The 66558-nt window shown below is 43.4% G+C and overlaps 2 protein-coding genes across 4 annotated transcripts; one reads left to right on the top strand and one right to left on the bottom strand.

Annotated features, from left to right (window-relative positions):
• The first annotated feature begins 7523 nt into the window (after window positions 1-7523).
• LOC311114771 (ferroptosis suppressor protein 1-like) lies at window positions 7524-19773 on the top strand. 3 transcript variants are annotated; one of them, XM_084190006.1, is made up of 9 exons: window positions 7524-7616; window positions 14839-15020; window positions 15126-15241; window positions 15469-15588; window positions 17386-17478; window positions 17586-17694; window positions 18022-18174; window positions 18822-19022; window positions 19299-19773. In XM_084190006.1, the coding sequence occupies exons 2-9, from the start codon at window positions 14849-14851 to the stop codon at window positions 19448-19450; spliced, it is 1116 nt and encodes a 371-aa protein (XP_084046132.1). In that variant the 5' UTR covers window positions 7524-7616; window positions 14839-14848; the 3' UTR covers window positions 19451-19773. The 3 variants fall into 3 exon arrangements, with proteins under 3 accessions (XP_084046132.1, XP_084046130.1, XP_084046131.1); XM_084190004.1 differs by having other exon boundaries at window positions 7529-7616; window positions 15469-15621; XM_084190005.1 differs by having other exon boundaries at window positions 7531-7616; window positions 14846-15020; window positions 15469-15621.
• A 6702-nt stretch (window positions 19774-26475) lies between these two features.
• On the bottom strand, window positions 26476-35180 carry LOC311114770 (very long chain fatty acid elongase 6-like). Its single transcript, XM_084190003.1, has 4 exons — window positions 34653-35180; window positions 29513-29644; window positions 28657-28808; window positions 26476-28410 (listed from the first exon to the last, which is right to left on the bottom strand). The coding sequence occupies exons 1-4, from the start codon at window positions 34748-34750 to the stop codon at window positions 27974-27976; spliced, it is 819 nt and encodes a 272-aa protein (XP_084046129.1). The 5' UTR covers window positions 34751-35180; the 3' UTR covers window positions 26476-27973.
• Window positions 35181-66558: the final 31378 nt, after the last annotated feature.

Genomic DNA, 66558 nt, shown 5'->3' with positions numbered 1-66558 from the left:
AGAAAAATAAAGACTACAAAGTATCTAAACTCTCAACCTTTCGCGCACTCTAGGAACTAAAACCGTTACAATGTAGCATTAGCCAATGCATTTGTAAACAATTGCCATTTAGCCGACCTCTGACAAAGACTAGGCTAGCCACAATAATGAAATTGCTCTTACCGTTTTAACAGTACACCGAAGCCTCTAAAAAAAATTCACGGATGGTCCAACATGTGCATCGGATGTTTTTTCATTTTGAAAAGATGTGTCTGTCTTCCTGTCCTGGTGTTCTTTTATGGAAAAACGGGTCACGTCTCCATAGCTCTTCTCTATGAAGTGGCCACAAGTATGCGTGGCGGGTATAATGTTGAGTTCATAACCAAGTGGGAAGTGGGAATGTACCACCCTATTGTTAGATAGAGGACTCTAGATGGATAAAACCCGTTTTGGCATGGACATTGCCATTGACGACTTCACCATTTTAAAGTAGTCAACTGGCTGGGACTTCCTATGGGAGAAGGGAGGATCACATGATTCCATCCGGGTCATCAGGAGGGATCAGCCAATGAACGATAGTCCTGAGCAAACATTCCATAACAGTAGGTGTCAGTAAATCACTATCCTTGGCTTTATACTTGTTCAATAACACACTCTAGATGGTAGTATGCACCCTTTCAGTTTGTTTGCCAACTCATAGAAGTAGTAGAAGTAGAAAATTGACTACTTCAACATGGAGATGGCCTCAATTGCACTGCCCGTACTCTCACAGGTGCCATAATGAGACATATACTGTATAAATATGATATCTCTATCATTCTCTATGTTTACCACATAGGACTGGGAACAATCTATTTGAGGCCCTCCAAATGGTAATGACTAGTGGGAAGCTCATCTATCATTTTTGAGCTCCAAGTGAGATGTGGGAATTGACCAGTTGTGAAGTCGTAAATACCAGTTGGATGCATTCAGGTGGTTTGAACTAGTTTAGAATTCCCCGATTGGCTAATGGCCAACAAGCCATAAACTAAAAGTACAACTATCAGGCTTGTAAACAAATGATAGTGTTCAAAAACCATATTAATAGAGCATGGCCTTATTTCTATTACAGCATATTGGATGACTGTCATTCATATTCCAATCACCCAGCTCAATGTAACATTGATAGGTTTAGGCTACTACATGATACTCTAATTTTCCCTATACCCATCATGAGGTTGCTACAACCAAGCCTACAAATGAAACTTTATAATACAGGTGCACAGGTCGCGAGACAAATTGGAGTAGTCAAGGTGACAGACAGTGACGCACTCAATACCGCCTTGCACACTCTTGCCTGTATCTAGCTGAACTGGGGTGTAATCATTAGTCCAAACAGTTGCATTCCGTTTTGCAACTAAAACAAGAGTTTCTATTGGACAAATCCAGGTAGGTCCCTCCCCGTTTCGTTACGTTTCCTTCTGTTTAAGAAATGTTTTGCAACAGAATCGGCAGAATGAATACACCCCTAATCACCCCCACACACAGTTCACTTTTATAGCAGCCACAAACAGCATCATCACTTTGCTTGTTGTATAATTCCTTCTCTCATCTACGTGCTTTCCTCCTCTCACCTTTTCCCTTCGCTTGTGGACTTCAGTGAGCAACACAACAGCTGTCTGTAACCAGGCGAAAAAAACTTTACAACCCAAACCTTCATACCATAACCTCTAAGCAAACATGAGCAAACTTTTATTTTTATTGTTTGGTTTTGTGTGTATTATTTTGTATTGTTTGGTATTACTGCACTGTTGGAACTGTTGGGCGGCGCACAATTGGCCTAGCGTCGTCCAGGGTAGGGGAGGGAATGGCCGGCAGGGATGTAGCTCAGTTGGTAGAGCATGGCGTTTGCAACGCCAGGGTTGTGGGTTTGATTCCCACGGGGGGCCAGTATAAAAAATGATGTATGCACTCACTAACTGTAAGTCGCTCTGGATAAGAGCGTCTGCTAAATGACTAAAAATGTACAAATGTAAAATGTAGAAACATAAGCATTTCGCTGCACCTGCGATAAGATCTGCAAAATACTGTATGTGTACGCGACCACATAGCCGCGGGAAGTAGGGCTGCTGAGGGTGCTGCAAAATAATTAATATAAAAAATAAAATAAAAAATCTAGATTGTTTTTCCCCCACCAAATTAGTGCGCTAGGCCTGTAATACCCCTGTATGAGCAGAGAAAAATACTTGTCAGCAGAACGAGGAGAAAAATACCCTCCCCAAAACGTCTTCCAGCAGCCATGCGCGACCAATAACATTTGATTTGATTTTGAACCGCTACACAGTTTACATCGTTGTCACCATATTAACGTTATAGTCAACAAACTAGAACTAACGCGTTAGTAAACCCACAATCCAATCCATGTGTACGATCACTCAGTGCAGTGTACAGCAAGCAGTTTAGCAGTTACACTGTCCGGCCCTGGTGGCAATACATTTTTTAAACCAAAATCTTACCTTGACTTGGAAGAGTTGAGGTGTTGGATAGCTTTAGACAGCTAGCTAACATAAATAGCATTCCTCTATGTTTGAGTCAGGTTGTTGAGTAGCCGAAATTAGCTGCATTAGCTAAGTAAATGAAAGATAAACTAAGAAAAAAAATACAGCGAAAAATAGCTCTCTCACTCTCTCTCACTGCTGCTTCTTAATTTTTGAAGAAATTAATTTGTTCAAAACTGTTCAACTATTGTCTCTCTCTCTCTTTGAGTCAACTACTCACCACACTTTATGAACTGCAGTGCTAGCTAGCTGTAGCTTGTGCCTTCAGCACTAAATTAATTATTTCATCCGTTGATTGGATGGCAACATGTCAGTTCATACTGCAAGAGCTCTGATAGGTTGAAGGATATCCTCTGGAAATCGTCATAATTACTGTGTAAGTCTATGGAAGGGGGTGAGAACCATGAGCCTCCTAGGTTTTGTATTGAAGTCAATGTACCCAGAGGAGGACGGAAAATAGTTGTCCTCCGGCAACACCATGGTGCTACCATAGAGGGTGCTGTTGAGGCTACTGTAGACCATTGCAAAACAGTGTTTTAATCAGTTATTTGGTGACATTAATATATTTAGTATAGTTTTAACTAAAAAGGAAAAAAAATGTAACGTTTCACTATTTATTTTTTATTTTACTGAGTAAGATGGTCCTCCCCTTCCTCCTCTTAGGAGCCTCCACTGGTATAAAGCCAATGTTGGCGATTTACTGCCACCTACAGTTATGGAACGTTTGCTCACGAGTATAACTCATTGGCTGATCCCTCCTGATGACCTGGATAGAATCATGTGATCTTTCCTTCACCCATAGGAAAGACCACCCATTTGACTACTTAAAAATTGTGGAAGCCCTCAATGGCAATGTCCATGCCAAAACAGGTTTATCCATCTAGAGTCCTCTATCTAACTCTATGGTGGTAAATTCCCACTTCCCACTTGGTTATAAACGCAGCATAAATCTCACTTCTTCTATGGGCTAACAGTGCTAGAGTGAGTATTGGTTCTATACAATCGAGCCTGGAGGCTGGCACTCAGCGGTACCGAAAGCGAGGCTACATTGCGCGTTACCAATGTGAAGCTAGACACAATAACGATTAGTGGAATTTGTGGTTTGCCTTTAAAATAGAAGTCCCCAATTGAAAGTGATGCAAACGGATACAAATGGTGGAATCATGCCATATTTGGAATAGATAATGCTAAACATGGTTCGGATATTGTTATATAAATTCAACAAAAGACAACAATTAGTTAATTTGACACAAAAAAGTACAAATCTGTTGAAATCGCACTGTGGGTGTATTAGACTTCAGAATTGCATTGGGGGCATACTTATATGCACTGTACAGCCTTACCTATGGATCTTGGGTCCATAAAATGGCATATCAGCCCACTCAGTGACATCCAAAGATTACAATTCTGAAGATTTTACACAAATATTAGCGTCGTAGCTCATATTTGGGAACTTTAACTATGGGAAATCACCTCGCTATTTAGTCTATTGTGTGCATTGACATACATATTGCAATTCACAGCATTACTTATGGATCTTGGGTCCATGAAATGGGGTATCAGCCTCCTTAGTGACACCCACAGAACACAACTGTGACGAGTTTACACAAATATTAGCATCGTAGCTCTTATTTCGGGATTCTGAAATCACTGTGAAATTAACCACATTAAACTCACCAGTCAACCAACAGTTTGACAGTTAATACTCCAAACAGTTTGAAATGTTTAAATCCATCCGGTATTGACTGAATTATAGCACATAAAACATTTTACTGGCACAGACAAATAATGATTGGTGTTCAGAGATTTTGTTGGACATTCTGGTATTCAATTTATTGTCAAATGTAAAAAAAAAAATCTTAGAATGTACTCATATATACATTTTTTAATGGTATCAGGTATTTATTTTATATTTTGTGTTAAAATAAAGAAAATTATATGTGTCTCATTTAAATACGTCACTCATTGTTTCAAGCTACACCTCGCCACACCCACCAAATGGGAGCAAATGTACCTTCAAGAACGTACAAGAACGTTTTGGGAAAACGTGTCGTTCCGTATAAACCGTTCCACAACGTAGCAAACGTTCAAGCAAACTGAACGCACCTCAGGATGCCCTCGGATTAAAAATCAACACACTTGGCCCTTGATTACAGCTATCTATCTATACTTTACATTATTTGCAAGATCAGATAAAATATCACTATAATCTGAGTGTTCATTTCCGGAAGTTGCTTTTATTCCAGCGCATCTAATTTGAAAAAAATTCAGCCGTAGCAAATTATTACTGTTTTCAATTCCACAAAAAATGAACACCTATCACAATATAGCTATCTTTCTTATCGTTCCTGTGATGTAAGTGTCGAGATTATGTGTTAAATTCCTGATGAAGCTTTAGCGTTCTTATAGATCCAACAGAAAGACAATTTCAGCTATTACCGGGGTGTGTTTGACAAGTCATTACAAATATTTCCACGGCCGTAACGTTAACAGGAAAAAACGAAAGGCACAAGCAAGAGTATGAAAGCAATCAATCCAGCGAGATTTAAGTAATGAGTAGATTTTGCACCCCTCAAACACAGGAAATAGATGGCTGAAAAATACAGATCCTCAGGTGGGCGGGCATGCGTGTTGCTACTACTATGTGTGTTGAACATTCTTATTGCAATGTACAGGGTTTCCTATGGATCTTCGGTCGATGAAATGGGGTATCAGCCTACTCGGTGACACCCACAGAACACAAAAGTGAAACGTTTTCACAGATATTAGCGTTAAACACACAAATAATCACTGAGTAGCCTGATACCCCATTTCATGGACCCAATATGCAATATGAATGTCCAAAACAGTAGGTTGACAGGTTAGTTTAATGTGTCTCATTTCACAGTGGTTTCAGAGTCCCGCAATAAGAGCTACAACACTAATATTTGTGTAAACTCTTCACAGTTGTGTTCTGTGGGTGTCACTGAGTAGGCTGATACCCCATTTCATGGAACCAAGATCCATAGTTAATGTTGCACATTGCAATATGAATGTCAATACGCACAATAGGCTGAATAGTGAGGTGATTTCCCACAAAGTTCCTTAATATGAGCTATGACACTGATATTTGTGTAAACATTTCACAGTTGTGTTCTGTGGGTATCACAGAGTAGGCTGATACCCAATTTCATGGACTCAAGTTCCATAGTTAAGGCTGTGTTTTGCAGTTTTGCAGTGTTTAGCATTATCTAGTGTTATTGTGGCTAGCTTCACATAGGTACCACAACCCTGTTCGTTTGTTCCTTCCACTTCGTCGACAAGAAACCTACACCTGAAAATCCCTGCCCTGCATTTCGGCTTGGGCCCCTTATAGCCTATACAGTCATTGCTTGAGGCCTGAACACGTTAACATGCACACCAATATCAGAATACTTGAGCAATAATAATGGCCGTTATTATTCGGGATACTGAAGTATTCTTCAGTTGACACATATTAACATCATATCCCGTTTACAATCATCCGAAAAAAGCTTGTATCCTGGTTATGAGAAAGCCGGATAAAATGCCTGGGATATGCTGATCTTAGACAATAGCTAACTGTGGCATTGTCACACCCTGATATGTTTCACCTGTCTTTGTGATTGTCTCCACCCCCCTCCAGGTGTCGCCCATCTTCCCCATTATTCCCAGTGTATTTATACCTGTGTTCTCTGTTTGTCTGTTGCCAGTTCGTTTTGTCGTGTCAAGCCTACCAGCGGGTTTCCCCTGCGCCTGTCGGTATCAAGTTCCTGGTTTCCTGTGTTTGACCATTCTACCTGCCCTGACCCGACCCTGAGCCTGCCTGCCTGCCGTTCTGTACCTTGTCACACCACCCTGGATTACTGACCTCTGCCTGCCCTGACCTTGAGACTGCCTGACGTTCTGTACCTTTTGGACTGACCTCTGCTTGACCTTTCATTTGCCTGCCCCCTGTTTATGTAATAAAGTTTTGTTACTTCAACACTGTCTGCATCTGGATCTTCTCCTGAAATGTGATAGGCATGTAAACATATTATCCTGTTTACTGTTGTTTTTGTGGTCTGTGCAGGCTGTGATGATGTCATCTGATTTTTCAAAGAAATCACTTGAAGTAGGCTACCTGAGCAGTTCAATCCACTATAATGTATTATTCTGATCCTCTGTACTGGACCATATAGCCTGGCTACTTTCACCCCTAATTTAGACAACTTTCTGCTTATAATTTCTGACATTTGGTAGGTCATTTGTTTGTCAGCTATAGTTTGATACATGCAGCTTCTCTTCTGTCGTAACTTGTCCCAGAAGACTAAAAGTATTGCTCACCAGAATGTCTTACATTGATATAATAAATGCATAAGTAATCTATTTAACACTGCTACCTTTTTCTTTTAGGGACCAGGGAGAAAACGCAATAACTCCAAAACAGTGGAAAGATCAGTTATTTGAAAAATGTCCAAATGTCATCAGTTTGCCCGGTTTTAAGGAAATGAAAAGCTGAGAAAACATGAAACACGTTTCTGATAAGGCTTCAGTTCGTCTTGGCTGCATATTTTGTGGTTGAAATACTGTCTGCTTGCATAACAGTGTCAAAGATAACACTTTACACAAGCATTTGCATTTTCTCAAGAGATGCTGAAATAAATCAAGATTTCTCCACTCCTGTTCCCAAGACAAAATTAACATTTATTGTGTCATTCTACTGCAAGGAATGCATTCTGCAAGAGTTATATTATGCTACATGTGAGCAGTTCTAGGACTACAGTTAGTGTCCATATTTCAGTTGCTATTCCATTTAACCCATATGAATTTAAATGAGGAATATTCTGTTTATTCATGGTGCAGGGATACGCGTGAGCGGGATATCAAAGGTGCATGTAAACAGCGTATCCCGAATAAGACAAGCGGGATATGAGCTACTATCCGGAATACTGTGCCCATGTAAACGTGATCGTGAACACCCCAGTGGATCCATAAAGCCCACTAGCGGCTGCCCAGGCTATTTCTAGTGAGAAAAATAAAATAGTAGCCTAGGCTATATGTAGAAAACGGAAGACAACGCTGGAAAGTAACAACGACGAAACAGTTATAGCCTACATTTTGGTAAGTCATTATGTGTGTTATTATAGTTTCAATATGTCAATTAAAGTTGAGTTTGAGTGGTGCCTATATTGTATTTGATTTAAGTAGAAACTAGGGAAGATCAAATGTGTCAAACTAAAGTTGATCGAGAATCGCTGAATAACAGCATTTGGTGAGTCATTTCGGAGTGGACATTTTTGTCATTATTTTTGTTGGTGAGTTTCCAATATTTCATTCTAAATGTATATTGCCACGGTTCCGAAGCACAGGGTATAAGGTACAGAGCGTGCTCTTGAATTGTGAACGAATTCTACAGTAGCCTAACTACTCTACTGTGGCATAGCCTGTTAACGTTATTGGTAAACAATTAATTGTATATGGCTAAACCGGTCACTGTCTCGCTACAATATGTCAAGGTGTCAAATGTTACAATATTCTGATGTAAATGTATCAGATGAAGACTGTGTCATTAAATGTACCTGTTTAAACTGCTAAGTCATTGTTATCTTTTATACAATGGGTGGATCTAATGCTGTTAAAATCGCATTCCAGCCGGTGTCTAGTCCATAAATTACAACCAGCTAAATCTATTAGCGTGGAACCCCGTATTATCGGCATATTCAACAGCATTTAAAAAATATTACCTTCAACAGTGTTAGCTTGTGATCAAGCCATAAATGTTATGTGATTATTGGTGTCGTAAAAATTTTAACGGGTTAGCAATTAGCAGGTTTGACATTTCAGTGGAAATACTATTATTATCAGCTTTTTCATAAGCGGTTTAGCAAAAAAATACGTCCCCCAGTTATTGGTCACCTTACTATTTTGTTCAATTACAAGATATATCCGTTTAATTTTGTTCAAAAAAGAGACACCAACCACGTACCCGAAGTGTTTACTAGATAGTTGGCTAGCCATCCGGTAAAAAAATACCTGACAACTTTTCATTGCGTAGCCTGGCGCGCCCTCCTGTGGACTCTTAAAAAATGGTTCTTCACCAACATATTCAATGTTGTAATCAAATAATGTCTCATCATTTGTTTTACAGATTAATCTTATGTTTTGAGAAAGTAGATAACAGTTGAATACTAAAATATGAGTATTCATCAAATAAAACTTTAATTTCAGTTATGTGCATTGACATAAACAATGAAAACACTGTTGGAGTTTGTGTTGCAGAGGTGCACTTGGAAAGTAAAGGAAGAAATACACAAGATGGGTTCAATAAATATATATATTATACACTGCTCAAAAAAATAAAGGTAACACTAAAATAACACATCCTAGATCTGAATGAATGAAAATCTTATTAAATACTTTTTTTCTTTACATAGTTGAATGTGCTGACAACAAAATCACACAAAAATTATCAATGGAAATCAAATTTATCAACCCATGGAGGTCTGTATTTGGAGTCACCCTCAACATTAAAGTGGAAAACCACACTACAGGCTGATCCAACTTTGATGTAATGTCCTTAAAACAAGTCAAAATGAGGCTCAGTAGTGTGTGTGGCCTCCACGTGCCTGTATGACCTCCCTACAACGCCTGGGCATGCTCCTGATGAGGTGGCGGATGGTCTCCTGAGGGATCTCCTCCCAGACCTGGACTAAAGCATCCGCCAACTCCTGGACAGTCTGTGGTGCAATGTGGCGTTGGTGGATGGAGCGAGACATGATGTCTCAGATGTGCTCAATTGGATTCAGGTCTGGGGAACGGGCGGGCCAGTCCATAGCATCAATGCCTTCCTCTTGCAGGAACTGCTGACACACTCCAGCCACATGAGGTCTAGCATTGTCTTGCATTAGGAGGAACCCAGGGCCAACCGCACCAGCATATGGTCTCACAAGGGGTCTGAGGATCTCATCTCGGTACCTAATGGCAGTCAGGCTACCTCTGGCGAGCACATGGAGGGCTGTGCGGCCCCCCAAAGAAATGCCACCCCACACCATGACTGACCCACCGCCAAACCGGTCATGCTGGAGGATGTTGCAGGCAGCAGAACGTTCTCCACTGCGTCTCCAGACTCTGTCACGTGTTCAGTGTGAACCTGCTTTCATCTGTGAAGAGCACAGGGCGCCAGTGGCGAATTTGCCAATCTTGGTTATCTCTGGCAAATGCCAAACGTCCTGCACGGTGTTGGGCTGTAAGCACAACCCCCACCTATGGATGTCGGGCCCTCATACCACCCTCATGGAGTCTGTTTCTGACCGTTTGAGCAGACACATGCACATTTGTGGCCTGCTTGAGGTCATTTTGCAGGGCTCTGGCAGTCCTCCCCTGCTCCTCCTTGCACAAAGGTGGAGGTAGCAGTCCTGTTGCTGGGTTGTTGCCCTCCTACGGTCTCCTCCACGTCTCCTGATGTACTGGCCTGTCTCCTGGTAGCGCCTCCATGCTCTGGACACTACGCTGACAGACACAGCAAACCTTCTTGCCACAGCTCGCATTGATGTGCCATCCTGGACGAGCTGCACTACCTGAGCCACTTGTGTGGGTTGTAGACTCCGTCTCATGCTACCACTAGAGTTTATTTTATTTTATTTTTTATTTCACCTTTATTTAACCAGGTAAGCCAGTTGAGAACAAGTTCTCATTTACAACTGCGACCTGGCCAAGATAAAGCAAAGCAGTGCGATAAAAACAACACAGAGTTACATATGGGGTAAAAAACATAAAGTCAAAAATACAACAGAAAATATATATACAGTGTGTGCAAATGTAGCAAGTTATGGAGGAAAGGCAATAAATAGGCTATAGTGCAAAATAATTACAATAGTATTAACACTGGAATGCTAGATGTGCAAGAGATTATGTGCAAATAGAGATACTGGGGTGCAAAAGAGCAAAATAAATAACAATATAGGGATGAGGTAGTTGGGTGGGCTAATTTCAGATGGGCTGTGTACAGGTGCAGTGATCGGTAAGGTGCTCTGACAACTGATGCTTAAAGTTAGTGAGGGAGATAAGAGTCACCAGCTTCAGAGATTTTTGCAATTCGTTCCAGTCATTGGCAGCAGAGAACTGGAAGGAATGGCGGCCAAAGGAGGTGTTGGCTTTGGGAATGACCAGTGAGATATACCTGCTGGAGCGCAGACTACGGGTGGGTGCTGCTATGGTGACCAATGAGCTAAGATAAGGCGGGGATTTGCCTAGCAGTGATTTATAGATAGCCTGGAGCCAGTGGGTTTGACGACGAACATGTAGTGAGGACCAGCCAACAAGAGCGTACAGGTCACAGTGGTGGGTAGCGTATGGGGCTTTGGAGACAAAACGGATGGCACTGTGATAGACTACATCCAATTTGCTGAGTAGAGTGTTGGAGGCTATTTTGTAAATGACATCGCCGAAGTCAAGGATCGGTAGGATAGTCAGTTTTACGAGGGCATGTTTGGCAGCATGAGTGAAGGAGGCTTTGTTGCGAAATAGGAAGCCGATTCTAGATTTAACTTTGGATTGGAGATTCTTTATGTGAGTCTGGAAGGAGAGTTTACAGTCTAACCAGACACCTAGGTATTTGTAGTTGTCCACATACTCTAGGTCAGACCCGTCAAGAGTGGTGATTCTAGTCGGGTGGGCGGGTGCCAGCAGCGTTCGATTGAAAAGCATGCATTTAGTTTTACTAGTGTTTAAGAGCAGTTGGAGGCTACTGAAGGAGTGTTGTATGGCATTGAAGCTCGTTTGGAGGTTTGTTAACACCGTGTCCAATGAAGGGCCAGATGTATACAAAATGGTGTCGTCTGCGTAGAGGTGGATCTGAGAGTCACCAGCAGCAAGAGCGACATCATTGATATACAGAGTGAAAGCACCGCCAGCATTCAAAAGGGACCAAAACATCAGCCAGGAAGCATAGGAACTGAGAAGTGGTCTGTGGTCACCACCTGCAAAACCAGTCCTTTATTGGGGGTGTCTTGCTAATTGCCTATAATTTCCACCTGTTGTCTATTCCATTTGCACAACAGCATGTGAAATGTATTGTCAATCAGTGTTGCTTCCTAAGTGGACAGTTTGATTTCACAGAAGTGTGATTGACTTGGAGTTACATTGTGTTGTTTAAGTGTTCCCTTTATTTTTTTGAGCAGTGTATTTTAAACATTTATTTTTTTGTACAAATAAATAATTTAATATGAAAATTATTTAATAATGAAACAATTAAATCTTGACCTCCATCCCTATATTGTCACAAAAATCACAATAAAAATCCAGCAACACCGCTACCTCTTGATCCCACTGCACACACCTGCAGTGGAATCAGTGCGGGCAGAAGTCACAGCACACCCATGGCACCTCGGATCTACACTCCTGAGAGGAGCTTGCAGGCGGATCACGCTCCCCGCAGCGAGCACAGCAGGTGGTGTCTTCTTTTATAAAAAATAAAATAATAATACAAATTGATTAATATGGTTTTGCAAAATGTAGAAGTTCTTCAACAACAATAGTAATTGATACAACTGAGAGAGAGAGAAAAACAGATGATGAAGTACCTGAGAGTGGTGCCATTGGTGGCGTGACAGATGTGACCGGTGGAGCTTTTCTCTTCCTTTTCTGTGCTGCAGTTTGAGAAAAAGTAGTGTTAGTCAGAGCATGTGTCTTGAAAACCCTTTTCAACTTTTTTACATCAATACCTCTGGAGGAAGCTGCAGAGGTTTTGGAGGAGGTGGAGATGACTTGAGGACTGGTGCTATGTACTGTAGATATGTAAAGATATATATATATATTTTTTTTACATTGCTGTTTTATAAAACAGATAACAAACAGTCATTTTTTCGTAATTTAACATGTGTTTACCTGTGGAGGTGGCGGTATTCAAATTGCAGGGGGCAGGGACACCAGACGAGGCTGCTATGGTGGTGTGACCAGGGGAGACGGAGGAGGCAGTTGGTCCAGAGGAGGCCGTGTTGGTGGTGACAGACAGGGGGGGTGGTGTGCATCGTGGTGGACAAAACCGCTGACGATGGCTTGGAGGAGCTGGTGTTTGTAATGGTGGGGTTGAGGGGCCGATGATGGTGTGGTCGGGAGAGTAGGCACATGGCCTTCTTCTGCAGCTGTGGACTCTGGCGGCTCCTACAGGTGTTGCACACTGGGAGGCACTGGCAGTGGTGATGTGGCTGTCAGGAGTGGTTCCAGCAGGGGGTCCTGCAGAGGCGATGGCGTCAATGGTCTCATCCATGGCAGCCTCTCCTGTGCCCTCTGTGTTCTGAGGGCTGCCCGACGCTCTTTCTCCTCTGCCTCTGCCCTCTCCTTCTCACCCCTCTCCTGCCACTGGCTACGTGTATTCCTCCCCGGTGAGGCATGTGGCGACCACATGGAGTCTTCTGTATCGGTCCAGCCGATACTTCAGGACAGTAAGGATGTGCCCCAGGTCCTTCGCTATCAGCCCCCCCTCTATTAGGGGGTGCTCTTCTAGAGCTAGGCCTGGGATTGGAGCAGGGGCTGGGACTGGAGCAGGGGCTGAGGGTCCTCCTGTGGTCGCTGGGGAGGAAGTGCTGATGGACGGCACAGTGCTGCTGGTTCCAGGAGAGGCGGTGGTGGGACCCGGTAGGGACCGAGAAGGCATTAAACAGGACCCTTCAATGGCTGAAGGGTCAAAAGGGAAGAGGCCACACTTCTTAAACCCTTCCACCACATAGCGCATGTCCTTGCATCGCTGGTACGGGTAGTGGAATACTCTGGTAAATTCTGATTTGTTTACCATGTAGGAGTGGTCAAATTGGCTAAGGTCTCCAGCTACCTTGGAGAACTCAGCTTTTAAAGGGCCAAAGTATGCCACATCCAGTGGCTGCAGGACATGGGTGCAGTGTGGTGGAAGACAAAGAAGTATAACACCTTCCCTTAGTGCCGCCGCGAGCACCTCCGGGTCCATGTGGCTCTTGTGCCCATCGAAGAGGAGAAGGAGAGGGCGCTCTTTGACTGCATGCTTAATGAAGTGCTGAAACCACTTCCTGAACAGGTCCCCGTCAATGTAGCCACTGCTAGCCAAGGCTTGGGGGGGGGCTCCCAGTGTGTAGTGGCCACCGGGGAAACACTTGGGGTAGATGATAAACGGGGGGACGTCCTCCCCAGCTGCGTTGAAGCAGGCCAGCACTGTGATGTGCTCCTTGGTCCCCGGAGCCTGCTGGTACACGTGTTTTGGACCCCGGGGAGCCAGCACTTTGTGCCTGCTCTGGTCGCTACGAAACCCAGACTCATCGCAGTTATAGATTTGTCTGGGTTTCTCCCTTAACCCACTCTCCTCCAAGTGCTTCTCATAAGAAGTGAAGAAGGTGTCCATCGTCGGACGTGTGGCACACTCAGCTCTCCCCCTGTCCAGGGTGTCCGGCCTCCTCATGCTCAGGTTCTTGTGCCTCCTCCTGAACATTTCCCACCACCTCTTCCCCAGTGGTGGGATTGTTTCCCCTGGGTGCCGAAACCTACAATAGAATAGAATATATAATTGTCCATCCAGGATGAAAATGTTTGTTTTAAATAATATAATAATAATAATAAATAATAATTTGTTTTGATTCACACGGGGGGCCAGTATGAAAAATGTATGCACTCACTAACTGTAAGTCGCTCTGGATAAGAGCGTCTGCTAAATGACTAAAATGAGACAGACAGGTAGGCAGCTTTTCTCAGCCAGTCGAAATCATGAATCAGCATCATTTTTATGGATATATTGGAAGAACTATCAATAGAAAACAGGTCAAATGAAACGGTGCAGCTAGTTTGAAGTCTTTCCAGCTTCAGTTTGAAGTGATTGTGTTAGCTGTGTTGTTGCCAGGTGAAGTCGCACATCATTAGCTCATTGTTATGGATGAATCCAAATATATGTATTATATGATTTTTATGCATTTATTTATTCATGTTTATTGTAATCAGTTCTATTGGTGTTATTTTCACTCCATATTTGTATATACGCTGAGTGTACAAAACATGAAGAACACCTGCTCTTTCCATGACAAAGACTGACATGGTGAAAGTTATGATCCCTTATTGATGTCACTTGTTAAATCCCCTTCAATCAGTATAGAAGAAGGGGATGAGACAGGTTAAAGAAAGATTTATACAATTGAGACTTGGATTGTGTATGGGCGGGTGCAACTCAATAGTATGAAGATGTTCTTAATGTTTTGTACACAGTGTAATTTGTTCGTTCTGAGAGTACTTTATTGACTCTTGTAGGGAGTATTTCATGATCTTACATTTCCTCCATACCAGAAAATTGTTTTAAGTTTTCATTACCCTTTCACCTCTGTCGTCATAGCCTACAGATAATGGGCGGCCAGGTATCTGTAGACAATGTTCATGTCGTGGTGGTTGGCGGGGGTTTCGGTGGCACCGCCGCCGCACAACAGCTCAAATCCAGGGGGATACCATTTACCCTCATTGACCTCCGTGACGCTTTTCATCACAATGTGGCTGCCCTCCGTGCCTCTGTTCAGAGTGGTGAGAACCCTTTACCCATTGGAAATGGATTACATCACTAAAAAAACACTGATATAACAATTCTGACTTAAAGAACCTTTGACAATTTGAGTTACTTTCTCACAGGCTTTGCCCAGCAGACCTTCATCCCATATTTTGAGACATTTGGAGAGAGTTTCCTTCAGGGGCGAGTCATGCGGGTGGAACCAGTGTCACAGACTGTTGTGTTGGATGGAGGAAAGGTACAGTAGGCTATATGAGCATGCTGGGGTATATTATGTAATGTTTCTTTCTCTAGTCAGTTCAGATCTAGCTGCTGAAGATCAACTCAGCTTTGTATTCTTGGTGTACTCTCCTTACATAGGCCTATCCAGTGGTGTGCTGTCCAAAGCAGACGGCTTCTGACAGGCTGGAGAGGTGACAGTTAGTTCCTCTAATTTGATTGTGTCATTGATGTCTTACACCACAGGAAGTTCATTACTCACACCTTATACTGTGCACTGGCACAGACGGCCCTTTCCCGGGGAAGTACAACACTGTGGCCTCCTATCAGACAGCCATCCAGAAGTATGAGGACATTGTGAAGGAGGTACATTTTCATGGGAGTGCATTCCCAGGGCTGGTTCGTTGGAACAGACTTTATGTTCATGTTTGATCTACACTGAAAAAATATATAAACGCAACATGCAACAATTTCAAAGATTTTACTGAGTTAGTTCATATAAGGAAATCAGTCAATTGAAATAAATTCATTAGGCCCTAATCATAGGATTTCACATGACTAGGAATAGAGATATGTGGTCCTCTGTAGCTCAATTGGTAGAGCATGGCGCTTGTAACGCCAGGGTAGTGGGTTCGATCCCCGGGACCACCCATACGTAAAAATGTATGCACACATGACTGTAAGTCGCTTTGGATAAAAGCGTCTGCTAAATGGCATATTATTATTATTATTATATGCATCTGTTGGTCACAGATACCTTAAAAAAAAGGTAGGGGTGTGGATCAGAAAACCAGTCAGTATCTGGTGTGACCACCATTTGCCTCATGCAGTGCAACACATCTACTTCCCATAGAGTTGGTCAGGGTGTTGATTGTGGCCTGTGGAATGTTGTCCCACTCCTCTTCAATGGCTCTGCGAAGAGAACTGGAACATGCTGTCGTACACGTCGATCCAGAGCATCCCAAACATGCTCAATGGGTGACATGTCTGGTGAGTATGCAGGCCATGGAAGAACTGGGACATTTTCAGCTTCCAGGAATTGTGTACAGATCCTTACATTATCATGCTGAAACATGAGGTGATGGCGGTGGATGAAGGGCACGACAATGGGCCTCAGGATCTCGTCACGGTATTTCTGTGCATTCAAATTGCCATCGATTAAAATGCAATTGTGTTCATTGTCTGTCGCTTATGCCTGCCCATACCATAACCCCACCGCCACCATGGGGCACTTCACAACGTTGACATCAGCAAACCACTCACTCACACAACGCCATACACGCTGTCTGTCATCTGCCCGGTACAGTTGAAACCGGGATTTATCCTTGAAGAGCACACTTCTCCTGCATGCCAGTGAACATCGAAGGTGAGCAATTGCCGACTGAAGTCGGTTACGACTCCGAACTGCAGTCAGGTCAAAACCCTGGTGAGGCCAACAAGCACGCAGATGAGCTTCCCTGAGACTTCACAAGCCCTGAATTCATTAGATTATTGCTGACTGTTTGAAATGCAGTGTATTTGACCTTTTAATTGTACAACAATGCTTATATAAAATATGAAGGTTTTCGATGTTTATCATGAATCGCCCATAAATTAGAAAAAAAATCTAGATATGATTTTTAGGCAATATCGCCCAGCCCTCGTTGGAGGCGGCTTATGGTAGAGAATTGAACATTCAATTCTTTGGCAACAGCTTTGGTGGACATTACTGCAGTCAGCATGCCAACTGCATGCTCCATCAAACTTTGAGACATCTGTGGCATTGTGCTGTGTGACAAAACTGCACATTTTTAAAGTGGCTTTTTATTGTCCACAGCACAAGGTGCACCTGTTTAATGATCATGCTGTTTAATCAGCTTCTTGATATGCCACACCTGTCAGGTGGATGGATTATCTTGGCAAAGGAGAAATGCTCACTAACGAGGATGTAAACAAATTTGTGCACAACATTTGAGAGAAATAAGCGTTTTGTGTTTATGGAACATTTCTGGAATCTTTTATTTCAGCTCATGAAACATGGGACCAACACTTTACATGTTGCGTTTATATTTTAGTTCAGTGTATTTGTAATACATTTGACAATTTTTGTACCCATGTTCATGTGTTTTTATGAAAATATTAGTAAATGACAGGTGTTTATGATTTCTCCCTGCTGTTGGTCAGGTCCAGGCTGCAGATTCGGTTCTTGTGGTAGGCGGTGGATCCACTGGTGTAGAGATGGCTGCAGAGATCAAAACAGAATATCCAGACAAGAAGGTAATAAAATCCCACATCCCTTTGTTATTCACGCCTCTTGGAGACTTGCGGTTGGAGCACATCTATTGGAACTTGCCCTCCATTCTCCAACACCCCCATGTTTCCAGGTGATCCTGATCCATTCCCATGTTGGCCTAGCAGACCCAGAGCTGCTGCCCAGTGTCAGACAACAGGCCAAGGAGGTGCTGCTGGAGAAAGGGGTGGAGCTGCTACTGGGTAAGAGGTGATGTCTGGCTGAGGAAATGTTAGTCAGGGTGACAAAGCATCACCAGTCAGAGTGAAAATGCAGATTGATTATGTCATGCATGCTCAGCAGACAGAGAATGTCCAATAGAGCTCATGTGTGTGCAGAGGGTGATTGCCTCCCTTCCTCATGATTGGATATGGAATCTGTTGTGACTGGCACAAACGGTAAATACATAGTCTTTGATAATCTGTTTCATGCTAAACACATTTATTATAATCTCAGTGCAATTCACCTGCTGTTATGTAATTTAACTTATATCTTTCACACTGTGGCCTCACCTTTCCATCTGACTCTAGGGCAGAAAGTTTCTAACCTGTCTGAACTGGAGCTCAATGTGACCCACAAGAACATGGTTATCATGACAGACAAGGATACAGAGATCACTGCAGACCTCATCATCTGCTGCACAGGGATGAAGATCAACTCTAATGCCTATAGCGCCACCCTGAGTGAGTTGTCTTTCTTGTCCAATAGGTGGAAGCATTGTGCCATCTGAGTCCAAGGCAGCCAGAAATTCAAGAAGTACTGCTCAAAGCGCTGTTGATAAAACTACTACTGGAGAGTTCAAAATTTATGTTAAACAGTTTTGCTGGATATATAAAAAAATTAAATGAATCACAGTAATGCCTGTGAAAGCTAGCTGGTTAGAGAAACCTCATACACTACCAGTCAAAAGTTTGGACACACCTAATCATTCAAGGGTTTTTCTTTATTTTTACTATTTTTTACATTGTATAATAATAGTGAAGACATCAAAACTATGAAATGACACTTTTGGAATCATGTAGTAACCAAAAAAAGTGTTAAACAAATCAAAAATATTTTATATTTGAGATTCTTCAAATAGCTACCCTTTGCCTTGATGACAGCTTTGCACACTCTTGGCATTCTCTCAACCAGCTTCATGAGGTAGTCACCTGGAATGCATTTCAAATATCAGGTGTGCCTCCTTAAAAGGGGGTGCAACTTAATATTAGGAAGGTGTTCTTAATGTTTTGTACACTTAGTGTATAGACTACTGTACATTGCGTAGTATGCCTTACCTGTATTGTACTATCTACATGTATTTACTGAAGTTTCGCTGTTTATATTTCAGATGGATGTCTAGCAGAGAATGGGTCCCTGAAAGTGAATGAGCACCTGCAGGTGGAGGGCTATGACAATGTGTATGCTGTTGGGGATTGTGCTAATGTCAACGAGCCTAAGATGGCGTATCATGCAGGTCTCCACGCTGGGGTTGCTGTTACCAACATCACCAACAGTCTGATGGGGAAACCCCTGGAATCTTATCACCCAGGTAATTTATACTCTGTCTCCTCTTCCCAGTCTCCAATCTCCTGTAAACCCTACTTCCATCAATGTTATTGTTTTGACCTTGATCTCTGACTATACTAATATCTCACCAATCAATCTGCAGTTAAAACAGTTTTTCCTTAGTATTGTTTTTGACCATGCTGTCAGTGTCTGTTCTCGGATTTGCCTCTGGTTCCTGTCTGATCCAACCAGATGATTGGGGGTACATCACTGTACAGAACATTATATCATGGTAAATGTCCACATGTTTTCCTGACAGGGAGTGTGACCATGTTGTTAGCCATGGGCCATAATGATGGAGTGGGCCAGTTCAATGGGCTGAGGCTTCCCCGTTGCCTTGTAACCCAGGGCAAGAGCAAGAACCTACTGCTGTGGAAAAGCTGGAAGGAGATGGGTCAGAAAGCTCCTTAACGTGCCATACAGAACATTCTGGAGCAAAGACATGAGTCTGCCGGCACAGCCTTGACAGAGTGTCTTACTCAGGTGACAGCTTGCAGAACATGACAACTTGATATTAGACCATATATTCGTAAAATATTTATACGCAAGGTGATGCAAACTTTGTACAATGTCAATTTTTGCCAATGAATGTTAATGTATGTCTTGATTTAAAAGACATCTTAATTGTATGGTTAAATATATTTCTGTAATTTGCTACAATTTAAAGAGCGACTGAGCTGAACTCACCGATTCCGCATGTTTTTCTGCTGCTCATTAAAAAAAACTCGATTTGAGTCTTGGGGGTGTGGTTCGATGTGGGTGTATTATGTTTGCTTTATCGTACCCTGGCAGTTACTGTTTGTCCCTCTTGAGTGACTATAGCAACAACGTAGCAACTACCACTTCCTCAAAAACCGTCAGAAAGATGAATTAGGAAATCTGTAATTAATTCACATTTTTGCAGTAGAGATCTTAGTTGCGCAATTTTACATCTAGCTAAGGTGTTTGGTGCAGTATTTCTCAAGTAATAAAATGTGAATAAAAAACTAGTCGGTGCACTGCAGACAGTATCGAGTCAGCTGCTGCTGACTTCACTCAGGACTGGTTTCTGAGAACATGTCTACAACATCATCATCAGCAAGCTGTCAGACTATCGTAAATAATGCATAAGCTGCTACACGTTGTTTCAGTGCCCAAAATCACTAGCTAGCTAAGTTCCGTCTCTGTGTTTTTCAATGAAGCTAGCTAGTAGAAGCTAGCAGGCACATTTAGCAGGCAGGCCATGTTAGTTAAATCAGCTTAGCAAGTCACTGGTGAGTGGTGACGTGTATGTTTGGGTGCCGCTTTCTTTTTACAACTTTCTCACAATCTATTACCAGAGTGTGTGTCTGTCAGGCAGTGTTTCATAGCGAATCAAAAGAGAACCATCACGCTCTCCCAGAAGCTTGGCTGGTGCGTAAAACCCGCAAATTCAGACAAACAAAGAGGTGTAATGGGTTCGCACTCAAACATGTGGCATTATGTGACATATTTTTAGTGCGAACCCATTACACCTCTTTTGAGTGTTTCATAGCAACTCATGTTACAAAACAGGTCACGGCGGGACACAAGTTGCCCGTGAATGGGTACTTGAAATTTTGAATGTTGACAATCAATCAAATTAATTTTTTATACATTTGATTTATAAAGCCATTTTTACATCAGCAGATACAGAAACCCAGCTTAAAACCCCAAACAGCAAGCAATGCAGATGTAGAAGCATGGTGGCTAGGAATAACTCCCTAGAAAGGGAGGAACTTAGGAAGAAACCTAGAGAGGAAGCAGGCTCTGAGGGGTGGCCAGTCCTCTTCTGGCTGTGCCGGGTGGAGATAAGAGTACATGGCCATTTAAGGCCAGATTGTGAGCTAAGATAAGGCGGGGATTTGCCTAGCAGTGATTTATAGATGGCCTGGAGCCAGTGGGTTTGGCGACGAATATGTAGTGAGGACCAGCCAACAAGAGCGTACAGGTCACAGTGGTGGGTAGTATATGGGGCTTTGGTGACAAAACGGATGGCACTGTGATAGACTACATCCAATTTGCTGAGTAGAGTGTTGGAGGCTATTTTGTAAATGACATCGCCGAAGTCAAGGATCGGTAGGATAGTCAGTTTTACGAGGGCATGTTTGGCAGCATGAGTGAAGGAGGCTTTGTTGCGAAATAGGAAGCCGATTCTAGATGTAACTTTGGATTGGAGATGCTTAATGTGAGTCTGGAAGGAGAGTTTACAGTCTAACCAGACACCTAGGTATTAGGGGGGCATGGGCAAGTTGCAGTGGAGGGTGCAGAGCTGGGGGCCGGGGTAGTGGTAGCCAGGTGGAAAGCATGGCCAGCCGTAGATCCAAGATGGCGGAGTAGTGCAGTTGTGTTTTTATCGTATGTCTGTAAATAGCCTGTAAATACCCTATTTTTCGTACATATTTCCCTATCAGACTTTTCATCCTTCTACAAGATATACTTTCCTGCAACCCGCCTCACTCAATGTGGAACGGATTCTATTATTGATTTACCTTTATCTAGAATCTAGAATCTCCAGTTGAAACTAGCTAGCCAGCTAACTAGCTACTTGCTATTAGCCACAGCTAGCGGTGTTTCACCCAGAACATTGGATTTTTTCTGCGGGATTAATTTTAATCACTGGACATTGATCACCGGATATTCGGCCAGTCTGCACAGCGCGTTATCGACCCAGAACATATCAGTTTTTCCGCCGGAATCACTGAATCACTGGACCTTTAACTCCGGATTCGTCGCTACCAGCTAGCTACAACAAAACGGACGCTGTGGTCTGGCTAATCATCCTGAGCTAGGCCCATCTCCCGGCTATCTACCTCTCTGTCAACCGGACGGGACCACCTAGTGTTGACACGGAGCCCCGCCGATCCTACACGACTGGTCTGCCGACGAAATCGTCTGATGTGGTTACGACGTTAACCACGAAGATTCCATCCATCTGCTAGCCCTGGCCCGCTAGCACACGCTAGCCGTGGCCTCTTAGTCACTAGTACTTCACCACCGGACCTTATGATAACTCAGCTATACAGCTGATATCTGCTGGACTGTTCCTTTTTACGACCCCCCCAGCCTAGCTAAACCTGCCAGCTAGCTACAACAAAACGGACGCTGTGGTCTGGCTAATCATCCTGAGCTAGGCCCATCTCCCGGCTATCTACCTCTCTGTCAACCGGACGGGACCACCTAGTGTTGACACGGAGCCCCGCCGATCCTACACGACTGGTCTGCCGACGAAATTGTCTGATGTGGTTACGACGTTAACCACGAAGATTCCATCCATCTGCTAGCCCTGGCCCGCTAGCACACGCTAGCCGTGGCCTCTTACTCACTAGTACTTCACCACCGGACCTTATGATAACTCAGCTATACAGCTGATATCTGCTGGACTGTTCCTTTTTACGGTACTACATCCTGTTTATGTTTAGCCTCAGCCCAAACATGGTTAGTTTATTGTTGTTTCGGTTATTTCTAATTGTACTATATCACTGTAGACCCCCCAGCCTAGCTAAACCTGCCTTAGATAGCTCCTTTGCCCCTCCCCCAATACACGCGGAGACCGACTCAATTGATGCCTCCAGCGATGCTATCTCTTTCATTGTTACCCAACGCTTAGGTTTACCTCCACTTTACTCATATCCTTCCATATCCTTGTCTGTACATAATGCCCTGAATCTTTTCTATAACACCCGGAAATCTGCCCCCTTTATTCTATGTACCCAACGCACTAGAAGACCAGTTCTTAAAGCCTTTAGCCGTATCCTTATTCTAGTCCTCCTCTGTTCCTCTGGTGATGTAGAGGCTAACCCAGGCCCTGCAGCCCTCAGTATCACTCCTACTCCCCAGGCGCTATCATTTGATGACTTCTGTAATCGCAAAAGTCTTGGTTTCTTGCACATAAATATCAGAAGTCTACTTCCTAAGTTTGAGTTATTCACTGCGTTAGCACACTCTGCCAACCCTGATGTTCTAGCAGTGTCTGAATCCTGGCTCAGGAAGGCCACCAAAAATTCTGAAATTTCCATCCCCAACTATAACATTTTCCGTCTAGATAGAACTGCCAAAGGGGGTGGAGTTGCAATCTACTGTAGAGATAGCCTGCAGAGCTCTATCATACTATCCAGGTCTGTGCCCAAACAGTTTGAGCTTCTACTTCTAAAAATCCACCATTCCAGAAATAAGTCTCTCACTGTTGCCGCTTGCTACAGACCCCCCTCAGCCCCCAGCTGTGCCCTGGACACCATATGTGAATTGATTGCCCCCCATTTATCCTCAGAGTTTGTACTGCTTGGTGACCTAAATTGGGATATGCTTAATACCCCAGCCATCCTACAATCCAAGCTAGATTCCCTCAACCTCACGCAAATTATCAACGAACCTACCAGGTACAACCCTAAATCCGTAAACATGGGTACCCTCATAGATATCATCCTGACTAACATACCCTCTAAATACACCTCAGCTGTCTTCAACCAGGATCTCAGCGATCACTGCCTTATTGCCTGCGTCCGTAACGGGTCCGCGGTCAAACGACCACCCCTCATCACTGTCAAACGCTCCCTAAAACACTTTAGCGAGGAGGCCTTCCTAATTGACCTGGCCCAGGTATCCTGGATGGATATAGATCTCATTCCGTCAGTAGAGGATGCCTGGTTGTTCCTTAAAAGTAATTTCCTCTCAATCTTAAATAAACATGCCCCATTCAAAAAATACAGAACTAAGAACCGATATAGCCCCTGGTTCTCCTCAGACTTGACTGCCCTTGACCAGCACAAAAACATCCTGTGGCGTACAGCATTAGCATCAAATAGCCCCCGCGATATGCAACTTTTCAGGGAAGTTAGGAACCAATATACACAAGCAGTCAGGAAAGCAAAGGCTAACTTTTTCAAACAGAAATTTGCATCCTGTAGCACTAACTCCAAAAAGTTTTGGGACACTGTAAAGTCCATGGAGAATAAGAGCACTTCCTCCCAGCTGCCCACTGCACTGAGGCTAGGAAACACTATCACCACCGATAAATCTACAATAATCGAGAATTTCAACAAGCATTTTGCTACAGCTGGCCATGCTTTCCATCTGGCTACCACTAACCCGGCCACCAACTCTGCACCCTCTGCTGCAACTTGCCCATGCCCCCCCCGCTTCTCCTTCACACAAATTCAGACAGCTGATGTTTTGAAAGCGCTGCAAAATCTGGACCCCTACAAATCAGCTGGGCTAGACAATCTGGACCCTTTCTTTCTAAAACTAGCCGCCGAAATTGTCGCTACCCCTATTACTAGTCTGTTCAACCTCTCTTTCATAACGTCTGAGATCCCCAGAGATTGGAAAGCTGCCGCGGTCATCCCCCTCTTCAAAGGGGGTGACACTCTAGATCCAAACTGCTACAGACCTATATCCATCCTGCCCTGCCTTTCGAAAGTATTCGAAAGCCAAGTTAACAAACAGATCATCGACCATTTCGAATACCACCGTACCTTCTCCGCTATGCAATCCGGTTTCCGAGCTGGTCACGGGTGCACTTCAGCCACGCTCAAGGTCCTAAACGATATTATAACCGCGATTGATAATAGACAGTACTGTGCAGCCGTCTTCATTGACCTGGCCAAGGCTTTCGACTCTGTCAACCACCGCATTCTTATTGGCAGACTAAATAGCCTTGGTTTCTCAAATGACTGCCTCGCCTGGTTCACCAACTACTTCTCAGATAGAGTTCAGTGTGTCAAATCGGAGGGCCTGTTGTCTGGACCTATGGCAGTCTCTATGGGGGTGCCACAGGGTTCAATTCTTGGGCCGACACTTTTCTCCGTGTATATCAATGATGTCGCTCTTGCTGCTGGTGACTCTCAGATCCACCTCTACGCAGACGACACCATTTTGTATACATCTGGCCCTTCATTGGACACTGTGTTAACAAACCTCCAAACGAGCTTCAATGCCATACAACAATCCTTCAGTAGCCTCCAACTGCTCTTAAACACTAGTAAAACTAAATGCATGCTTTTCAATCGAACGCTGCTGGCACCCGCCCACCCGACTAGAATCACCACTCTCGACGGGTCTGACCTAGAGTATGTGGACAACTACAAATACCTAGGTGTCTGGTTAGACTGTAAACTCAACTTCCAGACTCACATAAAGAATCTCCAATCGAAAGTTAAATCTAGAATCGGCTTCCTATTTCGCAATAAAGCCTCCTTCACTCATGCTGCCAAACATGCCCTCGTAAAACTGACTATCCTACCGATCCTTGACTTCGGCGATGTAATTTACAAAATAGCCTCCAACACTCTACTCAGCAAATTGGATGTAGTCTATCACAGTGCCATCCGTTTTGTCTCCAAAGCCCCATACACTACCCACCACTGTGACCTGTACGCTCTTGTTGGCTGGTCCTCACTACATGTTCGTCGTCAAACCCACTGGCTCCAGGCCATCTATAAATCACTGCTAGGCAAATCCCCGCCTTATCTTAGCTCATTGGTCACCATAGCAGCACCCACCCGTAGTCTGCGCTCCAGCAGGTATATCTCACTGGTCATTCCCAAAGCCAACACCTCCTTTGGCCGCCATTCCTTCCAGTTCTCTGCTGCCAATGACTGGAACGAATTGCAAAAATCTCTGAAGCTGGAGACTCTTATCTCCCTCAATAACTTTAAGCATCAGTTGTCAGAGCACCTTACCGATCACTGCACCTGTACACAGCCCATCTGAAATTAGCCCACCCAACTACCTCATCCCTATATTGTTATTTATTTTGCTCTTTTGCACCCCAGTATCTCTATTTGCACATAATCTCTTGCACATCTAGCATTCCAGTGTTAATACTATTGTAATTATTTTGCACTATAGCCTATTTATTGCCTTACCTCCATAACTTGCTACATTTGCACACACTATATATATTTTCTGTTGTATTTCTGACTTTGTTTTTTACCCCATATGTAACTCTGTGTTGTTTTTATTGCACTACTTTGCTTTATCTTGGCCAGGTCGCAGTTGTAAATGAGAACCTGTTCTCAACTGGCTTACCTGGTTAAATAAAGGTGAAATAAAAAAAAAATAAAAAAAAAAAAGTAGCAAAATGCTTGTTGAAATTCTCAATTATTGTAGATTTATCGGTGGTGATAGTGTTTCCTAGCCTCAGTGCAGTGGGCAGCTGGGAGGAGGTGCTCTTATTCTCCATGGACTTTACAGTGTCCCAAAACTTTTTGGAGTTAGTGCTACAGGATGCACATTTCTGTTTGAAAAATCTAGCCTTTGCTTTCCTAACTGCTTGTGTATATTGGTTCACATATGGTGTCCAGGGCACAGCTTGATGTGAGGCCTGAGGCAGTTGCCTCTTCTGCCTAATGGTAAGTCTGCCACTGACTGCTCCTACTCCCTTTGGCAACTACTTGCTTGTGTACCAGGGTTATAACAAATAATCAAATGAAAAGATTCCAAAACAAGACAGCTTTATTTATAATACATTTCAAACATTACAAGATTGCAAACATTACAACACATAGTACGTCATGACACTTAAGTTCAGGATCACAGTAGAATTTATAGGCTGGAATCCATTTGCTCAATATTGGCAAGACCTACAGATGAGAAATTGGACCATCATCTTGACATAGGGTGACTCAGCATCATTTGGCACATTAACGTAATACATTTAGCTGCACATTTGAAAAAAATCTAAATGTAAACATAGCATTCAAATTCCACTAGCAATTAGTGGTAGAAAGAAAATGGTATTGAACTCTGAGCAAGGTAAAAGTATTTCAGTAACAACCCCCCCCCCCCCCCCACCCCCGTTACAGGTACAACATCTTGAGTTTGCTTTTTAAGGGACTAACCTGTAAACATGCATAATCCCTTGAAGCTGTAAATTAAGTTAAATATGCTTGAATAAATACAGAACTGAATTAACAGCAAGACAAATAAATGTAGTCATGTCAACATACCAAATCAGTGTCCAGCTACTTAAAAGCACAAAACATTCCCTTTCTAAAACAGGTCTTAACATGTCTTTTATTTTATGAGGTAGAGGGAGACAAAATACCTGACACTCACAACAGAACATACTTTTTAGTTAGGAATTCCACTCAATACACAGCATTCTCACCAGAAAGTGACAAAGTGAAACCAAAAACCACTCTGATGTATCCGAAAAAAGCAACATGGTATCTCACATCCTAAGAGCACAAAAACAAATAACTATGCATCATATCTGGTGCAAAGAATTAACAATTGTTGAGTGAGACCAAAGTTTTCTGGCACCATTCCAGCTGCAATCATATGAATAAAACATGTATATTATATGAGCACCACAAATAGCTGCTTTCAGGGGGATTCCCTCGAGGCAGAGCACAACTACACCTCCGTTCAAATAAGTGACCAAATACTGTATCTCACAGGGTACATTTTGGGAACCAGTTCAGAAATACAGAAGGCCTACACCCAAGAGACTGTTACAGTGAGATATGCTGGTGTAGGCTAATCCAAGGTAATTAATTAGAAATTCCAAATATTGGGGTTGGGCATACCAGCTATACGCCCTCTTATTTGGTCCATTGACAAGTTGAGAAGAGCACCATGGAACTAAAATGAAAACCAGTCACACCGGTTGGAACAGAAACTCTCAGGGGGTGCCATTACATGTGCCTGTTGGAATGCACAGATTGGAACTTCTGATACAAAGAGCAAAAAAATCATGCAAGGTTAAAAACCGATGAGGCAACATCTTCATGAAAACATTTCTGTAAACTGTAAACACTTCAGACTGTGTAGTGTGGCAGTCACTCGACAGGTTCAGAAAAAGAGAGCAAACAGTTCACTGCTGGTAAACTAATGGCATAGGGTGTAGAGAATGGACAGACTTATTGCTGACATCGTTGCAAAAAGCTTAAAATGGCCCTGTCAGGGCAATGCAGCAATCCCTCCCCCCACAACTTAGTCGGTCTTGGAGCTCTTGCCAGTGTTACCGCCTTTGCCTTTCAGGTAGGTCTGATAGAAGAAAGAGGAGAAGAGGACCAGGTAGCTGAGGTACATGAGGGAACTCCACACAATGTTGTTCAGGTAGGAGTGGCAGTCCCCCTCCTGCATCCAGTGGTAGACCAGCCAACTGACCGTCAGCCCCATGGCCATCTGGGCGATCTGGAAGGTGGTGATGACCACGGCAAAGTGGCGTGGCACCCGGTAGCCGGTAGCCCGCACTGCGTAGTAGCTGTACATGAGTGCATGAACAGAGTAGTTCATGGTCATGAACCAGCCGCCTCCAGCCACCTGGTCCTTGTAGGAGTACCAGGAGTAGAGCAGCACAGTGACGTGGTGGTACCAGTGCAGGAAGATCAACCGCTGCTTACGGAGCACGATGAATGCCGTGTCACCTGTGGAGGCCATGGAGAGGACATATTTCAGGACCGGCAAAGTCATGGTCCCAGTCATGGTCCCAGTCATGGTCCCAGTCATGCAGACAAACATTTACTGCATATCTTCAATCAACGTCAAAGCATGGTTTACACACAAGAGAGACCAAGTAATATGGTTTGCCATAAATGAATTAGACTCATGGTAGGAGTGGACAAAATGCCAAGTTCAGACAGATGACTGCTAGTTCCAATCCCGGTTCTTACCCAGTTCCGGGGCTTTGCTCAGGACAAAGGCATAAGCCCAGAACTTGCTCACAGGCCCATTGTAGAAGCTCTGGTCACATATAGACTGTCTGAAACCGCTGGTGGAGAGGATATACAGCATGTACCATCCTGTTCGAATTGCTCCAACGATACTGCAATTAAGAGAGAAAGAGTTAAGCATTGCACTAGAGGGCAAGTGACAAAATAATCTAATCCAAGTGACATTAGCATTGCATCACAGCCTTGCACACAAGAGTATTTCACAGGGATGGTTTGTTGAGACATCACATTTTAGAAGGTTTTGTTTAAGGAACTCTGACCCACATTGACCACCATCCCATTAGCCAGAAAGTTAAACTCAAATATAACACCTGGCTGACACAGAGGGCATAGCTCGTGAGAATAGGCAGCCCTCCAACAATCAGGCTTAACCTCAGTTTGTGACATCAGTACTTTGAATGGAGAATTACTGAGAGCTGACATGTGCTAGAGTGTAAACCTAACCTTCTTTTAAAAAATGAAAGCCCCAGAGACATGATTACTGTAGGCGAACAGACCACTGCAAATTGAACCCAACTAATCCCCAAAATAAATTGTATTAAAAAATAAATATTTTCCTACCTTGATTACATTGAGACAATCATGTCTCTTTATTTGTGGGAATACTTGGAAACAGATTTCCTAAATTAAACCAATTTTTTGCTGAATTCCTGGTGATTTGACAGGCTTTTTATATAATTTTTTTTTATTGTGGGACGGTTTTGGCCCACCAGCCACCTGTTGCGGACCCCTGTTGTACATCTTCCATTCATTCAAAAGTCAGAGGCAAATGTGGGTGTTCTGTGCTTTAACTCACCTGAAGATGGCCAGGCTGAGTGACCACAGAACCAGTGGCCTGCGTAGATGAAGTTGAGGCCTCTCCTTCATGAGATGTTGGCCTCCAAAGACCAGAGCTGCATACAGGCCACAGTACACAAAGGCCTTGCTCCTGATGAGAGAAAAAAACAAATCAACCATGTCTGTCAGTTTCCTTAGATTGTGCTCATGACGGGCAAGGTTACTCAGCTGCAAAGGTATTTCAGTGATTGAGCACAACCTAAGTCTTTGCTGAAGTGACATTGTCGCATACCTTTACCATAAATAATTCTGTATTTAACATGACACACCCAGCTTGCTATGGTGATAAGTGAAATGTAGGCCTATTGACTAAAGCAATCTTGCCTGACGACTCAAACTGAAGTCTTCCGCTGCTCTGTTCGCTACATACTTGTCTGAGACTGCCATTGTTTAAGTCATTTGTTGTGACGTCAAAATGAGGGGTTTGTACAAAACAAAGTCATCAGCAATTGGATCATCTAATCAATCGGAGTATCAAATGCAATGACGAATTTTCCAAACGCCAATTCACCCATGCGTGTTATAGCTCTGGCCCAACCCATCGGCTTCGGGGACCAATCAGGTCAGAATGTTTGCAGATCCATACTCATCGCAGAGAAGAAACTGTGGGAGTGGGATCATTATGCCGATTATGTTGCAACAGAAACTTACTCCAAATGGAAAACGCAAATGAGAGTTTATATTGGACAAATTTAGGTAGGTCCCGCTCCATTTCATTTGCTTCCGTAATAAATACACTCCAGGCAAAAAGCAAACAGCCCTATAGCCACTTTAGTTTATATTCATAGCTGCAGGAAGTAGGGGTGCTGAAGCACACCCTGTAAAATCAGAATAAAATAATAATATTTTCACAAAAGTAGTGCACTTGGCCTTTACTAGTATTAGCGGACGATAGATGTCTGTAGCACAGGCAACAACAAAAAATATCAGCATCTCCACTTTGGCAAAAGAGGTAGCTGTATAATTAAGAAGAGTATCTTGCAGGATTCAGTAGTTGGAATTGTATGAGTTGTTGCCCTGTCCCTTTCTCTGTGATGGATCCAGAAAGAACAAAACGGTTATGGGCAAAGACAAAACAGCCACATCAAATTGAATATTTTTCTTGATCAAATGTCATGGAAAACCACTTTTTGTGCAGTACTAATTTACCATCCTTACAAACAACTTAAACGTAAATGTACATAGGCTTGTACCTGTGGACTTTCAATCACCATGAAGAAAAACAATGTACAATACTACCCCAAGCCAAACTACTTCCCGTGGCTATGTTGATAGTAGCTTGCTTGAAAAGAAGGTAAGTAAAATTTAAGTTTAAGAAACCATTACAATCTTTCTCTCTGCAGTCTAGCTGACTTTATTTTTTACTTTTCTACTAGAAAACCTGAGTAAACCACTACTAGATGTGGAAATTCTAATTTCAAATGTCAAGGCAAGAAAATAATGTGGCTGCTATATGAATAATGTGTTAAAGTACAGGTAACTGCCAAAATAAAGGATAATATGGTGTTGGGCCACCACAAGGCGCCAGAACAGCTTCAATACGCCTTGGCATAGATTCTGTCTGTAACTCTATTGAAGGGATGCGACACCATTCTTCCACGAGAAATTCCATAATTTGGTGTTGTTGTAAAACGCAGTCTCAGGCACAGCTTTAGAGTCGCCCATAAGTGTTCAGTTGGGTTGAGATCTGGTGACTTAAACGCCCTACACGCCTTTGAGACCCCTCTTTCAAATTCACAGATCTCTTCTTCTAGCCATGGTAGCCATTTTTATACATGACCTAAGAATGATGGGATGTTAATCGTTTAATTTTGTATACATCTGGCCCTTCATTGGACACTGTGTTAACAAACCTCCAAACGAGCTTCAATGCCATACAACAATCCTTCAGTAGCCTCCAACTGCTCTTAAACACTAGTAAAACTAAATGCATGCTTTTCAATCGAACGCTGCTGGCACCCGCCCACCCGACTAGAATCACCACTCTCGACGGGTCTGACCTAGAGTATGTGGACAACTACAAATACCTAGGTGTCTGGTTAGACTGTAAACTCAACTTCCAGACTCACATAAAGAATCTCCAATCCAAAGTTAAATCTAGAATCGGCTTCCTATTTCGCAACAAAGCCTCCTTCACTCATGCTGCCAAACATGCCCTCGTAAAACTGACTATCCTACCGATCCTTGACTTCGGCGATGTCATTTACAAAATAGCCTCCAACACTCTACTCAGCAAATTGGATGTAGTCTATCACAGTGCCATCCGTTTTGTCTCCAAAGCCCCATACACTACCCACCACTGTGACCTGTACGCTCTTGTTGGCTGGTCCTCACTACATGTTCGTCGTCAAACCCACTGGCTCCAGGCCATCTATAAATCACTGCTAGGCAAATCCCCGCCTTATCTTAGCTCATTGGTCACCATAGCAGCACCCACCCGTAGTCTGCGCTCCAGCAGGTATATCTCACTGGTCATTCCCAAAGCCAACACCTCCTTTGGCCGCCATTCCTTCCAGTTCTCTGCTGCCAATGACTGGAACGAATTGCAAAAATCTCTGAAGCTGGAGACTCTTATCTCCCTCAATAACTTTAAGCATCAGTTGTCAGAGCACCTTACCGATCACTGCACCTGTACACAGCCCATCTGAAATTAGCCCACCCAACTACCTCATCCCTATATTGTTATTTATTTTGCTCTTTTGCACCCCAGTATCTCTATTTGCACATAATCTCTTGCACATCTAGCATTCCAGTGTTAATACTATTGTAATTATTCTGCACTATAGCCTATTTATTGCCTTACCTCCATAACTTGCTACATTTGCACACACTGTATATATATTTTCTGTTGTATTTTTGACTTTATGTTTTTTTTACCCCATATGTAACTCTGTGTTGTTTTTATTGCACTGCTTTGCTTTATCTTGGCCAGGTCGCAGTTGTAAATGAGAACCTGTTCTCAACTGGTTTACCTGGTTAAATAAAGGTTAAATAAAAAATAAATAAAAATAATTCACTCAGGTCTCAGATAAGACGTAACATAGTAAACGTATATCCAGGACACTGAAATTAGTATGACATGTTACTTTTGGTATGTTACATAAGACAGAAGGTTACTTAAGACAAAAACAAAAGGAGGGTGGTCGCGGTGGATGTATAACATGAACATCTAGCAACCCAAAGGTTGCGTGTTCAAATCTCAGACAACTTTAGCATTTTAGTTAATTAGCAACTACATTGAACAAAATATAAACGCAACATGTAAAGTGTTGGTCCCATGTTTCATGAGCCGAAATGAATCCCAGAAATATTCCATACGCAAAAAAATCTTATTTCGCTCAAATTTTGTGCACATCCCTGTTAGTGAGCATTTCTCCTTTGCCAAGATAATCGATCCACCTGACAGGTGTGGCATATCAAGTAGCTGATTAAACAGCATGATCATTACACAGGTGCACCTTGTGCTGGGGACAAATGGCCACTAACATCTGCAGTTTTGTCACAACACAATGCCACAGACATCTCAAGTTGAGGGGGCGTGCAGTTGGCATGCTGACTGCAGGAATGTCCACCAGAGATGTTGCCAGAGAATCTTATGTTAATTTCTCTACCATAAGCTGCCTCTAAATTGTTTTAGAGAATTTGGTAGTACGTCCAACCCGGCAGACCACGTGTAACCGCGCCAGCCCAGGACCCCCACATCCGGCTTCTTCATCTGCGGGATCATCTGAGACCAGCCTCCCGGACAGCTGATGAAACTGAGGAGTATTTCTGTCTGTAATAAAGCCCTTTTGTGGGGAAAAACTCATTCTGATTGGCGGCAGGTAGCCTGGCGGGTAGTAGCGTTGGGCCAGTAACCGAAAGGTTGCTGGATCGAATCCCCGAGCTGACAAGGTTAAAAACATATCTGTTGTTCTGCCCTTGAACAAGGCAGTTAACCCACTGTTCCCCTGGCGCCGATGACGTGGATGTCGATTAAGGCAGCCCCCCTCACCTCTCTGATTCAGAGGGGTTGGGTTAAATGTGGAAGACACATTTTAGTTGAATGCATTCAGTTGTACAACTGAGTAGGTATCCCCCTTTCCATGGCTGCGCCCTTGCCCAGTCATGTGAAATCCATAGATTAGCCTAATGAATTTATTGATTTCCTTATATGAACTGTAACTCAGTAAAATCATTAATTGTTGCGTTTATATTTTTGTTAAATGTATGTATAATTATTTAACAGGTACTGTAGATGTGAGCGAAAATAGCTGTAAGTAGCAGTAGAAGTATTGTTATTCATTAGTTCACGCAAATTAGGGTAGGGATGGTAGGGGGGAGGGAAAAGTATAGAGAATATTTAAATAAAGGATATTAGAAATTATGCAAACAATTAAATTGATAGAACCTACAATCTTGGCTGCACCCCTGCCCAGTCATGTGATATCCATAGATTAGGGCCTAATGAGTTTATTTAAATTGATTGATTTCCTTATATGAACTGTAACTCTGTAAAATCGTTAATTGTTGCATTTATATTTTAGTTCAGTATACTTAACATGTTAACTAACCCTTCCCTTAACCCTTTTAGCTAACCCTTCACCTAGCACTTTAACCTAGTTCCTAACCCATAGTCTAGCTAACATTAGTCAGCTAAATAACATTAGCCACCTAGCTAACATTAGCAACAACAAATCGGAATACCTAACGTATCCAAATTGTAATTCGGCACATATCATACAAAATGGATGGACATCCAAATTAATACATGCCATACGAAACTTAACAAAACGTTAAAAAATTGAGTGTCTCGGGCTTACTTACAGAATAATACGAAATACTACGAGACCAAGTTGGTGTGGAAGAGACCGCTTTCAATATACTTTGTTTCCCTCATTTGTTTCCTTTATTTTGGCCGTTACCTGTAAATCGTATAATATGTGTCTTAGGCTGTCTCTAACTGTGTTGTCAAATTGTCATGACAGACGTGACACTGCAGTTTATGAAGTGATGAAGGGCTACACCTGACCAGGCTGTCCTGTTCGACCACAAGAGCAAGGTGAATTCATAATCATTTTGAAAACCAAACCATGTGATAACATAGCCTACTCACTCACCAGTTTTCCTGCATCCATTCGATAGCGACTCGCTCGTCGAATTGCTGTTCGAAACCATATTCGGAAAGTGGTACTTCATGATATTCAGTCTCATTCATTTTCGATCTTGCGCTCTCTCTAAAAGCTTTAACAGAACTAGGCTATGTAGAATTTATTATCTGGGATATAAATCCCCAGTAGATGCCTACCTAATGTTTGCTAGATTGAGCCTAAGTACACGCGTACAATCGTCTTGCTCACACCTCATTCCAATTACGCACAAATATAACCTTGTTATATACGGTCGTGCCCTGCCCTGCCCTCTCTCGTCTCACTGTCGGAGGATAGGCTACTTTGGGAATTTTGGTTTCGACCGAGGTCATAATAAAATGATTAACATAAGGAAAACTCACAGAACCAACACGTCTCAATAGCCTATAATTTAGTATTCAGGTAACTTTGTAAATTACACATAATTGCTTTGAATCTGCGAAAATGCTGCCTTGGACATAATTTTGCTAGATTGCTAGGATAGATCTGAATCTGTACAAAAGCTTTGACACAACAGGGCAAAACATAACCTGGCAACCCCGCAGCATTGACGTCATAAATAGAGATGACAGTTGGTTATTGCGTCAACGGGCAAGTTAGGCGCATAAAATAGCTCCAGAATGTTCAATTTCCAGCTAGTCAGCTATAGTAGTTTGCGTTGTAATGTTTACTCCTTGTATTTGAAAATTAGGCTATATTTTAAATCAAAATGGCACAGCACGCCCACAAGGAAAGGTGCAACATAAAGATTGTATTTGTGGCCTTTATTTTCTATGTCATTATGCCCGTTTATGCAAAGCCAACTCCTACAAATGTTTTGGCTTCATCTTCAGCTGGAGCACAGTACTTTGATCTACCCTGTTCAGAACAACCCAGATGTTACAACCCTGAAACCAACCAATTTTTTTAACACATTTTTTGGGACAATTTGAGAGTTTACTGGTGAACGATGAGACAGGAATCGCAAAGTTAGCCTAGACGTAGCGTTAACAGAGTGAAGTCAGAGAGGCAAATGCCTGAGCTTGAGTTGTGGCAACATTCAAAGTTTTTATCTGATTTCCCACAGATGGTAGACCAGGTAATGTGGACCAGTTGACTGACTAAAGGATATCCTGGACCCTACACAAATGCTAAAGACCCCCAGGGGCTTGTGAAGGCCCTAATTTATGTTCTACAGACTTTCAAGACTTTCAAGAAGCAAACAACATCACATGGTGAATTGCCCTTTATTCCTTTCCTACTATTTGCCCATTTCAATTAACATTTAAATGAAAACTATGTGTAAATATGTGAACGTGTGAATTTCACATTTGTGAATTGTGAAATCCATTGTGAAAGGTTTTATATTTTGTTCTGATGCAGGTGATGATGACATCTTCAAACTGTGGGGAAAAGCTCAGAGTTTCAATGAAATCAATCCCAGAGTCAACATATTGACAGACCCCACTTACTCCGAGCCACTTGTGAAAGTTAACTTGATTTTGGGCCTCCTTTTCTAGGGCTTTATCGTGATAGGTAGGTACATAACATTTGACTGTCTTTTTACTGTATGGAAATGTATTGTTCTGCTTCATCAGTTGATATTGATGTCAATATAATATAGAATGTTCTGCTCTGTATGTTAACATGAGCAACAGCTGGGGTATGTTGCAGCTACAATGTTATCATGTTTGGTCTGTGCATTGTCTGGCACTGAAGTCTGTATTTTACACCAGTGTTTATCTATGACTTTGTTCGAGTCTCCAAGGAGGCCAGAAGGAGATCTGATGCTCTAGCTGAAGAGAAAACAACCACCCCCTGTTGAACCACCCCCTGTTGAACCACAGTCAACTTTATCCAAATATACACTATGATACCTTACTCTGTGTGGCGTTAACTTGCTTGAATATGTGATCCCTGGCTAAGTTAAGTGTAAGCTATACTGACTGCAGGGTCTCACGTTCTGTTGTAACAATGACCCCCTTTAGATCAGGAGAGCATCGCTTCATTGATTCGTTTGAAAAATACATAATCCACAGCTGATGATTTGGAGGCGAATTTCCCCAAGTTTACATTATTTATTTTGTTGACGTCACACAATGTGTTGTTTGTGAGATGCAATAACAGTAGTAAAAAAAAAAATCTAGATGGAGATAAAGAAGAAGCTGTACATCTTTGTATGAGTCTGCTTGTTTAAATATGTTTCAAATTTTTGTTTCGTTGTTCTGTAGTACGAATCTGAGTCAACTGTACAATTTGCAGACTCTACAAAAGCAAAGAGTGCTGTCAGCCTTAGAGAGTAGGAGCCTCTGCCTAGTGAGTTACTGTAGATAGATCACACACTGTTTTGTTACTGAGAGATTCATGGAGTTTATCTTTAGGTTGAGGGTTTTTCAGTGTATAAAACCGTGATGTACTGACCACAATCACACCAAACATTCAAATCAATGTATAGCTTGTTTACAGATATGCAGTACTCAGATGTACAACATGAGTTAAACGAGGTTCTCAGTCTGCATAGGTGGTTCATGGTGAAGATTTTGCTCTTAGCCTAGATTATTTATCATATCAGTTCATATGGCGATTCTAAATGTATTTTGTCTGTATTTTTCCCCAGAGTCTCAGCTGATTGATGTTTGCATCAACTGAGGACCACGTCTTAAACCCAGTGATATTTAATGGAAGCGACAGAAATCAAATCTCCAAATAAGATCGTTGACACTGGCACCTTTGAAGACTTTCTGTCTTGTCACTTCAAATCAAATCAAATCAAATCAAATTGTATTGGTCACATGCGCCGAATACAACAGGTGCAGACATTACAGTGAAATGCTTACTTACAGCCCTTAACCAACAGTGCATTTATTTTAAACAAAAAAAGTAAAAATAAACCAACAACAAAAAAAAGAGCAGAAGAAAAATAAAGTGACAGTAGGGAGGCTATATATACAGGGGGGTACCGTTGCAGAGTCAATGTGCGGGGGCACCGGTTAGTTGAGGTAGTTGAGGTAATATGTACATGTGGGTAGAGTTAAAGTGACTATGCATAAATACTTAACAGAGTAGCAGCAGCGTAAAAAGGATGGGGTGGGGGGGCAGTGCAAATAGTCCGGGTAGCCATGATTAGCTGTTCAGGAGTCTTATGGCTTGGGGGTAGAAGCTGTTGAGAAGTCTTTTGGACCTAGACTTGGCACTCCGGTACCGCTTGCCGTGCGGTAGCAGAGAGAACAGTCTATGACTAGGGTGGCTGGAGTCTTTGACAATTTTGAGGGCCTTCCTCTGACACCGCCTGGTATAGAGGTCCTGGATGGCAGGAAGCTTTGCCCCAGTGATGTACTGGGCCGTACGCACTACCCTCTGTAGTGCCTTGCAGTCGGAGGCCAAGCAGTTGCCATACCAGGCGGTGATGCAACCAGTCAGGATGCTCTCGATGGTGCAGCTGTAGAATTCTTTGAGGATCTGAGGACCCATGCCAAATCTTTTTAGTCTCCTGAGGGGGAATAGGCTTTGTCGTGCCCTCTTCACGACTGTCTTGGTGTGTTTGGACCATGATAGGTCGTTGGTGATGTGGACACCAAGGAACTTGAAGCTCTCAACCTGTTCCACTACAGCCCCGTCGATGAGAATGGGGGCGTGCTCAGTCCTCTTTTTTTTCCTGTAGTCCTGTAGTCCACTTACCCCCATACTTACACTGACTGCTTAACAGTTTAATGCAACCCTCAGGTTTCAACCCTTTAGGATAGACCAGTGAGGAGACAATACTTGCAGGCATAATGTACGTGAGTTTAAAAAGCCCCAGGCATGGTATAGTGCTCGAAGAATCTTTCAAAGCCCGCTCTCTGTCTTCCTTTAGTCTATTGACACTCATCTCCTTTTGGCATAGCTTTTGAATGAGCTTTAGTTTATTACGGTGTCTGTGACTTTCCTATGATGATACACTGCAGAACAACACAAATCAACGTTTATTAGTGAGTACACAGTTCTGCACGTTATCGCAGGTGCAGCTAAATGCTTATGTTTCTAGCTCCAACAGTGCAGCAATATCTATCAAAACCTACCCTACCCAGTTAAACATTGTAGTTTGCCTGGTTCTCTTTTATCAATTCACATTCTTCCAGAAGAGCATAGTTCTTGGAAAGGATTTACCTCATCAGCCTCAGGTTGTTGTCTCAGAGATTGAGAATGTCTCATATAGGAGGAATACACCGACTACAGACAGAAGTAGGGATGGAAGTGAGAAATGCTGCCACCTTCCGGAGAAAAATATAAATTGTTTGTCAGCCAAGGTATCTGACTGGTTCATCAAGAATCCTTATGTAGAAACAATGATGAGATGAGAAGGTATTGTGGGATCATATACAGTTTTTGGATACATACAGCATTTAGAAAATCTGTTTTTAGAGAGAAAGGATGAAAAATAGTCCACATTTAAAGGCTAGAATGGGATTTCTAGGCAACAAGCCAAGCTGCTGGGCTTGTGGGCTGCATGAGAGTCACCTCGGTGTGCAGCAGAACCCACCATATACATTCCAACTGTTCAAACAGGGCTGATGTGTGGGTGGTTTTTTCAGGGAGACCTATGGTGGGTGGTTTCCCTCTCCGAGCACTAAACTTCTGACAGGCCACAGAAAACTACACACCAGTTCTTGCACATATAGAAGGATAGAGAGAAAGGAGGACTTGGACTTTGGACAGGACTTAGTGGGTTTTTATATGAGAAGGTGTATTTGAAAAACCATGAGTTATGGGTGGCCTTGCACTTTTGCATAGTGCATACACTACATGGCCAGAAGTATGTGGACACGTGCTCGCCGAACATCTCATTCCAAAATCATGGGCATTATTATGGAGTTAGTCCCCACTTTGCTGCTATAACAGCCTCCACTCTTCTGGGAAGGCTTTCCACTAGACGTTGGAACATTGCTGCGGGGACTTGCTTCCATTCAGCCACAAGAGCTTTAGTGAGGTTGGGCACTGATGTTGGCCGATAAGGCCCGCAGTCGGCGTTCCAATTCATCTCAAAGGTGTTCAATGGGATTGAGGTCAGGGCTCTGTGCAGGCCAGTCAAGTTCTTCCACACCAATCTCGACAAACCATTTCTGTATGGACCTCGCTTTGTGCACAGGGGCATTGTCATGCTGAAACAGGAAAGGGCCTTCCCAAAACTTTTGCCACAAAGTTGGAAGCTCAGAATCGTCTACAAAGTCATTGTATGCTGTAGGGTTAAGATTTCCCTTCACTGGAACTAAGGGGCCTAGCCCGAACCATGAAAAACAGCCCCAGACCATTATTCGTGGTCCTCTGTAGCTCAGCTGGTAGAGCACGGCGCTTGTAACGCCAAGGTAGTGGGTTCGATCCCCGGGACCACCCATACACAAAAAATGTATGCACGCATGACTGTAAGTCGCTTTGGATAAAAGCGTCTGCTAAATGGCATATTATTATTATTATTATTATTATTCCTCCTCCACCAAACTTTACAGTTGGCACTATGCATTCGGGCAGGTAGGGTTCTCCTGGCATCCGCCAAGCCCAGATTCGTCCCGTCGGACTGCCCGATGGTGAAGCATGATTCATCACTCCAGAGAATGCGTTTTCACTGCTCCAGAGTCCAATGGCGGCGAGCTATACACCACTCCAGCCGACGCTTGGTATTGTTCATGGTGATCTTAGGCTTGTGTGCGGCTGCTCGGCCATGGAAACCCATTTCATGAAGCTCCCGACAAACAGTTCTTATGCTGACGTTGCTTCCAGAGGCAGTTTGGAACTCGGTATTGAGTGTTGCAACCGAGGGTAGGTGATTTTTACACGCTACGCGCTTCAGCACTCGGCGGCCCCGTTCTGTGAGCTTGTGTGGCCTACCACTTTGCGGCTGAGCCATTGTTGCTAATAGACGTTTCCACTTCACAATAACAGCACTTACAGTTGACCGGGGCGGCTCTAGCAGGGCAGAAATTTGACAAACTGACTTGTTGGAAAGGTGGCATCCTATGACGGTGCCACGTTGAAAGTCACTGAGCTGTTCAGTAAGGCCAGTGTTTGTCTATGGAGATTGCATGGCGGTGTGCTCGATTTTATACACCTGTCAGCAACGGGTGTGGCTGAAATAGCCAAATCCACTAATTTGAAGGGGTGTTCACATACTCACATACTTGTATATATAGTGTACCATCATTCACTGCTGTTTTCCTTCTGCTTAACTCAGAGGAACAACAACAAGCATGTGGTAAGTGCGTAGTGATGAGACAGTAGAACAGGGGTCACAGAGGGAGATTTAAGAAGGATTCCCCAGTAAGTGAGGTTGTTTTCACCCAACCCCCTCAGCTCACAATCTTCTCTCACAGCATGTCCAAAACGTAATGCAGTGTCATCGTAGCTTTGAACGAATGACAGGGAATTGCTTGAGGGATGCTTACATTACACTTGGTCTCTGCAATGTCTGGATTGTTATAGAGGGGATGAGACAGGTACAAAAATATGGGTTATTCATTGAAAAATAGCTGTGAATATTAGTATGGGATTATTACTAGTATGTTGACAGAGTGGATGACTCATCCCAGGTAGCAGGCAAGGCAACATGCTGCAGGTAAGACATGCTCTGTTGTGTGTGTGTTGTATTTGTCTCTTTTCTATATATGTAAGTTGAACTGTTTTGATTTGTATTACTGTTTTGTGTGGTATATGTGAACATGTGCCAATAGTTTTGTGTTTATTTTTCTGATGTGCCTGCTGCAAATGAGCACATTCCTGAATCATGTGGAATCTTAAGCATGCCTCCTGTCCTCTATGATTACTGCTGTTTGTCCTACCTTTTCTATTTCTGTGTCTAAACTCAACCAAGGTCTACTTTTCCTGAGGAAAATGTAATGTGTGAAACAGTAGTTAGCTTGACAAATGTAATACATTTCTAAATAAATTGTAACAGAGAGACAGAGTTGTGTGTATGTGCGTGTGTGTGCCCCCCTGCTAGCCCTACATAGGACGCCACGCATTCATACATGGCTTCATATGTAAGGCTGACTACCCCCCTGTGTGCCTTGGAATAGGGATTATACCCATGATCCCCACCACATTCTTTTGGCCTTGTCTAACAGATGTAGTATCTTAATTTGGGCCAGTCTCCTACAACAGGAAAATAAACCTGCAGCAATAGGAAATGTGAATTATTATGTGGATTATAAGTAATGTACATTTTTGTAGCGGTTGATACATTTTTCGGAAGGGAAAATTGCGAAATTTCAAAATGGAAATTACAAACTTTAGAAGCCTTTTTTAACCGCAAATACACTACAAGTAAAAAAAAAAAATCATGCATTGCAGGAATGTTGTCCTGCAACAGGGTGATCAAATTAAGATCCTACATCTGTAGTGTTTGATCTGGTGCCAACAATGAGCCTATGGAACAGCAGGTGCACATAGTTTGTACTTTGTAAAATTATTAAATAACGACTTTGGCCCCTAACCTACTTCTCACCAGATAACCTATTTCCTTTCACTAGACAATATGATCAAAGCAAAGGGGGGGAAATAGGCTATTATTATAAACCTGGCTGGTAAAATGCCTGGGGGGATGAATGGTGTTCGTTTTTCAGAAATCTAGCAGCCTACATTTTGGCGTGCTTTTGGAAGCAAATGCCCCACTTTGGGGGTAAGAAGAGTTAATGTTAAATCCAACCATTTCAGGATAATGATATTGGAGCAATCCCTCTGGATTTCAGCCATGACCCAGGTGTTGTACAGTAATTTGCAAATAGCCTTTTTTAGTATTTTATTCTGACGCGCGAATAAAATACAAATAAACTATAGGGAAGCAGCAAGCTTATTCTAGCAAACAGTTGGAGCCAAGTTGGGTAACGAGATAGCGGCCTAATGTCCACATTATTTCCTATAATAGTTGACCAACTATGCTATTTTTTAAATAAGGTATTACAGCCCTGGGTGCTATCTGGTCCGTCTGTTAGATTATACAGATCTCAAGTCCGTTTAAAATTTTATTGTAAACTCTCCTCCAAGGGAGCGTAAATAGCATGCGCTCTGTCAGTGAAGAGCTCTAGCATGGTCGCATTAAGAGAAAGTGTCGCTCCTCGTCAGAAGCAAAGGTGGATCAGACGAGCTGTCAGTTTCAGAACCATTTAACGATGAATGGAAAGCTCATTTTCAACCAAGGTTAATACATCAGCCTACTCAATGCGGAAACAGGTGATAAGCGACAGCGAATGTACACACGTCTACTCCGCGGCTCTATCAGGATTCTGTTGCTTCTTATATCATTAGCATTTCATATAATAGCAGGGGTAAGTGACCTTCTTTCTTCATGAACCGTGACAAGTTGCAGTGTGGCTTCGAATTGTAGGCTAGCAATGCTACTCTTCATTAATGAATAAAACCATCTCTCCAGGAATTGTTCCAGCTATATCCTAATGTTGTCTGTTTTAAGATTGCTTTTGTGTGGAAGCCTATCATTTCCATCTGCTTCAGTTCACCCAACAACATCACTTTACAGTTCTGTCGCAGAACAGAGTGACCATCGGACAGGTGCTAGTTGTTTGGGACAGATTTTAATGTCCAGAGCTCACCTGTAAACTATTGATATTACAGTGTTCCCATGGCAGACCTATCTTGAAATCTGACATAACTTTTCAGTGATATGTTATTTGTTGCTCAAGTCATAGGCAATACAGACTTATGTTTGGTAATCAAACACCTGATCACTACTGAAGTGTCATTTCAATAAATGCATTCAACAACCATAGGGAATTACAAGACTGAACATAGCAATCTTCCTTGGTGTCAGATATGTCGACCAGATAGTCATTTACAATCATCCTTCCATGTCAAGTTGTTGCCTCTTACTAGTAGCCTATGTTGCGACCTGGTATCGTTGCTGTCCACAAACCACAAAAAAATTGATTTGAATACCTCGGCCTATTTAGTACATATCTAATCGCTGTGTCTGACAAGACTTTTGAAGTGCAGAGGCAGTAGGCCTATTCCATTTCCTCCAGCCTATCAGATGACAGTGTTTCTATAAACAGCCCTTCACTGACTGCAGTCCCTTCCCACTGGGCACACCATGTCATTTCAACGTGGATAATTGGGTCATATTTAGTTGCGATGTTGATCAATGAGATTACAACTTATTTTCACCCACTCAAAAAGACAGCCAAAAGTTAGTTGAATTTCCAATGTGTTATATCACTATGCTTTCAACCATCTAAAAGGCCAACAAAGTTCAAATGGGAATGCATTGCCAGATATTTTGTTTATTTATACAAAAGATGAATGTGTTATCACTGTGTTTCATCTAATAGCAGAACCAAATGACCTGGATTGCAGTTAAGATTACATTTAAAGTACATGGTGCAAGTGATCAATGCCGTTCAAGATTCTGCACAGATTATTACAGCAATTGTCAAGATCTCCACAGACCTGCAATGACCTAGGCATGCTATCTTGAACATGCATGCTTTATATGATTACATAAGAAGAAATGTGTAGTTCCAGTAACCTCAAAATGTGGCCATAGATTTGTTACTCATTTTAAGGTTGAATGTTACATACGTTTCTAAGATAGCCTTAACTTTAGGCTATTTATTGTACAAAAGTGATATTGTATTGGTTTTGTTTGTCAATGCTATCAAATATCAACATTTGAAAGAGATGTATGTTCTGCTTGGATAGTTCCATCTGTGCCACTGACTTAGTCTGGCTTTAATTCCAGTTTGTCTACAAATTATTACTTGATATGTTGGATTCACTTCTCAATCTCAACCAAAAATCGAAGTTAAAGACTAGGACTAAGTTGAATGCACCAATTTGTAAGTCGCTCTGGATAAGAGCGTCTGCTAAATGACTTAAATGTAAATGACTAAGTCAAATCAAACTGTAAATGCACTTTAAATAAAGTTTGATTTGATTTAGTCCTACACAATTCAATATCAATAAATATAATTACAATTTAAATCAACCACAGCTTGAAACCCTAGGCCTATTGTATTGTCTATTGTTAGTTGATTTCTGGTTTGAATTGAAACAATAGCTGTTGATGACTTTGTAAATGCTATAAAGGCCTAAATAGCATCATTGATGATATATCGGTGGTATGGTCACATTTTATTTGCTATGTTAAACCTACCATATGGAATTACTTCGATAGCAACAGTGAATCTATTTCGTTTTTAAGTGGAGATCTCTCAACAATCATTCCCACGAAAACACATTGGTAATAGTCAGTGACAAATATACTAGCTAAGCATGGCTGGGCTTGGTTAAAACCCTGGATCGGAGACCAAAGGGTAGCTGTAGATAGACCAGTTCTCCAGTAGGAGGTGCTGCCCAGCCTATAGCTCTTTTTTTGTTGTTGTGGCTATAATGTTGAAGATCTGAAGTTGGTTTAAAGGTACAAATTCAACATATTCTATTCAAGTGTTGAAATTTGTTTACCATGATGACAAATTTCACCTTCAAAACAACAGTTGATTACTTTTTTCAAATCCAATGTATTTTCTACATAGATTCCACATCACAATACGTTGACAAATTACATTGAAACAACGTTGATTCAACCAGTTTGTGCCCAGTGGGTTGGCCGAGGTGCTACTCAGTCAGTAAGGCTGTTGCATGATACTTCTGGGTCTCTCTCTCTCCTATACATACACACTCACTTTTTCTCTCACACACTCTGTCCTTCCTACATCTCACCTCATCAATTCTACCCTCTTTCTCCTCTGACGCTGTCTCAAGTGAGTCCACCTCTCCTTCCACCCCCCACTGTGTGGCTGTAATGATTTATGCAGATGCTGCGTGGCTGATATGTGGGCATGCCCGACAGACAGACAGACACAGGAGCCCATGACACAGTTTTAATGCTGAGGCCATGATATTTCAGCAGTCCTTATAGGTCCATGACCTACCTGTATGTTACTCTGCTATTGCTTCATTTTAGTGTGTGTTGTAGGAACCACATTTCTGCTGAAATCCAAGAACAACTGGATGATATTTGTTGGAGGAATCAAAGTTTTATTGTCACCTAGAGGTGACGGAATGAATGTATTCTAAAAATGTCCCCTCTTCTCTTTTCCCCAGGCTCCCCACTGCAGCCTGGCTTGGCACTGCATCGCCTCAGAGAATAGATTGCTCCAATAACAGATGTAGTGCATTGCGCCATTCTCCAGCCCAGATTGATCTGACTGTGTAAGGTACTTGGTTAAGCATATGAGACATCGATCTGTCTGCCAGTGCATAAAGTGAGATTTCAGGGCCATAAAACCTTCTGATGTCCTATAGCTGGACTGAAGACAATGCGGGGGCATTCTGCAGTTCATTTTTTTTTTCACAGGCTGTGATGATTTCTTTCAGAATCTGAGCTATGATGATAGGGCTTTTAAACTGTCACCAGATAAAACCACAGCTGACTCTACATGGTCAGTGGACGTGACTGTAATTAAGAGTAGGGCGTTCAACTATTGACTGTGGGGGATTACAATCTTGGTGAGTAAGGGGTTGATTTTTCCATACTGTACATTGACGTTATCTGCTTATATGCTCAGCTGCTGTTGGGTAAAAATATTATTAAGATATAGCTACATACAATTTACTTTCTGGTCAGTCTTGTGACATGAAATTGAATCTGTCTCAAGTGAATTAGTCTCAGCTGTTAATAGGCTCCATTGCTGCTCCCTTGTTCTGAAATCTGACGTTGTGTTTGGGTCTGAGGAGACTCTGAAACCCCCTTGGCGTAAGCCCAGTGAAGTCAAACCATTCACTCATTAACTTCAGTGACGCCACAAGACCATTTATAGCAAAGGCTTATTAAGACCCTGTATATAGCTTACTTACTTTCTCATGTTCTTATTTTTATCTATTGTGTGTTTTTGTTCTACCTTATATTATTTTTATTACTACATTGATAGTGATTACTGCATTATTGGGTTTATAGCTTGCAAGAAAAGCATTTGACTGGACTTGTGCACGTGACATTGAAACTTGAAACTTAAAGATCACCATTTGTAAAGCTTGTTTTCCGAGTGCGTTGTCGGGGTAATCTCTCTGTCTGGAAAGACAAATCCCGGAGAGGAAAAGCAGACCCAGACCTTTCCCCTCATTCTTGTCTGGAAGGATCGGACACCAGCCAGGAGAAGATTGACTGGGGAAGCTGTGGAAATTCACTCCTCATTGCAGCCAAACCACAGAAAATAGAGAGTGAGGTGTGGTGGCACAATACAGTGGGGTGCCATTTGTTAAGCTGTCACTTCCATGAGGCAGTGAGAAAATAATTTACATGGTCTCTGCTCTACTATTTATCTGTCATCAAACTTGATTGACAGAATTTATTACATACAATTTCCAAGTCCAGAACCTCCTAGTGAGGTAGAGTAGACATGCTACAGCCAGACAGTAAGTGTTGATACCTAGAGAGAGTGCTAGTAGGGTTATCAGAGGGATAGAGAAAATTACTGTCTGTCTAAGCGTGAGGGTGTGAAGGTGATGCCTCGGATTTGTTTATCCTTGATTTTCCTCCGAGGTTCACATCTGTTACCCCCTACGACTCAAATTAGCCAAATGAGTCTCTATCCTCTGAATAAAAGGAGGGCCCCAGTCCCCTCTGACCTTGTTACCGTCCCAGGAACTATAAGCTGCATGGTCCTTCACCATCTGTTAGTGCTAAACAGACTACTTTACACCACTAGCCATTGGGCCGGTAAGACAGCACTGGATCAAGGGATCTGATTGGTCGAGCACTCTTCCTGGAGGGAGGGACAAAGCACCATGAGTGGCAGAAGGTGGAAGACTGAGCTCTATTGGACTTAGGCAGGTCTGGAGGAGAACAGTGAGGCGTAAATCCAGTATGGATGAGCTGGCAAAGCGGACAGCCACTGTGAGTCTAGAGGTGGTAAAGAGGAGAAAGGGAGACGAGAGAAAGAGTTCGGAAGGAGGCAGCCCCAGACTGTGCTGCCGCCACTCAGGGGATGGCGGATGCTGTTAGCAAGATGAAGAGGACTATGAGGTAAGGGAGAAATGGTGTCAGAGTATGTGTCTGTAGGTTGAACAGTAATGGAGGAGAGAGAGTGGGGGGGGTGGGGAATCCTATTAAGTCAGAGTACAGAAAAAGTAGGCCGAACTACCCTGCTCATCAGGGTGTGAGTGTGTTTTTAATATGAGCAGGTGTGTGAGAGAGAAAGACGGAAGGGAGGGGCGGGGGGCATATGTTGATCCTCAAGTGTTATGAGGTTGTACTCTACTCTGTGTGCCTTGTTCAACATGTGGCCTTGTGATGTTATTAATATGAATGTCTATTGGTTTCCTGGTTTTAGAAATACTTTGATATGTTACAGTTTTCTAATTGACTAGAATTGACAGATGTTTTTAAATTGTATACTTGGTTTCTAGTCTGTGAAAAACACTGACATGATGTTTTAGGCGTTCCTTTTTAGGAGCGAGTGATTTTTATGTTCTTCTTTCTGGTCATCAGGGGAGATTGATATGTGTGATAATTGGGGTTTGAATTGGATGAAAGGAAATGGATCTGACATTTTAAAAAGCGATTAAATGAAAACGTTAGGACCGTCTCCTGGCTTGTAATAATGTCCAGCAGTCTGGTTGTTGTCCTCTGGATTTATTCCAATTCATACGGGCCCAACTAATCTAACTATGTCTCACTCCTGCCAGATGTATCCGATAACGTAAGCACGGGCCCTGGCCTCTGTCTCAAGAACAGTGAGTTAACCTTGTTGTGGAATTCAATAAAGAAATAACCACACTACAGATTTAGTGGTAGAAGTAGTATTCAATTTTACATGCATACTGTAAGGACAACAAAACGTATTGGGGCCAGCCAGATTGAGGTTATTTGGACTTAACTTTTTCAGGTTGGTGGGAATCTGACCCAGTCACCCAGTGGTTCTATTAAACAAGTAGGTGTCCATTTCACATCTATATTTTTTGCCTCTCTCTGATATCTGTGTACACAAACTGAGGGAATATTACACTTGTTATTCTAGATTGAGGACATGGTGTGAGTGTGAACTTGACAGACTACAGATTTGGATGAATAATATAGCACTTGGAATGTGGAATGTTTTGGGTAAAAACAGTAACTTGTCTGCCTGCTATTGTGAGTCTCTCTTGTTTTGGTTAATTCTGAGCCTTCAAGTTCAAGGATCCTTGACCTGTGAAAATAGCTTTGATTAATCCAATAGAGCTCTAACAGGTCTGTGGCCAAAAAGCAATCAGACACATTTGTGGAGTCTATCACAGATGCATCCAAGCAAGACCTGTACTGTATCATAACCAACTGTTTACCGTCATCACTTATGATACTATATTACTATTTCTGACTAATACCTATACCCACATAAAAAAAATACTACAGTTTACAATAGAATACTACAGTACTTACTATAGAATTTTGTAGAAAACTGTAGTATACTGTAGAATACTAAACTACACACTGTAGTATAGCTCAATCATGTGTAGGACTTACTATAGAATGTTATAGTATTCTGTAAAATACTATAGTAAATACTACAGTATACTACAGACCACAAAAACACGCAAATAAATACTACAGTAATGTTAGGCAAAACACTACAATCTGCAAAAACACTACAGTGAATTCAACAGTAATGTCCACAAAAACACTACAATGTGCAAAAACACTACAGTAATTACTATAGTATTTAATTAGCATATACCCTGCCATTTCCCGTCCCAAAATCCCAATTTGTGCCACCCATAAGTCAGAAACCTACATGCCAAGTATAGCATTTTATTAGGATCCCCATTAGCTGTTGCAAAAGCAGCAGCTACTCTTCCTTGGGTCCACATGAAACATGACATAATACAGAACATTAATAGACAAGGACAGAACTACATCAATTTAAGAAAGGCACACGTAGCCTAGATATCAATACATACACACAAACTATCTAGGTCAAATAGGGGAGAGGTGTTGTGCGGTGAGGTGTTTATTTTTTTTAAAACCAGGTTTGCTGTTCATTTGAGCAATATTAGATGGGAGTTCCATGCAATAATGGCTCTATATAATACTGGACACTTTCTTTAATTTGTTCTGGATTTGGGGACTGTGAAAAGACCCCTGGTGTGTGTCAGAGCTGTGTGTAAGTTGACTATGTAAACAATTTGGGATTTTCAACACATTGTTTCTTATAATAAGAAGTGATGCAGTCAGTCTCCGCTCAACTCTTAGCCAAGAGAGACTGGCATGCATAGTATTTATATTAGCCCTCTGATTACAATGAAGAGCAAGAAATGCCGCTCTGTTCTGGGCCAGCTGCAGCTTAACTAGGTCTATCCTTGCAGCACTCGACCACACGACTGGACAATAATCAAGATAAGACAAAACTAGAGCCTGCAGGACTTGCTTTTTGGAGTGTGGCCTGTATATTGTGTTCCCTACAAGTTATAAAAAAAGAGCGGAAGCTCTGAACTGTTGGTTCAGACTTCAGTCATACCTACCTACAGATTATGGAAAATGTGCTCTTTGAGTATTTTGTCCAGTAGATTTCTTCAATACTACTGTAAAGTCCCATAGTATACTATATACTTTTGTCATGTGGGTAGGCCTTCATTTATAGTTCACAACCTTGAATCTCAGTCAGAATGACTGGGAGTAAAGCTGTTATCGAGATCTGTGTCGCATACAGTCACCCGCCCAGGGGGTCAGGGGAAGGCACCCCTAGACTATGGTGTCATGGTGTGACTGGTAGACAATGGCATGACAGCATCACCTCAGGTTACGAAGATGAAAGTAGATCAGAGGTGTTTATATAGCATAACACACATTCGGCTCCTCCAAGACAAACTTACACACACATTCAGCCATGGATTCTGAATACAGTAACAGTCTTTGATGTCAGTTTGTTTGTTTTATTGTCTTTTTAAAATAACATGTTCCTAATATGTTCTTCTCTCTTTTTCTTTCTCTTTGACAGACTAAAACTAAGCTGAGCATTGCGAAGAGACCTGCCAATCATCCTCCAGCTTACTGACCCTCACCAAATGGACCCATTTTGTTTCATTTCGGGTTAGAAAGGAAGTTTAGGAGACAAACAACAAGAAAGAGACAGAGGCCTGCACTGAGGCCAGTGTGGGGACCATGTCTCAGTCAGGCAAGATCCTGCACCTGTATGTGGAGGTGAGGTCTGTCCCGGAGGAAGAGAAGGAGTTTGGGGGTGGTGTGGAGGGTATTCACCCACTAGTGCTCCAAGGGCCTGACATCCTACCTCAGTCCCAGCACACGCCCAGCCACTCCACCTGTACCTGCACCTCCACCCCCAGCCCAGCCTCCATGTCCCCAGGGGGGGTGCATAAAATTGGGGGCAGCAGTCCCAGCCTCACCCCCTCCAAGTCCTCCTCCAGACACTCTGTCAATTTCCAGCTGGACCTACCGGACAACTCAGGGCCACCCATCCACCACAGGCAAAGTCTGGGGATTGGTCAACTGCTCTCCACTCTCCAGCCTGCACCCAATGGGCCACAGTATGGAACTCTGGTGCGTGCCCGCTCCTCAGACATTGAGCACTACCACGGGAGGGTGCCCCTATCCCCTGCCTCCTCTGGGAGATTAACTGCCCCCTCCACTCCAACCAGTGGGTGCAGGTCCTACGATGGCTCTGGTGTGGGGGATGGGGGCAAGCGCTCTGTGGTCAGCTTTAGCTACGTAGAGAAAGCCAGCATTAAGTCTGTGGACAGCCCCTGCAGTGCTTTGTGCCAAAGTATACCTGAGAACCCCTTCAGTATAGGCATGGAGGAGAGGTATCTGCCTGCCCACCTCAGGAAGAGGCTTAGTGACCCTGTGTGGTCGGACAGCTGGCAGCCCTCCGGTAGCTCCAGCCCCAAACTGTCCCCCAGGGGCTCCCCCTGTCTCCGCAGGGCCACTCTGGACACTGTAGCCAGAGAAGCCACCTACAGGGCCATGGAGGAATTTGGCACCCCAGAACTGAGGCGCAGACTGGCAGCCTACAGGCCAGACCAGAGCCCCAGCTTGCCCCGGCACTACCAGCAGCAGCCCCGCTGCATGTCCTGGGGTGGGTCCCCGGTCCTGCCTCAGGGTGCCAAAACGCTGCCCGTCAATGCACACCTCATAGACCCAGACAGGAACCCTGGTTTAAATGGCCTCCCCAGAAGCCCAGCTTCTGACCAGCTCTTCGTTCAAGCCAGGCAGTCTTACTACAAATACACCATGTCCCCCTCGAGTGTTCGCCACCACCATGGTGTCCATAACAACAGGCTGGACCTGGGGGATGAGAGCCCCAGGTTGTCCTCCAAGTTTGGGGATGAGAGCCCCAGGTTGTCCTCCAAGTTTGGGGATGAGAGCCCCAGATTGTCCTCCAAGTTCCACCTGCCTTTACCTACAGGGAGGCCCACTGCAATCCAGCATGACATACCATCAAGCATGATTACCAGCACCTCAGCCTCTTGCAATCAGAGGACTAGCAGTCACACCAGCAGCCACACTCCTAGCGATAGCCCCTGCTTACCCAACAAGGTCAACTCCAAACAGACAGGTCAGTCAAATGGTAGCAAGCTGGGAGAGGGATTGAACCAGACCAGTGGCAGGAGAAGTATCTCCCAGGCCACTAGCCCTGACATGGCCTGTAAGCTGGCAGAGGAGGCTACCAAGCTTCCCACCATCCTCATGGACAGGAGGACTCCCTCCCCCACCCCGTTCCAGGCTGACTCGGCCAGGTCAGAGAGCCCCAGGCCTGGCTACCTCTCTAGGGAGTCTCAACCCTATGCCACCCTCCAGGGCACGGGTTCTCCAGCGCAGCACCACCCTGAAGCTAACAGTAACACCCACCTCCAGGACCACAGGTGGACAGACAAGGAGTCTCCTAGTGCTGGACGCCACTCCAGAGAGTCCAGACCAGGCCAAGGCTTGGGGCAAGCCTCTCCACTCCTACAGCAGAAGGGCATCTCCTCCCCAGCCATGCCAGTTAAGCTGCACCTAGTGGTGGATTCCCACACCCCTATTGTAGACCCTCGGCTGCAGAGAGCTGAGCTGCTGGCGAAAGACGGCCCCACCCTGCACCGCCACCAGCCCCCACAGTACATGGGAGACCGGGGCTCCCCCGGCCTGTATAGGAGACAGTACGACACCCTCTTTGACAGAGGGGGTCCGAGGGACAGCCCGGAGAGCAGCAGGCGCCTGGTTATAGGCCTTGACGTGGAGCCACCAGACAGCTGGACCTCCAGGATGCAGCAGTGGAGGGAGAATGTGTCCGTTGCGGACAAAGAGGAGTCCAATAGGGAGGATCAGACTGCTGATGGTGATGGAGTGTGTGTGGTGACCAAGGAAGAGCTGCAACAGAGGAGGGATGATGCAGCTGTGTTGGGGTATCAGAGGGATAAACATGGGGTAAACAGGGGGGAGACCCAGGACCATAGCGAACTGCTGGGGTCTTCCCAAAGCTCCAGTGGAGTGACAGGCAGTCTGGGGGAAAGCAGTCAGCCAGAGAGGTACTGTCTGTCTCCAGAGACATCCAGCCAGTCCAGCCAGAAGAGCAATGACACTGAAGACACTGCTTCTGGGATGCAGGTGGGTGAGCGAGAGTGTGTGTGTGTAAGAGAGACTGTGTAAGAGAGAAGTGTGCATTATCCCTTATCATATACTCAATCATTCTCACTGTCTTTCATCAGTCGGACAGCCGTTCCTCTGTGCTGGGCCCGTCCTTGCACTCTCAGAGGATTGCCCATGCCAAATGGGAGTTCCTGTTCGGACAGCCCACAGAGGACTGCCATGATTCTAAAGGTGGGCGGTCCTGTCCTGAAAGAGCTCTAATCACTGTCTTACTCCTCCTCCTCCTCTAGTTCAGACTTCCTAGTTCGTCAGCCCCTTCTCATGAGCAAGCAGCTAGCTACACAATACTCCTGTAATCCAATTAGCTTTGGCTAGATTTGGCTTTAGAGCCATCATGGCCTGGCATTAGCTCTGTCCTTTTTTAACTCTGACTGACTCGCATCCTTCTCTTGCAACACAAACACTTTCTTTGTTCACCCAAAAGGTTACAGCACTTTATTGATAGTTTAGAGCAGGGGTAGGTAACTAGATTTAGCCGGGGGACGTTTTGGTCGGGGGGTGGGAACATCTTTATAATAATTTGTACTCTGCAAATTGACCACAACTAAGACCAAAAAGAGATTGTATTTTCAAATACAATCATTTCATACCTTGATTACATTGAGACACGATCACATATCTCTTTTTTTATTTGTGGGAATACTTGGGAACCGATTTCTTAAATTAAACTTGACCAAAAACGGGGGGGGGGGGCACAAATGATCACTCACTGGTCAGTTTTAGCCCCTCAGGCTGCCTGTCGCCGACCCCTGGTTCAGAGTCTAGACATCTCAGCATCACACATGGCTAATGTCTTTCATTTAATGTGTACTTTCCTGTTAACGAAATGTAGACCTTAGAGAATCTGTCCCCTTGTGTTTGATTACATTTTCCTTATCCCTTCTCTGCATCTCACACTCATTTTCCATCAGTCACTATTGTATTACAGTATTCATTACAGACAGTGTGTTATAGGCCCCAAAACCGTGAATGTCTTCACAATAAACTGTACCGTCATAATAACAATCTATACATTTAGAAGAGGTCATTTTATTACATTTTCATGGTCTTTAGAACAGGTCATTTTACTTAGTGCTACAAAAACATTCAGGGCTCTATTTGAACAAACCTAACGCAATGGTAAATCTTAGCGCTGGCGGTAGTATTATAGGTTTGGGGGTGTCATAAATATTTTTGCTATTTTCACAACTGGAGTTATGGGCACAGTAGCTGGCGGTGGCGCGAAAGGGCTGGGTTTTGATGAATAAACAAGTTCTGGGTGTGTCGAGGCTTGGTGTCTCACTGGCCAATCAGAATGTGCTCCATGGCTAAATATGTGGTTGCTTCAAGTTGTATATTTATGGTCTCTTATGTATTGCCTTGTCATCAACTCATTTACATTTACGTAATTTAGCAGACGCTCTTATCCAGAGCGACTTACAAATTGGTGCATTCACCTTATAGCCAGTGGGAGACTGTGTATAACTCCAATTCAAATGTTACTCCATTATAGCCTAGTTCGTTAAATAGCGTGCCCCATATTTGCTAAATATGTTGAACATGTTGGCAGTACACATTGTTCTAATTGCGTTGCTTCAATATGGAAATACATTGCTAAACATAGGCTATAGCATTAACACTGATATAGGGGCTAGGCCTACTGTAAATTGCAATTTGTACATGGACATGCCAAGCGGTGTCGATAAGTAAGATTGAATTCACTAGGCTATTGATAAGGCCTAAAAAGACAGTGTATAATTATAATCAAATTCTAATAAAAACAAATCAACAACTTGTTTTAAATAGGCTATGTCTATATACAGTTACAGGCACCATAATTGCTCCCCATGGGTGTATAATACAGACAAGGCAACTTAGACTATGGAGAGTTTTACGCACATCCAAACTTTTCACAGGAGCTGGATAAAGATCCAATATAAAGAGAAAGGGGCAATGTCCATTCACTGTTATACTGATCAAAAATGTAATGTTTTATAAACATAATGGAACCATCTTATAGATCATATTTGCAGACGAAATCTCATTACATTCGAGCCATGTACGTTCTCACCATAAACCCGTGGACGGTGAACCTTTCTAGTAAGTTAGTTTTTCTTTTAATTTGAAACCCAACAACAATATTTCTAAATAGGATTGGGTCAGAAGCATGATATCATAAATCACTTCTTCTCAATACATGTCACTGTGTGCACACGTAGGTCTAAATGTCTTTACACATAACATTCGCACGTCTATACAATTGACAGGAGCCTAGTATTTTGTATCATTGCCTATGTGCGAGGCACTTTTGATTTTTTTTTTTTATCCACTGTTGATATGGCATTATAGGAGGACTTAATAATTTGGAGGAGCATGTATTTGGTAATCGGACGAGGTGAGCCCTTTGAAAATGGGGATGGATAGCTTACTTGAAAAAGTTAAAGACCATTTAAAATCTCTTTATTCATATGCTACGTTTGGCTAATGGCCAGGAGAAAAAGATGCACCTATGCAATACTGCTAAATCAGCCTTTATTAAGGGGAGGGTAGGCTATGCTTGGTTTTTAATCGAAATGGGGGGGAAACCAATCGGTTTCGAAATACAAGATTCACTGGCACAAAACACATTTCTCTCCTTCCATGGGCACTGTGCGTCATGGCTGGTTTTTAAGGACACACCTTAAATATTGCCACCCCTCCCACTTCAGCGCAAGCGAGCTGATGTTAAACAGGTAAATTGCCGAACCTGGCTTTAGTGCTAGAAAAGGTCATTGCGCCAGTTTTTACATGACAAAATTGCAAATTAACATGCATTTGACACTTGTGCCTCCTTGGCACCAGCTGAAAATAGAGCCCTGAATGTTATTACCATAGTCAGTCCTCTCAATACACAGTACCATCATAATGGAATACAATCTATAAATTGACTTCTGGTCTTTAGAACAAGAAATGTTTGACTATTTGTGCATGGTTTTTAGAACATGGCATTTGACTAAAACACTTTTACATCCTCTGTCTTTTTCGATATCCCAGACTCCTCTACAGCCCCCCCTAGGGGCACCTCCAGTGGGTCTCCCAAGCCCACCCCTCCCTCCTCCCTGCCCCTGAAGCCCACAAGTCACTGGAGGGGGCTGGACGATGAGGGCCAGAGTTTATCCTATCACAACGTCCAACAGGTGGAGGTGGAGCTGGTGACTCCGCCCCCAGTCGCTGTGGTTGGCATCTCACCCAAGACGGGCATCATCCGGAAAACCATCAAGTACTCTGAGACGGACTTAGATGCGGTGCCCCTGAAATGCTATAGGGAAACAGACCTGGATGAGGTAATGTTAGCTGAGGCCCAGGCAGAGAGAGAGCGAGAACAGGAGGAGGTGGAAGTGGACTCTGCCTTTGGGAGTAACCGCAGTGTGCTGGGCACCTTGTCCTCCAGCGCCAGTACCATAGTCCGCACTGACGGAGAGGTGGAGGAGCTGGAGGAGGAGGTGGTGAGCTGGGCCAGTGTGAGGATGCAGGGGGATAAGAAGAGACCGCATGCCACCCAGGAGGATAATCAGATACACAGTCTGCTGCTGAAGGGGTGAGACATTCACTGAAGTTCAAACACACCATACCTTGAAGGCAATTATAGAGAGATGAGTTTAACACCTCATACCTACAGTACCTGTACCTACCTCATATCTAAAATACTTGTTACAAATGTCTTAGATTGTGTCTTAATTGAAAAAATGTACAGATCTGTTGCACTTGTAGAAAAACCTTTACATCCTTTTTTCCTGTAGTCGTCCCCTGGACAACATATCGGATTCTCAGTCAGCCCTCAAGTCCCCCATCTCAGTGACCAGCCCTCGCAGGACCTCTGCGGATGGTCTGGACTCCTTCAGCCGCCACTTTGAGAGCATCGTGGAGTCTCACCGGGCCAAGGGCACCTCCTACAGCAGCCTGGACAGCGTTGACCTCTTGACCTCCAGCGGCCCGCCCGTTTTCACCTTTGACCTTCCCACCCTCACCCCTGAGATCCAGAGCCGGATTTGTGAGAGTGCGCGTCACATCATCGAGCTGAGTTTTGCCCCCCTGGCCCATCCAGAGCCTCCCAGTGTGTCTGTCGCCGTCCGCTCTGAGAACACCCTGGCCCCCACAGGAGACGGGCTCAGCAGCTCATCTGAGAAGGATTCTACTTCAGGAGGGAAGTCCCGGTTGGAGAAAGACTCATTGCAAACTAAGTCTAGCTTAGACTTGCCTCTCATTAGGTGAGTGACAAACAGTCCAACTGAAAGCATGGACATCTAAGGTGTACTTAATTTAGACTGTTTTGTATCAGCAACTTTGCTGTGTCCGTGCAGGAGAAAGTGGTCACACGCACGCACAAAATCACAATCCCTTCACCAACCTCTACAGGATCATTTAGCTGTGATATCTCTTGAATGCATTTTTGTGTTTGTTTACCATTGTTAGAAAGATGTGTGCTGGAGATGGTGGTGTCAACACGTACAGTGAGCTCCATATTATATATATTTTTTTGGCTCTGTACTCCAGCCCTTTGGATTTGAAATGATACAATGACTATTACTGTCAGCTTTAATTTGAGGGTATTTTCATCCATATCGGGTGAACCGTTTATAAATTACAGCACTTTTTGTACGTAGTCCCCCCATTTTAGGGGACCAAAAGTATATGGGACAAATTCACTTATATGTGTAGTAAAAAGTTTAGTATTTGGTTCCATATTCATAACACGCAATGACTACATCAAGCTTTTGACTCTACAAATTTGTTGGATGCATTTGCTGTTTGTTTTGGTTGTGTTTCAGATTGTTTTGTGCCCAATATAAATGAATGGTAAGTAATGTATTCTGTCATTTAGGAGTCACTTTTATTGTAAATAAGAATAGAATATGTTTCTAAACACTTCTACATTAATGTGGATGCTACCATAATTACGGGTAATCCTGGATGAATCGTGAATAATGATGAGGGAGAGAGTTACAGACACACAAATATCATACCACCCCCCAAGAAATGCTAACCTTTCCCTGTTATTGTAATGGTGAGAGTATAGCTTGTCTTGGGAGTAGGATATTTATCATTCATTTCTATTGGGTACAAAATAATCTGAAACATAACCAAAACAAACAGCAAATGCATCCAGCAAATTTGTAGAGTCAAAAGCTTGATGTAGTCATTGCGTGCTATGAATATGTGACCAAATACTAAACTTTTGACTACTTTAACAATTTTCCCCAATACTTTTAGTCCCCTAAAATGGGGGAACAATGTACGAAACGTGCTGTAAATTCTAAATGGTTCACCCAATATGGATTAAAATACCCTCAAATGAAAGCTGACAGTCTGCACTTCAACCTCATAGTCATTGTATCAATTCAAATCCAAAGAGCTGGAGTACAGAGCCAAAACAACAACACAATTGTTACTGTCTCAATACTTTTGGAGCTCACTGTATTTTGCTATATGAAGATCCTATTATAAGATATAGTATCCTATTATGCTGTTTCATAATGGTAAACCGCTTAATGCTGCTTTGGTAATACAGCTCTTTACTGCTCCTAGACGACCTATAAAAGCACTGTCACTAAAATCTCATGTGTTGTCCCTTGAATGGTTGTTCCTAATTACTTCGATTGCATTTGGAGTTTAGAGCCTATAATCTAAGCATGTATGACATATGTTTGGTCTGGTATTTCCAATAATGACAGATAGTGTCTGTTTTGCATACAGCTGTTTTGATCAGCATCTGTCTGACCTGATCAAATTAACATATTAAGCATGTAGAGATGCTCCAGACTCGCCAAAGCTCAGAAGGCCTAATGCTGGAGTGCAAATAAGACTGAATTGCCTTCTTCCCACAGTCTCTTTAACTGTGCCCTGCATTTCACCATCACACTTACCCCAGGGGAGTCGGAGCTGAGCTCCTCTGAGCGGGTCATGAGTCCTAGGTGTCTCAATTCTCAAGAGATTAGAGAAATGGTGAAAACCCCTCTATGTCCAATTCCTATTAGATTAGGATATCTCTCCTAAATATTTGTGTTTGAAAGGAGCTTCTGGGTGTCACTAATTCTAACCTAGAGGGCGGCAGGGAGCCTAGCGGTTAAAAGCATTGGGCCAGTAACCGAACGGTCGCTGGTTCGAATCCCCGAGTCGACTAGGTGAACAATCTGTCTGTGCCCTTGAGCAAGGCACTTAATCCTAATTGCTCCTGTAAATCGCTCTAGATAAGAGTGCTAAATGATGAAAATGTAAAACGTTATATGCCTGTTGAACTCAACCGCAGAAATGTAGTTGTACCACTAGATGAGGCCAGAGAGCCATTGTATTTCTTTTGGAACGTTTATCCAGAAAGTAGTTAATACTAGTACAGTACTGTCTGTTACATAGTATAGGGTTGACTGTGTTGTGGTTTGATGTCCTATGATTTGGGCTCAGCGGTATGATACCTCTCTGGTTAAGGTATGGATGTGGACTTGCAGAGTGGACCATGAGAGGAACTTTTGATTGGATGTGGAAAATCATTCCTCCGTGGTTGGAAATGAGTCATGGTCTGATTGTATTTGTGTGCATGATGTTTTACTTCTTAAGTGGACATGTGTAACGCAGAGTGGCTAATAAGTTGGTGTTATTTTCATTCCAAGATGTAGTATCTCAGTCCCACCAACCCTGCCAAGAATGGAGTTATTATAACTTAGTTTATGGGACAAATTTTATTAATAGAGGCCTGAGGAACATCTGTGTACCCGGGTCCTATTAGTGAATGTTCATTTACGCATAAGTGTATATTATATAAAACATATGTTCCCATATGTGTAGGCTTACTCATATCCAGTGTATCTTGCCAGCTATTCAGTGAGTGAGCGTGTCCATGTGTGTGTTGTGTTTAGTGTCACTGGTTTCACTTACAGTCAGTCAAACCCATTCTGCCATGCCACCTGGCTCCTTGGTTGCACCGCCTTTCCTGTCAGGCAGCCAATCAGATCTGTAGCTCAGCCAGCCATACTTGGTAACCATGGCAACTGTGTATTAACTTCCTGGACCATGTGATTTCAGGGTTTTAAAATAGAAAAGAGACCGTTGGGTGTGAGGTCGACCACTCTTTTGGACTATTAAGTCACAGGAGGATACAGTATCAACAGCAGCGGGGCCACTGACACGGCTCCTTTTTAAGTCACACCATGAACTCTCACGATTTCCAAAGTATTTTGATCAAACTCCAAAAGGCAGTTTGATTGAATCAAAAGCTAATTTAAAGATGTGTTACAAATTGACTTTGAGGATATCAAGTTCACTTCAGTTGGCTTTTGATCCACAAGACAACAAGAGACCCATTGTTCTACGGCCAGATTTGTTGGACTGAGTGGTCTGGAAGGAGTCTTATCTTTGGCTAGACTCTTTACCTTTTGTGCCAGAAGCCATGTCAACAATGATTTTAAAATATGAATTAGTAAAACCATAAGGTCTGTTCTATGGTAAATATGAAATATATTTATTAGTAAAGGAATAGATCTGGTATCATCAGTCTGTGTGATGTCATTGTTGTATGCTACTTTGATTATCTTTCATTTCCGTTTGTTTGGCTTTCCTGCAACACTGACACACTGGAGTTTTACTGAAACTGTTCTGTGATTTAAATCTGATAGGCTACATGTGTATTTGTTTAGAGAGAGAGGAGCTGACAGAGATGTGAAATCAGTAAGTAGGTTAGAAACATAGAAAGTGGGATCAGTGGGAGAGAGGGAAGGGGAGAGGAAGAGAAGAGAGAGGGGAAGGGAGGTGGGATTGCAGCCATGGAGAGAGGAAATGCATGCTTTCTCCAGCAATAAGAAATAGCCCAGCTGATGAGCCATCCACAGAGAGAGGCACACGACGGATAAAGACAGAGCGAGAGGGCAGTGAAAGACTGAGACTGGCCGAGTGTAACTTTGAGTTCAACAAAGATCCTGCCAAATTATTACCACATACTGTGTCCACACTGGCTTGGATACTTCAGAGTTCAAAACAAGAGCTACAGGCAGAGACGGAAGAGGAAGCGAGACACCCCACTCTGTTTTTTTCTGGTTCAATGAACTAAGTAGACCAGACCCAGCTGCTATTTCATTCACACCCAGTTAAGTAGACTGGAACGAATTGTTTTATTTTATTTAGTAAACGGCCTAAGCAAAGACACTACAGTTTGAAACTCTGTGGTGGTTTAGAAACTCTGTGGCCTGTGTGAACTATCTTAATTTATCCACCATCTTTGCTACAGGGAGCCGGAGAGGGAGGAACTGACAAAGCGAGCGAGAGAGTTAAAGAGAGAGTGGCAGACGGGACAGCAGGGGAGGACAGCAACAGATTAGGGCGCCAAATAAGGCAAAGAGAGTATCCAGACACAAAGGAGGGGAAATGGAAGAGAACATGTTGTGAAATGCACCATGAGGCTCTGCTAGGCTCAGGCTGAGAGCAGTGCAGTGTCGGGTGTGTGGCTGGAGAATCGATGTGGTCAGTGGGACAGACTGTTGACTGGCAGGGTTACCTCACCGCGGAGTGCCGTGGTTGGGTGTGAAAGGGGCAGGGCTCTGGGGACAACATGGCACGCTATTTGCTCTGCTGGGGGGGCGGGGCTTTGGAAGACGGGTACCTGTATGCCCCCTACCCAGCCATTTACCGGTGAGTTCCCCACTGTACTATACCTACCTCCATCTGCCTGTCCTGCTTTCTGTCTGCTTGTCAGAGGTGTGTGGACCTTAACAGTGTTATGGACAGCAGAGGTTGACTTTATCATGTGCTTTTTACATTGTTATGAATGGTCTAATGTTATGAAATGTTTAAGTGTGAGCTGATTATCTGTGTTGCTGTGACTCTTAGCTGGCTGGACAGTGTTATACAGTGTCTGGTAAGAAATGGGTGCTGTACATTACATTGATGTACAGGGTGAGCGTGACAGTGTGTGTTCAGAGAAACTATGTGGCACCTCATGGTGTTATTAATAGAGTGATTAATACCTGTTGGCTCTAGTCCTTACGACAGAGGCTCACCTACAGTGTTCTCAGATCAGCAGCCTTGGCTTCACCTAGGAGGGGGGAGTTATTCAGTTACTATAATAACCTACAACCAAAGAAGGTTGACTGTTCTCATGATGCAGCACAACCAGTTTATGAAACTGCTGTTTTGGGGACATAAGATGTTGGCTTGCGATAGAGCCAATTTGTATAACTTTACAACCAACTTTACAATCAACTGTAAAGTTAAGGACATAACCTGGTGTTAATATAAAGGCTCAAGGCTGTGGTCTGGTTTAAATGTTGAGACTTTTCTATAGAGCTCTGTCTCTCCATGGACGCTGTTGAATGAAATGTCCGCCGGCCACTCCTGCTAGCGTCCCTGAAAAGAACACTGGCTTCCTCGCCACACCCTGGAAAATAAGTCTGGGAGTCTTTCTCTCTCTCTCCCTTTCTGTGGAGGAGTGGATCATAAACACATTGTTTTAAGAATAAACAAACTCAGCCCCCTGCTACTTATCTCCCCACCCGCCTCCTTTGTGGTGGACCATTCTGTCAGAGGGGGTGACCCAAAGGGCCGGTGGAATAAACCAAACACAACCAATAAATAGGGGTGTTCTTTATCCTGAGATGGGTTGCTACCTTGCTGTGGAGGTTTGAAAGGAGTCATGCGTTTGAGGAGGAACTCTCTTGGCGAAAAGCAAGGTGGACCACTAACCAAAGGACCACGCTGTTCATTTGGTAGGGCAGATTACTTCATCTTATCTCGATGGGGATTCACCCACTGTAAATGCATGGGCATTTCTGCGATGAATGGACTCTCTACCATGTTGTTGTAGGAAGGATTTGCTGACAGTTCCATCCACGCTCTTAAAGGGGCTCTCCGATTATTTTCTCAAATGTCTGCAGAGACATAAGTCTAACTTTAGTCAATTTGCTTTGTGACTATTGTGGGTATAGTTTGTAGATGTGAATGGAAATGTTTATCCTTTGAAACAACTCTCTTTTTTATAGATAATTAATTGACATTATGGTGATTTATCCTTTCCATACATGACTCATATCATTGCATACATATTTTCCACTAGGAAATAGCTTATTACTAAAGCACTGTGCATGGACTTTTTTCTAGAAATTCTCCAGCACATTTACATGTCCTTGACTTGGTGCTGCGTTACCGCTTGCCGTGTGGTAGCAGAGAGAACAGTCTATGATTTGGGTGCTGGAGTCTTTGACAATTTTGTGGGCCTTCCTCTGACACCGCTTAGTATATAGGTCCTGGATGTCAGGAAGTTTGGCCCCAGTGATGTACTGGGCCGTACACACTACCCTCTGTAGCGCCTTACGGTCAGATGCCGAGCAGTTGCCATACCAGGCGGTGATGCAACCAGTCAGGATGCCCTTGATGGTGCAGCTGTATAACTTTTTGAGGATCTGGGGACCCATGCCAAATCTTTTCAGTCTCCTGAGGAGGAAAAGGTGTTGTGCCCTCTTCACAACTGTCTTGGTGTGTTTGGACCATGATAGTTTGTTGGTGATGTGGACACCAAGGAACTTGAAACTCTCGACCCGCTGCAGTTCAGCCCCATCTATGTTAATAGGGGCTAGTTCGGCCCTCCTTTTCCTATAGTCCACAATCAGCTCCTTTGTCTTGCTCACATTGAGGGAGAGGTTGTTGTCCTGGCACCACACTGCCAGGTCTCTGACCTCCTCCCTATAGGGTGTCTCATCGTTGTTGGTGATCAGGCCTACCACTGTTGTGTCGTCGGCAAACTTAATGATGGTGTTGGAGTCGTAATTGGCCACGCAGTCGTGGGTGGACAGGGAGTACAGGAGGGGACTAAGCACGCACCCCTGAGGGGCCCCAGTGTTGCGTGGCAGATGTGTTGTTGCCTACCCTTACCACCTGGGGGCGGCCCGTCAGGAAGTCCAGGATCCAGTTGCAGAGGGAGGTGTTTAGTCCCAGGGTCCGTAGCTTGGTGATGAGCTTTGTGGGCAGGTTACCTTTGCTTTCTTGGGCACAGGGACTATGGTGGTCTGTTTGAAACATGTAGGTATTACAGACTCTGTAAGGGAGAGGTTGAAAATGTCAGTGAAGACACTTGCCAGTTGGTCTGCGCATGCTTTGAGTACACGTCCTGGTAATCCGTCTGGCCCCGCGGCTTTGTGAATTTTGACCTTTTTTAAGGGCTTGCTCACATCGGCTACGGAGAGCGTGATCACACAGTCGTCCAGAACAGCTGGTGCTCTCATGCATGCTTCAGTGTTGCTTGCCTCGAAGCGAGCATAAAAGGCATTTAGCTCGTCTGGTAGGCTCGCGTCACTGGGCAGCTCACGGCTGGGTTTCCCTTTGTAATCCGTAATAGTTTTCAAGCCCGGCCACATCCGACAAGCGTCAGAGCCGGTGTAGTAGGATTCAATCTTAGTCCTGTATTGACGCATTGCCTGTTTGATGGTTCGTCTGATGGCATAGCAGGATTTCTTATAAGCGTCTGGATTAGTGTCCCGCTCCTTGAAAGCGGCAGCTCTAGTCTTTTAGCTCGGTGCGGATGTTGCCTGTAATCCATGGCTTCTGGTTGGGATATGTACGTACTCTGCTGCTATTAATAAGAGCCTGAAGGTGGAGGGGCTGTAAATAAACAAATTCAGTTGCGTGTTATGAGTGCAAGAAATGTGGAGCAATGGAGAAGATATACGGTTGTTTCCCTTGGAGACAATGGATTTAAAACAGAGTTAATCTCTGTGTACTGCATGTTAAAATAGATGGAAGTTGAAAGGCTTGTATGGTTATAATACAGCTGCACAGTTGGAGCAGTGGTTCTGTTACAACTGGCTATATTCTGCCAAGTATGGAAGGGCTGTGTGCCCACTTCCCATGACAATAACCTTGGCACCTGCTAGTGATCTGATCTAAATATGGCACCTGCCAGTGCCAATCATCTTCTTTACTATGTGCCAAGACAGTTTGGCACCGACAGTTTTATTATTATTATTATACAGTTGGAGAAACGTAATACAGTTGAATTCTAAACAGACCCAAACCTGTCCGGTATAATCGATTTGTTACCTAGCTACCTGTTTTAATAGGGCTATAACAGCCTCATGTGAGTCATCCCTCCTCTCCTGTTGTCGTCTGTCAGGGAGAAGCCAGGCCACCGGGCTCCAGACCCGTTCCCACAGCAAGACTTGGGCGAGCACTTGGCCCTGGGCAGCACCGAGGCCCTGGCCAACGGCAGCAAGGCTGACCTGCAGGCCGCCAAGCGCCTGGCCAAACGCCTCTTCAACCTGGATGGCTTCAGGAAGTCTGACGTGGCCAGGCACCTCAGCAAGAAGTGAGTTTACTGGAACACTACATTTAGGATAGATACCTGTTCGTCTGTGTGTGTGTGCGTGAGCGCTCAAATCAAATTCTATTGGTCACATACACATATTTAGCAGATCTTATTTTGGGTGTAGTGAAATGCTTGTGTTCTAAAAGTAAAATAATGGAATTAAGAAATATATACAGTTGAAGTCGGAAGTTTACATACACCTTAGCCAAATACATTTGAACTCAGTTTTCACAATTCCTGATATTTAATCCTAGTAGAAATTTCCTGTCTTAGGTCAGTTAGGATCACCACTTTATTTTAAGAATGTGAAATGTCAGAATAATAGTAGAGAGAATGATTGATTTATTTCAGCTTTTATTTCTTTCATCACATTCCTAGTGGGTCAGAAGTTTACATACACTCAATTAGTATTTGGTAGCATTGCCTTTAAATTGTTTAACTTGGGTCAAATGTTTCGGGTAGCCTTCCACAAGCTTCCCACAATAAGTTGGGTGAATTTTGGCCCATTCCTCCTGACAGAGCTGGTGTAACTGAGTCAGGTTTGTAGGCCTCCTTGCTCACACGCTTTTTCAGTTCTCCCCACACATTTTCTATAGGATTGAGGTCAGGACTTTGTGATGGCCACTCCAATACCTTGACTTTGTTGTCCTAAAGCCATTTTGCCACAACTTTGGAAGTATGCTTTGGGTCATTGTCCATTTGGAAGACCCATTTGCGACCAAGCTTTAACTTCCTGACTGATGTCTCGAGACGTTGCTTCAATATATCCACATAATTTTCCTTCCTCATGATGCCATCTATTTTGCGAAGTGCACCAGTCCCTCCTGCAGCAAAGCACCCCCACAGCATGATGCTGCCACCCCCGTGCTTCACGGTTGGGAAGGTGTTTTTGGCTTGCAAGGTCCCCCTTTTTCCTCCAAACATAACGATGGTCATTATGGCCAAACAGTTCTATTTTTGTTTCATCAGACCAGAGGACATTTCTCCAAAAAGTATGA

The sequence above is a fragment of the Coregonus lavaretus genome (assembly GCF_964263955.1).
Source record: "Coregonus lavaretus genome assembly, contig: HAP1_SCAFFOLD_2832, whole genome shotgun sequence".
Classification (NCBI taxonomy): domain Eukaryota; kingdom Metazoa; phylum Chordata; class Actinopteri; order Salmoniformes; family Salmonidae; genus Coregonus; species Coregonus lavaretus.
This window is presented reverse-complemented; position numbering and strand designations above follow the sequence as displayed.

What these genes read in the sequence shown, in the direction of transcription:
- LOC311114771 (XM_084190004.1), top strand. Translation starts at nt 14,849, where the DNA reads ATGGGCGGCCAGGTATCTGTAGACAATGTTCATGTCGTGGTGGTTGGC. An exon ending in TTGTGTTGGATGGAGGAAAG is followed by an intron (nt 15,242 to 15,468) that starts GTACAGTAGGCT and finishes CTTACACCACAG; the next exon opens with GAAGTTCATTACTCACACCT. An exon ending in CCTGGAATCTTATCACCCAG is followed by an intron (nt 19,023 to 19,298) that starts GTAATTTATACT and finishes TTTTCCTGACAG; the next exon opens with GGAGTGTGACCATGTTGTTA.
- LOC311114770 (XM_084190003.1), bottom strand. Translation starts at nt 34,750, where the DNA reads ATGAATGAGACTGAATATCATGAAGTACCACTTTCCGAATATGGTTTC. An exon ending in GAATGGATGCAGGAAAACTG is followed by an intron (nt 29,645 to 34,652) that starts GTGAGTGAGTAG and finishes TTCTCTCATCAG; the next exon opens with GAGCAAGGCCTTTGTGTACT. An exon ending in CTCAGCCTGGCCATCTTCAG is followed by an intron (nt 28,809 to 29,512) that starts GTGAGTTAAAGC and finishes TCTTAATTGCAG; the next exon opens with TATCGTTGGAGCAATTCGAA.